This window comes from Accipiter gentilis, chromosome 21 (genome assembly GCF_929443795.1).
Source record: "Accipiter gentilis chromosome 21, bAccGen1.1, whole genome shotgun sequence".
In the NCBI taxonomy this organism is placed as follows: domain Eukaryota; kingdom Metazoa; phylum Chordata; class Aves; order Accipitriformes; family Accipitridae; genus Astur; species Astur gentilis.
Genome location: NC_064900.1, coordinates 4,686,649 through 4,758,737, shown reverse-complemented (window position 1 = coordinate 4,758,737; position 72,089 = coordinate 4,686,649). Strand labels below are relative to the sequence as shown.

The following is a 72,089-nucleotide window of genomic DNA, read 5'->3' as shown; positions in this document are numbered from 1 at the left end:
ATTCCCCCACTCAGTTTGCAACTACAAAAAGATTTTTAGCTGATATGAAAAAAACCACCTCTATTATCTGTGGAACTCGCCGCTGGGACAGACAAAGCCAAGGACCAAGAAAATTACAAGGGTATTGGATGTTACCAGTAAAAGCAACCCCATTCAGGTTAGAGAGGATATGACATTTTTACTTGTTCACATAACTCTTTCACCAGTCAAGCAGCAGCTATCTCTTTGGTAGATTATTCCATGTTCTTGCACCTTGCAATTTCTGCTGAAATAGTCGGTGTTGCCCTCTGTTCAAGGCAGGATACAGAGCTATCAAAGTCCTTGTCTCACTTCCTTTGGTAATTCTCTAGCTGACTAAGGGACTTAAGCTACACATCCATTCAGCTAAGGAAGGCACTGCAGATTCCTTCCAACCTAACTGCATTCAGAAAACTCATCTACTACTGTAAATACAAGGACCCCTGTCAAAAGCAAAGAAGAAAAAATACATTCAAATTTATGTTCAAGCTGCTGTTTGCCTGACTGCCTCATAGATTACCTGACCACTGGAAGGGGGGAAAAACGATCACCATTCTCTGCAGCTTCTTGTTTTCCCATGGAGACTTCCCTTCCACAAGTTTACCAGCCTCTAGTATGACTCCTCTGTAAGTGTGGCTAAAATCACAGCCCTAGTAGGGATGTATGCAAGCCAAGGCTTCTAAATAATGTCATTTCTGTAGAATTACTTAAGCTGATGAATGGGCAAAATCCTGCAGTTGCTACTCAGGCAAAACTTCATTCCAAGATGTTGAAAATTTTGAATGAATAAAGGCTTTAGGATTTAGTCCAATGGTAGTAATTTTGGAGCAGAGACCTTAAGAAACACGAGTCTCTCCTGACAAGGGGTTGTGACACAGAATGCTCTTACGGTCTAGTCCCACATCACACGAGCAACAATCTGTCACTGGCTGCATTCCCAAGAGAAGGACTGCAGCAGGCAGTGGCTGAGAAGTGAAAGGACTGAACATTTACCTCTTTGATCAGGCTCTATAGAAACTGTCTTTTCATCCTTCAGTATTTCAGCTGCCCCAGTCTGCTTCCACATTGGAAAGACTGGGTATGAAACACTTGTTCCTTTCCAAGGTGGGAGATTTGCAGTGCAGGAGAGCCTACGGAAGAGTATCTGAGCAGTATTTGCATTTGCAGCGTCTGTCCTATATCTGTGCTCAAATGAGATCCAGGTAGGGAAGGTGACAGCAGTACAAGGGCAGGGAGAGACCGAGGTCCTCCTTTTCCTCCGCACCAACAGGGAAAGGAGCCCTATAAGCCAAGAAGAGTTATGTGGATGTGGTACCGATAAGTAACTAAGGAAGCAGGGAATGAAACTCCATACCTTATTGAGACTATTTAGTCCCAGCTAAGGGAACATTTTCTATTTTTCATTTACGTTAACATCACCTGTACTTGCAGTAAGGTTTTACCCCATCTTACCACATGCTTCCTCTCCTCCCCCCACTCACCTCCCCATAAGTAAACCCAGCTGCATCCAGTCCAGCTTTCCTGCTCTCAGCTCTGTACTCCATCAGGTCCTACCCAGCCTCTTCCCAGTCCTATTTTCCCTACACAAGCACCTATACTTCCCATACACACCAGTCTCTGCTTCTTACAGCTCTGCCAGTTCTGGTTGGGAATGGCAGGGGCTCATTATTAACTCTGCCAGCTGTTTCATCACCCTGGCTCACAGCACACAAACCAGAAAGGCCTTTGTTCTCCAGGACACCCCTCCCAGCTGACTCTGGGTGGCTTATCACCTAGAAGCAGCAGCTTTTGCCCTGGCAGCTTATTTCTACATGCCAATCCTTCTGTGCTAGCAAAAAAAGAGCTTTCCCCTTCCTCTTCTGGACCCCTACCATTTGCCTTTTATTTCTTTCTTAAGGGAGAGACTCGTACAATTCCTCTTGGCTCAACTGCTTCTGCTAGGCATATTCTGTCCCTCTGCAGCAGATAGAGCTTGTAAGGAAAGTAGAAATGGCCTTGGGATAAGAGATCACATCCTTACGAGTTAACTTACAGGCCAGGGGCTAAAACAACTGCCAAAAAGGATAAACGTGGCAGACAGTACTAGTTTCTATTAGGAAATTAGGGGTTCTGCTTTAAAAACAAAAATGCAGCATGATAGAAGTCCCTCAAATCACTGTGCATATGCATAGTAGGTCCAAAGCATTATCGGTAGCTAATTTAAATGGGTCCAGGACTTATCCATCAGAGTAAAGAGCCAGACTGAGCAGACTCAGCCCAAGAGCAATAGCAACTGCTGGTCTTTGGAGTTATGGGACAAGCATCAGCAGACAGAACGGCAGGCAGGAAAAAAATGACGCCCCAAACTACAGGTCCCACAAACCCCTGTAGAGCCTCAAGCTGCTGTTGAGAAAACTATTTTAACATTTTATTCCAACACAGAATAGAGACATATCTGAAACAGGGAAAGGTAATTTCCATTGTCTCTTAGCCTAAGGATTTAGCCCTTGAGGAAGGCTGCAAGGACCATGTGTCCCATTCATCTCATTTTTTAAAAAAGCACAGCCCTTATTTTGGAAGCACTTGCCTTCCATTCATGAGTGATCTTCCACTTCTCCTGTTGACAGGCATGTGTCCAGACTTCTCACTTTCTCTCTGCTGCTGGATGTCTTTTTCCAAACTCACTCTTTTCAAGTGCAGATCAACTTCATCATCTGATATGAGCAGCAGAAGGAAGCTAAGCACCCTAGGGAAAAAAGAAAAAAAAAAAAAAAAAAAAAGAGGAACCTTTAGGTAAAAGACCCAGAGGAAAGCCAGATCCTTAATACTGTGATAAATGAATTTAGTCTTCAAAAGATCCAAAAACAGGCCAAAAGACATGTGGCCTTAAAGGCTCCTTTGGCCATTCAACCATGCAATATTGAACTAATTTTAATTTACTTTTTCCTTTTCTGGGACCCCTTTCATTACAATTTTGAGTCATCCCTAATGGACTTTCTGGTGGTATTTCTAGTAATTTGCTCCCTTCCTTCTGGTCCTGGGTCTTCGACTTTGTTTGACCCATCTAGGAATTTTACTGTGGCAATTCCTACAGCCCTTGGTCACCGGTAAGAGTGTCTTGCAGGAGGTTTAGGACCTATCACCCACCCAAGAATCCTACAGGAATCGCTTTGGTCCTTCACCAGTCAAGTCCCTCACGAGATATCGGAACCAAGGTTAGAAGACCTCCACAATCGCTTCAGAACCAAGTTCCGTCTCAGTCACACTCTTACACACACAGGCAACCGAATCCCACCCAACCGAACGGTATACTCCTTTAAATACTTATGACTCCATCGTCTTCGTTCGTATCTTCGCACGCAGACTTACAGGCAAAATAAACTGCTGCACCCAGCAAGGGAGCTCAAAAAAAAAATTAAATTCTTTGCTTGCCCTTATTCCAGTTCAGGATGGTGTTAGTCCCGATTCGACTGGATCAGGAGCCACCAAATGGTGGGGGCACCCCCTCCTTGATCAAGTCAGAGTGCAGGAACTAGGACCATCCCGGACAAGCCCCCAATTGTGATAAATGAATTTAGTCTCAAACAGGATTCCAATCAAAGTTAACAATTTATTAAATTAATAAAGGCAAGCAAACAGCGCTGGGCACGCCGGGAGCCTCTGCTCTAAGACGCGTGCCCTGTGAAAAACAACTAGGCATATGCTTCCAAAAGACTGTCCACCTCCTGGAGTGCAGCAGTTCTCCTCTCCCCACTGCTCAGGCCAGAAAGCAGACATCCCGTGTAACACCCGCTGCCATCACCAGAACCCAAACACGTTCACAACAGACACCTCCCCCTCAGCAAACGCATACAACAAATTGCCCATCAAGACCCTAAGTACTGCAATCTCTGAGGCTAACTATACCTTTAAATGCCTCACTTCTCCCCTAGGATCTCTTGTTTAACACTGTGCAGTTAACAACAAAACCGGTTTTGGGCTGGCAAAAAAGCATCTGTCTCCTCCCGGCCTGCAGTTATACGAGGACCAACAAAATGGTTAAAGATTACATATACAGTGAGGGTCACATTTTATTATGCAGCCCTAGCATTGTTTATATTGACACGAATCAGATAAACACATTTCACAATACCAGAGGATCATTTTCCAAATACTGCTCTCCTTTGAAGGCCCAGTGCATGAGCTGCATTTGGAAAGGTACCTGCTTAGGTAGTGGAGACCCCTGAAGCATACAGGACCCGGAGGAGAGAAAGAAGAGACTAGTTTGTTTTTAATTCAGTGACAAGTTCTGTGTAGAAAAACATGACTCAGTTTAATAACACTCTTCTACAGCCTCCTGCTTTTCCCCACCCGTTCACCTAGCCTTTTATTTCTTCATGCAAAATGTATTTCAGCATCTTTCTCAACCACTCAAATTCTACATCCTTCCTGTGTGGCACCCTAACTCACCTCCAACTCCCCGTGTCCGACTTTGCTCACCCACCTTGGCAAGAACACTGGTGGTTTGGGTTTGTGTGGCAGGCTTTTGGTGGCGGGGAGGGGGCTGCAGGGGTGGCTCCTATGAGAAGCTGCTAGAAGCTTCCCCCAGCAATGGTGGTAGGGCCTCCGGGATAACAGATTTAAGAGGGGAAGCCTGCAGCGAGGTGGGGGGGAGGAAGACTAGAATGCGAGAGGAACCCCTGCACAGACACCGAGGTCAGTGCAGAAGGAGGGGATGCCCCCCCAGCCGGTGGTGAGACCAGACGGCAGGCTGTCCCCCCGCCCAGCCCACGGAGGGGAGCGGGGGAGCAGATGCCCACCTGCAGCCCGGGGAGAGAGGAGCCCACGCCGGACCAGGGGGATGGAGGCCCCCCAAGATGGCCGCCACCCCCTGGGGCAGCCCCCCAAGATGGCCGCCGCTCCCTGGGGCAGCCCCCCAAGATGGCCGCCGCTCCCTGAGGAAGCTCGTGCTGGGGCAGGTTGTGCCTGAAGATCGGCCCGCGGGAGGGACCCGCGCTGGAGCGGCTTGTGAGGAACCGCAGCCCGCGGGAAGGACTCGGGCTGGAGCAGTTCGTGGAACTGTCTCCCGCGGGAGGGACCCCCACGGTGGAGCAGGGGACGAGCGAGTCCTCCTCCTCCCCTGAGGAGGAAGGAGCGGCGGAGCCATGGCGAGCTGACCCCAGCCCCTGTGCCCCTGCCCCACTGGGGGGGAGGAGGAGGGAGAGAAAACCAGGAGCGGAGTTGAGCCGGGAAGCTGCTTTAGGATTGGGGGGTTACTTCTCATTATCCTTGTTTTGATTTGATCGGTAGTAAATCAAGTTGATTTTGTTTCTTCCCCAAGTTGAGCCTGTCTTTTGCCCGCGACCATAAGTGGTGAGTGATCCCTCCCCGCCCTTGTCTCGACCCACAAGTGTTTCTTCATATTTTCTCCTCCTCATCCCACCATGGCTGGGGGGTGAGGAGTGAGTGAGCAGCTTCATGGTGCTTTGTTACCAGCTGGGCTGAAACCACAACAACTGGTGCACTCATGCTTACTTTCACACAACAAACCCCATTTTCTTACCATCCTTCCTTCCATCTTGCCCTCTGTGGCAGCCATTCTGTAGAGATGCAACATCTTATTTCATAAAAACTGTATCCCCTGTGCATGAGGCACAGCACCTCCCAAACTTCACAACACCTTTGTGTTGTATGGCTGCCCTGTCCCCAGTGGAAGAGTCTTTAAAGCCCAGGCCCTATCCGTATCACCATTTCTGTTTTAAGACATGTTCTTGGGAGTCCTGCAAGTATGGGCTTCCAGTTCCAGTAAGGACAATGTCCATCCTTGCACACAGACCAAACAGACATCTCTAGTGAGATAAATATTGATGTCAGATTCTGGAGGTGGTGGTCTGCTGGAAACAGCACTCTAGGGAAGAGCACATTTGTGTGTGCAGTCTCCCTGTAACCCCGGAGAACGAAACAGTTGCCAAGTTTTGTGAGAAAATAGAAAACGTCCCAATTTTATAGCTCACCACATTATTTCTGAGATACCAAATATGCAGTATGAAACACAAATTCATGTATGAAGAGAAGGAAAGATTATTATTTTTTCCTGATTTCCTAGCACTAACCATTGAACTTTGACTAAAAATTTCTGTATCAAAATGCCTCTGAGCTAGAATCTCTCTTTTAGACAGCAGGACAGAATTGATTTAAAAATCTGATATGTGGGAAAGTTACCATTTCTCCAGATATTTAATCCCAAATGGAAAGTTATCCTCACCATTAAAAAAAAGCCTTACTCCTTCCCCCCCCCCCCCCCCCTTCTTTTGTGTAATTCAGCTTGCAATACTGGGTCCTGTCAGCCTTTTCTCTGCCAGAATTGCTGAAATCTTCTTCCTAAGTAGGTAAGCAGGGCCTATGGTGATGATCCTTCTCAGTCTTCTCTAAACAGATTGAGTTTCCTAGATCTTTTGTTCTGAGGCAGATCTCCAAACTTTGCAGCATTCTGGTGGGCTCTTAGCTGAACCCTCTCCAATTTGTCAACAGGCCTTTGATACATTTTGTAACACAGTTAAGTTAATGTTGCAAGAGAAATCAACACTTTTTTACTTTCTAGGCTTTTCTGTGCTTGATTTCTCACCCATAACATTACGCATAACTACATACCATACACAGTAAAAAAAAACATTACACACAGGAGACTCTTAAAGGTCAGAAACCAAACTAGAAAATATATACCAGATAAACCAATCAAAGCCTATTAATTATTACTTTTTTCCCATTTCCATCACTGCATGCCAGGTGCTACGGGAACTTGAAGTACCTTACCCAGTGACTTACCTAGTTCAGCAAGAATTGGCCTGACGCTACTATCATTTCTTCCTTTGGAAAACCATCCTGCAAGACTTGAGGGAAATTTTTCCTAACACCTAAATTTTTAACGAGGTTAATTTCATCCTGTTTCTTTTACAGCCTTAAACCATGCTATGTAAATCTTTCTTCTACACTCTCAAGCAATATAAATTACATCCTATTAATCCTACACCCCTAAGCCAACGTAACTAACATCCCTTTGTTACTCATACACCCTAAAGCAAGCCTGCATGTCTCTCTAATGTGTCCAATCCTTTAAAAGCTTGTAAAGGATCCTAACACCCAAGGTGGGTTGGTCAGCTTATACTTACTTTCAGTTTCCACACATCACCATCAATGAAACCTTGCAGTTGATTCTTTGCATTTCTTTCATCTCTGGGACTCATTTCACATTGAGATATCCCAGATCTGTCTGAACTGAGGCATCATTGCTGCCAATCATAGTAGTCCCCATCCTGCCAGTCCAGGACTTGCTACCTCTTCTTACGAAGCTCACAATCTCAAGTGATATCTATTTCCATTTTATATATATATACACATATATACACACACAAATCGATTTTGCCCTGCAAATGCAATCACTGTTAAATTTCACCCAATCCAGACATGAACTCCTCTTCAGAGTAAATGTAGCAAAAAAGAGGACGGAAAATGCAAATAACCAAAGTTCTTAATGAGGAGGGGCGAGTGTTAGCTGCAGAAGAAACAAGCACACAGTAGGACAAATGGCTTCTTCAGCAACAGAACAAAAGTAGCTCATCAACCAAGTTTTTGGTTTGAGATTTTTGTTTTTAATCTAGGGCACAATCAACAAATTCTTAGACTCCCACCTGTACTTCAAGCAGCAGCATATGCAAGGATACAAGACCAATCTAGCTGGTACTGTATTTTAGACATGCTAAACCTTTGGACATATCCAAGACGCTTGCTGAGTCTAGAGATAGCTGAGATCACCAAATTCTTTCTCTGCTAGAAGAATAAACGTGGCTGTAAGTGGCTCTCATATTTTGGTGCTGTCCATATTGCAGACAGAATCTTACCTACTTTCAGGCAACTAGACAACCACAAAGCATAGCCCAGGTTTGCACCTAGTTGTTTGGACTCTTGTAACTCACCAAAGGCAGGTTTTAACCCACTCTCCCTCTGGGGGTGAAAAGGGTCTGTCTGCAAGATGCCAAACTGGTCACTCAGTTTTAGCTGCCACCAATGGTCGCTTAATTACGAATCACAGGATCCTTGAGATTGGAAGAGATCTCCTGAGATCATCTAGTACAATAAGATGCTTTCAAGACCATAAGTCATCTTGGGGGCATCAGTCATGACTGATCTCCTGCCAAGCAAAGGAATAGCAGTGCTTGTATCTGGCTTAAAACCACCCCACCAAACACAGATCCTCTTTGGGAAAGCTCAGCAGATATTTAGGTCCCACTTCCCTTAAGTAAGTATCTTTGTGTTCTGGCGCTGTAAAAATGCCTGATGGCCTACATAAAAACAATTTAATATCAGTTATCCTGAAAATGCAGCTGACATTTTGAGGGGGATTAAATAAGGCATTTTGGATTTGACCAAGATGATACCAAAGGGGAAGGCATAGATGTCTTGCTTTGGCAACACTATTACAAAAAATTCTGTTCTGGCTAAAATCCAACTGTTTCCGCTAACTTTTTGGCCCAGTCACAACACTAAATAATCCACTACTCTGCCAGGTCTGTTTAGAGCCCAAAGTAAATTACTTGTTTCTTGGCTCAAACTTGCATCAGAAGATCCTCAGCTCAAGATAACTGACACTTTACCATGTAGCAAGGACTCCCCTTTGAGACATATAAACATTTTGTTTCATTGACTGATCTTTTTCTAGATTTATAGAACATGCCTTTCCCTGGAGCTCAGGTCACATTTGCATAGTTGAATAAAAATGCCATAAATCTCCTCCTTTTCAACAATGGAAAGCAATGGAGAATTAATTCCTCCTGGGGCCTCCTTAAGCAACTACTTATCTCATTGCTGGACCTTATGCTATTCCTTTTGGGGTCAGTATGGTCCTCTGACTTGCCAGAGCTGTTCACCAATCCACACTGAAGACTGTTTCCCTTTGGGAACTAGGAGCTCCGGCAGTCAAACCAAGCCAATAATGACTCATGATGTCAGGTAATGGGATGCCTCCCTGATACTTAGGCATAGCATTAAACATTGCAAAGGATCTGTGCATCACATCAGCTGCACAGACCTATTCTTTGTAGTTCAGTCAGTTCATAAAAGAATCAAGACTGAGGAAAGATTTTTTTTGTTGTTGTTATAGAGATATGATCCAGGGAAGAGGTTTTAACCTCTGAATTAGGAGAAAACAGTGGGTTAAGGATGCAGACTACAAATCAGAGATCGCTTTATACTGTAATACACAGTATTACCATCCCACTATGGTAGACTGGAAACTGCTGTGAATATTCCTAACAGTGCTTAGTTGCTGTGTAAGACCAATTTCCTTTCTATGGTCTTAAAAGAGCAACAAAGTTTGGATTAGTTCGAGTCAAACACTTCAGCAACCACATTTTGACCTCTTAGCCTACCTGACCACCAGAGAAATATGAGCAAAGTTTTTAGCCCTTGAACAGCCCAAATGCTAATCCTTGTCATATCGTACTGTCCCTGTGGACTTCATCATCATTGGCTCCATTATACAAAGAGGGACATTTGGACTACTGTATCAAGAATCTTTCTAGTGCATGTGTGAAACAATACTGTATCCCCTCATGCTCTGTTAATAATCTGAATATTTGCTTGCTTTTATTTGGATGCAATGTCTGAGTCTTGTCTGGCTGCTGAGCAGACTTCTCCCAGACGAGTTTGAAACACATTTGGCAGTTCTTTGCCCATATGTGCTCCCTCAGACATGCCTCCTAAAAAAAAAAATAAATCACACAACTAGACAGTTGCTCAGAAATCACACGTGTTCCCCTTAGATATGACAGGTACCGTTAGCCTGTGACTTCAGCTATTTTAACATAGTCAAATGTTAGAAACATGAGTCTAGTATAAAATAGCATTTAGCTAGCTAGCAACCCTCTATCAGTAATGAGATGGCAGTTTACTATGCTAGATACTAAACTAAGCAGACTATTTCCTAATAGAAAAATGTTGCCTCTGCACCAAGTAAAAGAACAGCAGGGAACATAGTAGGGACATAGTAGCCCAAGGAACTGTATTTACTCAGTTTCAGGGCATATGAGAAAGCGATAAATTAGATGTAAAGGGTTGAGCTTAATGTTGCAGGAGAGGCATTTTGATCATTTTCTCTCCTTCTTCTGCCCCTCCCTTTCACTCCCATCTCCCTCCTCCTATTTTCCTACTGGTGGAGATACATTTCCACAACATGTAGCCTTTCCTCTCCAATAAACTCTTTCTTCTATCAAGATGAAAGCATTGAAAGGGATAGTATTTATGGAGAACACTCTAACCTTCACTGCATACTCCTCAGAAACTGGCACAGCGCAGGACCGACAAAGCTTCTGAGTGAAGCCATGTGGCAGCTTTCTAAAGTGCACACAGTGAAAGTCTGGGAGGGCTGGAGCAACAACAGCTTCTAGTCAACCAAACATGACTATCTCTGGCTTCCCTCTCAGCATCTATAATTGTCCTAAGCCAGAGTCCTAGAGAGCAAAAAAACCCCCAGATGTGAAAACAGTGGTGTATGAAGTAAGAAAGGGAGAGGGAGCAGTGCAAAGATGGGAGTAAAGGATTGAGAGAGAGAAGGCAAGAGATTTATTCAGCATTTCCTTGTCTGTCTCCTCCACAAACTGAATCACAGAAGCATGAAAGTAGATGTATTGAATCTCAAAGGAAATAAAAGAAGTGGAAAATTAACTACTGATGAAAAAAAATAGCTGTGTCCAGGGATTCCTGCATATCAACTCCGAGCTTCCTCTTATCAGCTTAGAATAGAAAAGGCCAGGGGACTAGGGAGGAAAGGTCAAACACTGAGGGAACACACAGGCAAGGGAAAAATGAGAGTTAACATGGAAATCAAAGCAAAAGAGCAGGACGGAAAAGAGCTGATCCTGTTTCAGATGATTTTCATGCACTGCCCTGAGTACCATTTCCCAATTTCAGCGTCATGAATAGGTGAAGTTGGCTTAAGGCTCAGGCTTAGAAAAGCCACACCACTTTCTGCTTTTCTTTACCCCCCTCTGTTTGCCAACAGGTAATAACAGTGGGCTGGGGAAACCTCATACAACAGCAGCTGCTGCCATCTGCACCGGCACACAGCTGAGCCAATTGTGAGCTGCTGCATGCCAGGTCTGAACCAACCTCAGGAGCTCTTCCCTGCTGGTTACTAATGGCTTAGACACTGTGCACAAGGTTGGCCTGTTTAATTCTGGCTGGATACTGGGCATTGCTTTTTCCTGTACCTTACACTGTTGTTTCCTTTCAGTTTTGAATAAGCTTTGACCATATTCTCTCCTGGGCCTCCCTATCCACATTGATTTGAATGGCCATCTCGGATGATGAAGGATAAAGGGCTGCCTCCACATATCTTTCTGATCATAGACACGTCCACTGCCATAGCCTCATTGGAAATCACTGACAAAAGACTGGAATAACTGTACAATGTTACTATTGCCCACAGGTAGTCAATATATGGGACCTTAAAGACTGGCTTCCAGGGGAAGTAGAACTGGTTGCCCAATCATATTCCAAACAAATGTCTCCCCACACAAATGCACCCCCCACACACACACCAGTTACCAACAATGTGCAAAGCCACCTCCTTTTTAGAAATCTCCACTGAACTCCAAAGCCTGGCTCCCAAGGAGCAACTGTGACCCCCAGATTGCCTTCACTGGGACAAAAATCCAGCTATTCAGATTGTTTCCTCAAATCAATATAACCAAAATAACAACAACATCTCTTCCAAAGACTGAATATTTGCTCACAGTCAGTCAGGGCCAAGGAGGACACGAAGATAGGACATACCTGGGGACACACTGGTGATACAATTCAGCAATATTAGTTGTACAAACGCAGACTAAATGACAAACTCTTACAGAAAGAGCTAACAGCTCTAAAGAGGAAAACAAGAGAAAAGTATGTCGTGGGCTAAGCAGGACAGATGGGTTAACAAACATAATAGGATGTGCATAATTGTCAGCTACTCAGGAACAGTAATCTCAAATCACCACCTGCCCAGTTACTATCAGATGGCAGGTTTGCCTCTTCCCATTCAACAAATCTGTTTCCTACGTATGCATCACAATCAGACTTTGTGCATTCACTTACCAAAGTAACTTTTCTTGTCCTACACAGCCAGCTCAGCTCTGGGAAAAAGAACAAGAGTTTACACCTTACTATACAACAAATTATTTACTATATTTGAATCAGCCATGTCTGGGTAAAGCAGTTGAAGCAAGGAAGCTTTCAGCATATCAGTGCATCTCATTTTGGCTTGCAGAAACTTTTACTTTATGTGAAGCTTCACTTTGAAACTATAGTTTAGCACTGCAGAACATGTTTTGAACTGCATTTCAGTCAAGTAGAGTCTATTTTCTCTTGTGGTGCCAGGAGGAAATAAATGTGGAACCCTACAACTCACTGGAACTGCCATATCACAAAACTGAGCTTATCAGGTGAGGTTAGGCATAACATTTTTGAGCAGAACAAAATTCCACTTGAGTATCCAAGTGAATTTGGGTCAATTTTGACAGTCAAATCTGGATAAAATAAAAAAGTGAGATGTGGGGAAAGATGAGGGAAAGAAATCTCAGAAGAATCAGATTTTTTTCTGTTTTTTTAAATTGTTGAAATGGTGTTACCAATTTTTAAAACAATCCAGGCTTAGAAAAAAAGAAAACTTTTACAAGAAACAAATTAACATCCTCCCCACAATTAAATGAAAATTTTCTTTTTCAGTTTTGGATTGAATGAGGTACTTCTGGCCAATGGAACCCACCATTCTTTTTCCTTCAGCTTACTTTATTTTTTTTGTCCAGCCATCGAATTGAAAAAATCCATTATTCACACAACTCAATCTGAAATAAATAAAAGAGCAAACCAGCTGTAGAATCCCTAGACTCTGAATTAAAATGTCAGGCTATGGGAGACATGGTAGAATATTCCATTGTCAGAGAATCACACACTTTATAATCCCCTAATTATAAGCAAACCTTTAGCAATAGTTTCATGTACTCATAACATCACTGGCTTTCAGGTATCCTCATTCTAAGCTGAACTCCCCACAGAGCATTAAGGGCGCATGTGGTGAGCAGTAGGTCTGTGAGATGATGGTTATGTGATTCCTGTGATGAAAAATAAGGAAAACATCTGTCAGTGAGGGGGAAACTTGCAACCATGGGAGCTTTCGTCATGGGATAGTGACATTGCTGGCTTGTGTCCAAGGAAAACCTTGGGATGGAATTCTCCTTAGGAAAAATCGCAATAATAGGAGGAGACAGCTTATTTGTCAAGTAGGCATAAAAGTACAGAGAAAATGGGACCTGGGCTTCAGAAACTTAACTGGACAGCCTGGAAGGAGCCCAGTCAAGTGCACAGCAGAGAAGAATGTGCATAGCTCAGAGAGGCTGACCTAGTTTGCCTCTCCTTTCCCAGAAGTCCTGCATCCACAGCAGCTGAGTGATGTACAGAATAGCAGGCACCAACGCAGCGCCTGCATCCTACAAGAGGCAGGCAAAGGACAGCCCATTCAACAGGGAGGTGTAGGGTCCTCCCAGCTTTTCAACAGCTCATCTTCCCTCGCTCTCAGCAGGGCTTCTTCTGGCATGGATTTAGCTCTGTCCAAGCAGCCAGCTGATCAGCACTACCTTTTAAGCCTATGCTGGCCAAAAGGATAAGGGAGACACTCTTCAGGCTTGCTTGCTCACTCACCACTCGGCCATAGCAATTTCTTGTTATCATTGTCCATGAGCCCCAGCCCACAGAAAAGAAGAAAGTGGAAGTTATTTTCTGCTGTTGTTTTGAATGTGAAGTAGAGTGGAGCCCGGATTTCATTCTCGGGGCACTACAGGGTCACGGGCAGTGCATAGACAGCACAATCGCTTATCTCTCCCAAAGGCATTGCATACAAGAAAGAAAAAGAGACACACAGCGCTGGCCAGGGTTCATTGCTCTTGGCAAACTGCAGCAGCATCCCAGAGGTGAGTGGCTTCCCGAGCCAGCCCAGTCAGAAATACTGGCTCAGAGGTGAAGCACTGTGCTGCTTTGGCACATGCGCGATGTGCGAGACAGCCACAGATCTGCAGCTAGGCAGATTTGGACTAGCAGTGTTTTAACAGCAAGGGTAATTACCTTCTGGGACAGCGTGTCACGGACGGAGGGGAGGCTTTCTTGCAGGGATGTCTTTAAATCAAGCCTAGATTATTCTAAGCTGTGGTCCAAATGCAGCAGAGAGGACTTGAGGGAGGAATTATCACAGAGCTACCCCACAGCACTGTGTCATGCAGAATACTGGGGTTGACGAACACAGTCTGCCTTAGCCCTTCCTACCAAGCATCCTGTGTCAAACAGTCCCCTAATCTGGGGATCTTCATCACAGTGACCACAGTGCAAGAAAGTCTAGGAGTGTGGGTGCCGAATATACAGGACTATCCCAGCTATGCATTTTGTGAGGGTTTTCTGTATTCCTCCTCCATGTTTGAGCCAGCATAGTATCTTAGGCATTCTTATCCTCTCTATTGGCTTCCAGTGTTATAGAAACCAAAGCAAATCAACCTATCTCAGCTGGCTACCATACTGAGAATTCTCAGACATTCAGTAGGTGAACCCAGTGGCTTGAACCTCACTACTCAGGAGAAGCAAGTTAGTACCCCATTCTGGATCTCACTGCCTAGGCACCTGAGGGAGCTTAGTCCTCTTCTCACTGACACAGGAGGAAAGAAAAGCAGAGCATCATCACAGCTCCCCTTCCACCCCAGAACCTGGTACCCCCACTGGGTTGGTGGAGGATTTAGCAATAGCTTTCCTTTCTTTGCAATGCACAACAGAGAAATCTGGGGAGTGCTTAGTCTCCTTCTGGCACACTAGAGTTTCTGGCTTTTGATCATTTGTTACAGAACTGAACATCACCATGCAGTGGGAAGTGTGCTGCTACAGAGTGAGTTTGGGGGATACTCCTGGATCCTTCAGTTACTTTCTACCGATCTTGTTCTACAACCTCATTGCTGCTAGAGAGAGCAAGAGCAGAACAAGACCTGCTGACCTCTGCAGTGCCTTCTAGCCTGGTGCTCCACTGTTGCCAAATCAACTTCCACTAGGGTAAAAAAAAGAAGGAGACTTGCAAATATTCTCATCAAATTCCACCTGCTGCCTGACAAGTAAGGCATTTTTGGGGTAGGAGGGGAAAACCCACACTACAAACAAGGCAAAGATAGGATTTGAATCCTAACAGATACATCCCAGCTACTCTGTAGCACACTGCATGATCCCCTGCTGCTGGGGCAAGCATGGCAAGCCATTTGGCACAATCCGGCCCCTTGCTTGGAGGGCTTCCTTGCACTCTGAGCATGAACTTCAGGCAGTATAGACAGGTGAAGATGCACCTTACAAATTCCCTGAGGACTGTAATTCTAACTTGTGATGACCAAACCAATGTGACCCAGAAATATGTCATTGGAGTAGCTGGTAAGAATAAAAACAGACAGGAAGTTTATGTCTGTGCTCCCCATGAACTGCCCACAAAAATCAGTGACTTAATAAAACATCGACCCACTGAAAGATACTCATAGATCACTGAAGGTGACTTCACTTACTGCTTCCCCTTGGGAGGCTGAAGCTATGGATTTCGCTTAAGCCCTGCACTCTTCTGAGGAAGCCCTACAGAGCTGCTGCTATCACCATTGTACTCCTCAGGCAATGGCTCATCTGAGTCCTGTATGCTCTCAGAAAGCAAGCCTCCTTCACCTTTTCCTCCAGCTGAGCACTACATCTCCCCCCACCCCCTGTCACTACTAGTGGGCTTGATGGGAGGGCTACGTCTTCCTGCCCTCAGCTGGCTGCTCTTGGGAGGGAAGGAAGCTCACCCAGATGGATTTCAGCAGTTCTCATGAGTATTTTATGGTCTTTTACTGATTTACAGCCAGTTCAGCATTCTTGTAAATGGCCATAAATTGGATTGAAGTCATAAATCATAACCAGAGAAAGAGAGACACAGTCTCTGAGTCCCAGCTCAGGCTAAAACGGCCTCTATGAATATATGGAAGAAACCTGCTCCCTCAATCAATACACACAGCTCAGACTACAGCAATGGTCCGCAGGGTCCACTCCCCATTTCTCTTCCACAGGGCTGTAACAGCAGTTACACGCTGCACGTGTGTGATGCACTAAACATCCCTTCCTTCAACCAGCTGGCAAAGCCAGCTGTAACACAGGGGTTGTCCCCACCACCTCAGGGTCCGAGCACTTCACGACCTTTGCTGTACTTGCACATGCACACGTACGTATCCCCTGTGAACAGGGAGGCAGACCAGCACTTTTCACTCCAGGCTCACGATTTCTTCACACAGATCAGCAAGGGGAGATTCCCACCCCGCACGCTACCTTTGGGAGGCGAGTGCCTTCTTTCTTCAGGGAGACTGGCAGAAAGGTGCTGGTTGTTATTCTTCTGAAATACTTGATTTATTCCACACAGGGCACTGAGAGCTGAAATGCCTTGCTTCTACTCCACAAGCCTGGCACCTAAAATCTAGGGGTTTTTGTATCTTTCCCTTTTGTTTCCCTAGCTCATTTTTAGAATCTAGCTTGTAAGCATTTCTGAAAGCATCTGACACAGCTGCTGCAAACCAGACCCTTCATATCTCTGTAGCTGACTACAGCCTAGGAAAGATAGGCTGGTTCCTTCCACCTCTCAACATAACAATCAAACACTGTGCTAGCCCTAAACATCCAAGGGCACAAGGCACCAGTACACTAACCAACTCACAGGTTACCCACCCTCGCAGCTTACCATAAACCTTCCTACTGACACCCAAACCCAGTTGCCTACCCCTGCCAGGCTTTTTAAGGTCCTAAGGGCTGCCAGGTGAGTTGTTTTAGCCTCACCCTCTAGACAGAGCACCTGATAGAGTTGAGCCCCAAGGTCTTCCCTGCAAGCTTAAAGGGCTCCTGCTGCTTCTAGCACAGTGGGAAGAAGTCCTACCACACCTACAATTAACAAAGTGTTTCCTTTGCTTAAAGGCATGGGAAAAGCTACTACAAAGGCCTATCCACTATTATCTGCACAGGAATCACAGCCTCAGCCACTGTATTATGATCCTGCAAAGAATTGTGGCATTGACTAGCTAGTGGCCAAGGATGCAAACCCTGCTCATCCATGCAGTGAACCCTTCTTGGGTCTATTTGGTTCAGACTTGGTTATGTTTATTTATTATTTAGCCAGAGGGATTGACATAGACTTATACATGCATCCATTAAAATGGAATTATGTGCCTTGCTCTATATATATTCTGTATTTAAATACAAGTCACTGGTCAATTGTCAGCATGAAGGGAGGATGACCTCACAGTAGAGTACCCTAAAAAAATGAACCACCACTGATGATATAATTTTCTAATAGCCTGGAATAGGAGATGAACTGCTTGCTTATTCAGCTTTTCATTAATTAATCATCCTGCTGTTACTTTGTGCTCCCCCTATTCACTTGTATCTGCTTCTTTCCCCCCCCCTTGTCTAATTTTTACTTGTTTGTGCATTACTGTCCTTGTGGTAACACCTCAAAGCCCTACCTAGACTGGGACTAGCTTCCTACTGCACTGAACACAATACAAAACACAAAGATATTCATATTTACACGTGGGCCAGGGGGGCTGTTTCTGGAGTTCTTTTGAATTTTATTCCAGTAGCTTTCAGCAGACAGTCCAGGTGCTACTTTTAAGGGTCCTGTCAGACATGTCTAAAAGTAAGCCCCAAACTGGTAGGTTAGAGTCTCTTTAGAGGACTTGCATGTCTTTGGGAGGAAAATTAAAAATAATTTTTTAAAAAAAGAGAGAGAGGAACAAAAATCATAAAACCTTGGGGAGAAAAACCACAATTGTTTTGCTACAGTAAATAATACCATGACTAATAGTAACGGTAATAATAATGTCATAATTGACCTGTAGTTGCCTGCCAAGACTCTAAAGAAGAGTCACAGTAACTTGACCATTTATACCAGCATTCAGATTCTTGGAAAAACATGTTCTTTCATGGCTGCATTTAGCCAGTAATGCTAATACCAAGGTAAAGCATTGCCAGCATGTTGATGTTTGAGAATGTTTCAGGAAATTAGGAGAGGAACTAAATATTATTCCTACCCTTACTGATTATTATTATTTTCCATTAGACACTTATCATCATGTCATGGTTTTCTTGGTTTGGTTTCCGTTTTATGTTTTTTCACCCATTATCACTCTACACTGCAGGTCTGATCGCCGAATCATGTACCTGTATGCTGTACGGTGAGTGGGACAGATAGAAAACAAATAAGCTAACCCAGAACCAATGGCATCCTCACAGTACAGAGTCAGAGCTCATCTACCTTGTCACACAGCAGAGATCTGTGACTTGACCATGAGTTCCATGGACACACAAATGCAGCTTTGAATCAGTTCAGAGGTCCTGGATCAAGGAGCAATGGAAGCAGCATGTATCCTGTGGTTCAGGACCTGGGTACAATCACAACAGCTTGCTTGACTGCCTGGATCAGCAGTATTCAACATATCCTAGTTCCTCCCATCACAACCCAGATTTAGCTTTCCAGATGTCTCCAAATGGCCCTCAGCCTTTTCCTAATAGGACAATAACGAATAAGTGAGTTTGGCTAAAGGCCGAAGACTCTTCTGGCACCAACGCAGCCTGGCATATAGTCATCAGCATGTGCCACCATCACCACTGAATCTACTTGAAGAGATTGGGAGGGTAGGAGGCACGTCACCAGCGTACACCCCCCCAGGCGCTCACAGCCAGACACTGCCTACACGGTGATGCATTTTGCAGGCATAAGGCAGTGGATCTCAGAGGTGCAATCCAGCTTCAGTGGCTGTGAAAGCTAAGCCACTTTGCCGTGGGTCATTTGTCCAAATGATGCCAGCATATAAACCCTAACCTTTACAGGTCAAGAAACTTGCGGTTTTTTGTTCTGTGTTTGTTCGGTGGAGTTCTAGTCCAGGAGCTTCTAAGGGGTTTCTATTTTAATACTACTACTAGTAAAACTAATAATAATAATGACAACAACAACAACAGTTAATAGTCAGAGGAATATCAAAAGCAGAGGCAGAGGTGTTTGCATGTTCTTTCGAACTTCATTTTCTGAGTGAGAGAAGATAGGACTAGCAAAGTCCACAAGGTGACACCAAATCATTAGGGTCAGCCAAAGTAAAGGGACTCAAAAAATTCAGGTGTGATGGTAGCTTCTCCATAAATCTCCCAGCTAGGATGTCACCATCAGGCTGAATAGAAGCTTGCAATGAATTCATCCCCTTAGAAATAGTTGCCCTTCACTGGGTACTGCTGAATCTTTCCTGTCAGAGAAGATTTATCTATGGGAAATAATTAAAAAACAATTCAGAACTTTCTTCCTCTTGGAATGGATTATAGTACATTAATTAGTGGAGGGTGGGGGCTTGATCTGGTTTTGGTTTTTTTTTCCCCCAAGGACAAGAGACATTTATGGTTGCCACAAGGTCTTCTTTCACCTCGCACCTCTTCTTGCTACTTGAAATGATATACATTGTCCACAATACTGTAACAGTGCTAAGCATAGCATCATTTTCAGAAACAAAATGTCTCCCTCCCTCTTATTCTCTTGCACATATGGCATCTCAAAAGACAACGACAGACTATAAATTCACACCAAGGTTATGGAGACTTTAAACAGAGAGGAAGGAAAAGTTGGCTATTTTTTGATGGCCCTCTCTGTGAACTGTGAAGAAAATAATGAGTGCCATCATCAGACCCAGTCAGAAAAACAGTGGTATTAGAAAAGCGTTTTCTAGTATGAAAGGCTGTTCACAGCAAAGCACAGTCTAGCGCTTTCGAGTTTGTGGTGTATTGCAGCCTTCCTTTGGCCAAAGTTTGTTTAAACCAACAGATACTCCAGCTCTGTTTTGCTTGAGATCTCCAAGAAATAACACTTTGAGTCTTTTGGAACCAGCCATAGTCTTATGTGTCAGGTCCAATATTGGACTTGGTTCTCGGTTTCTAGCTGCTCACCGACACCTGCAGAGCTGGCTCCGGTCTGTAGCGGGGATCTCTCCGTTATATGCAATGCCACCACACAGCTGTCTGGAAGGAGCCATCAGATCCCTCTGACCGCAGGGCATCCTCTGGGTGCCTCAAAGCCCACGTTCCCAGTGTCTGGCCATCCACCCCTCTGTTCCCCTCTGTTGCAGTGCCTGCAAATGAAAGAGAGCAGCTGTAGTTATTGCAAGGCATTAAAAATATCAATATAAATGATGCATAGCAGAAAGTTAGCTCCAGACACTACAAATGTGTAAAGGTGCTAATGTTCTGGTACTCATGTATTCTTTATAGCAATCTGGTAAGACAGAAAAGTTTCAAAGCAGCACCAGTGCCCTCTTTAAACATCCTCTCCACTGCAAAACTCAGACAGCGTCTGCAGAGCACACTGCGACGCTGGGCAGGGATTCCCCAAGCTGGCCGGGAGCGGAAAGGACAGCACCAGTTTGGCGGTGTGGGACTGCTGGAGCTGAGGCAGGGACCTGAGCGGGGATCTCCGCCGGCATGCAGCTCCCTGTACAGGGGAATTGCTAGGCAGTGAGAATCGCCACCCTGCCCAACACTTCCCAAAGAGCCAGGCTTTTTTTTTCTGACAGAGGTCTTCTTTGCATGGCAAGCGTAGGCAGGGAATGGAGCCGAGGAGCTTCATTTCTGCTAGGCCTGTGTTTTGCAGTCCTTTTTTTAATTGGGGTAAATAGACTCAGAATGACAAGTGCAGAGTGATGGCTTCGATGTGCTATTTGTCTGGTGAGGAATTTGTGAAATATGTGTTTTTCTGTACAGAGTGCATGGATGTAAAGAAGGGCCAGAGTCAGCACAACCTCAGAGCGATGGAGAATAAAGCATTCGAGTTTTGTGGCCATTGATCTGATGACACTGTGGGTAATGGATGGACAAGGTTAGTCTCAGAATGTCTGATTTTTCTCAAATCATTGCTGGAGTCAGACTTAAGGTTGCTTCACCATGCAATTCTGTATTTACTGTTATTAGAGATTCTCATATCTTCACACTCACTTTGAATTTCCTACGCTTTTAGTGACTGATGGGTTTGGAAGTATTGTTTTTAGAGAAGCATATCATTCTGGGAAGATATTTTTATGTGATCTTTTTTGTTTACCTGAATTCTATTAATATTCCCTTGCAGCCTTAGATCCATGTTTTTATCTGGAATTTCATTTTGCACTTCATGTGTTTCAGGTCTTCTGTTAGTTGTTTGGGAAGTAAATGCTACTGTTGGGATAAATCCTTCCTTTCTTTTTTTTTTTTTTTTCCTTTTTTTTTTTTCCTTAATCAAAGTGCACTCATTTTGAGAGAAGGTTAAATTCAGGGAAGAAGGCATCCCTGAATAGTTAAAACAAACCTAAGTAGCACAAGCTTTTCCAGACCTGTTTGGGGCTATACTGCAAGAAGAGCTATTCTTGGGGAAATGCCTCTGTAGGCAGGGAATGGTATATTTTTGTTATGAGGTGTTGCACACTGTGCCTCCATTAAAGGAGCCTCTGAAGAAAGAGCTGTGGCAGGAGAAAGCAGGGAAGTGGCAACCAAATTGATGCTCGCAAAATAGAAACAAAACACTTCAAGGCACTTATGTATTTCCATTGCACCACCTGCCACTGAGGGCACGAGCCCTGAACTTTTAAGTCCACCTGTAGCTTTGAAGTCCCTTTGGATGCCTTACTGCTGTGTAACTCCCAGATAACCATAATATTAAAACACTCCCACTTCCAGTTGCAACCTGCCAGAAGATGGTGTCCTATCCTATCAGACACAGGTCTCAGCACAGTGATCCAGGCATTCGTGACTGATTATTGCAGCTAATATCTAGTGACGAAGCCAGGCATCCTGGAAAAGCTCCAGTTGACAAAACACAGTCTCTGGTCTCCCTAGCAACACCGATTACTGTGAGAACATCACCCTGCTGCTCCCTCGTTTGTACCGGCCACCAGCGAAGACAGAGTCACCTTCAAGGTCTCTGCCCCAATACTCCGTGCCTGCCATGGGCTTTGTCTGAGTTACCGAAGAAATTCACCTTTCCGCATAACCCCACGTTTACTACGCTGTGCAGAAACAAGCAGACTGTTGACTCCGAGGATGAGGTCTGTGTACGCTGGAGACAGGATTTCACCGGGCTTCCAATGCATTGAATCACTCCCAGGAATAGTGAGAACCACCGTAGTAGTCCCTGCCCTCTCCAGGGAGAGCTCAGGGCCCCAGCATAGCCCTCCAGCAATGAGTTTTTGCTCCCACCCATGGGGTGCAAAACACAACGCATCCACACACCCACTCATTAGCATGCACAGAAGTCTAAACAAACAAATCACCCTATAAACTAATCAGGCTCTTTCCCCTACAGGGCAGAGGAGGGAAAAAGACAGAAAGCTTGTTATTTTTTGTTTCTATTTTCCAATACTTGGATTGCTCTCAGGCAGTGTGCCTCTGGAAGTGCCTAAACAAACAAGAAAGCTGGTGTGGTCAGAAGCATTATGTGGTCTCTGGGCTGTAAGCCACCCAGGGGATTCCTCCGAGCACTGGGAGAGGTTCCCGTGCGACCCTGGGCCATGCAAGTGAAGTTACCTTTGCACGGCACTGCCTGGGGTTGTGAAACCATACCCCCAAATCAGCTCTTTGCTAAGCTGCCTTAAATCTGTTAGCAGGTCCTGAGGAATGACCCACAAATCTTCTTTCGAATTTTTAATTAATTCCTTTCTGCTGAGTTCACTCCCCTTTTTTGCTGTGTTTCCATGAACAATCTCACAAATCAGTTTACTGGCAGGGGTGTTTGTAGACATGGCAAATTTTAAGTCAGTGTTGCATACTATTTGCAGAAAGTGCATTTTGAATGTGTTATTACAGGTCTCTTCACTGTCTCCATTAAAAAACATTCCCACTAGAAGAATGAAACTCAAAACGCAGGCTCCTGTTTGTACCCCAAAACACCTAGTAGCCGAAAGGAGAAAACCAATAGCAAGCAGAACTCTTCCACGTCCTTTTTTAAGCATAGTTTTGGTTGCAAGAACAGCTGTGCTGGGTCAGACCACAGGTCCATCTACTGCACTATACTGTCTCCTGCAACAATCACAAGAAGAAATTCAAGGAAATGTGTGAACAGAGCAACTACTTTCCCAAAGACAAGCATGCCGCAGTATAAACCCATAGGGACTTTGCTGTTGCTACTGATATCCCAGGGAGGTGTTCAAATACTCAGGTAAGTGGGATACTATGACTGATCCAACAGGTTGATTCATTAGTTGATCTCATCTAGGTGAAGGAATATACACATGCTTTTAACATACAATGATTTTCATGGAGAATATCAAATACTCTGTGTGATTCGCACAATAAGGTATTTTCAACCCACACGGCAAAATATTTTTGCCTGGAAACTCTGAGTGAACATAAAAACGATTACAAATTATTGGATGTTGTGGCTTGAGCATGAACAAACTGTGACCTCAGTAGCAGTTTACATCTGATGGAGCAGGGCAGGTTCAAATGGAAATTGTGTGCTTTTTATAAAAGAGCAAACGTGATGAGCCACAGCAAGAAACTCCTACCTGAAGGAGAGGATTAGCCATGTTTGAATGTCTTGACATCAACAACAGACCTCATTCAAAGAGTTACTTGTTAGCTAAACGCATATTATGTTTTAGTCAAAGGCAAATTACTGGGCTCAGTTCAGGGTAACTGTGTGAAAATTAATGGTCTGTGGTACTTGGAAGGTCAAAAAAGATGATCCAGTAGTCCCTTTAGCCTTCAGCTCTGTGAGTCCATGAATGTACGATGGACACACGGTTCATTATAAAGAGTGGTGCACAGCCTCAGCTGGTATAAATAGATATTTGCACCGATTTACACTTGATAAGCATCTGGTCAGGCTTGCTCAGCTGCACACTCTGGCATGCAATGTAGTCAAGTTTAAAACTAACAAATGACTGTAGCGCATCAGAGCTCGTGGACCAGATGGTGATGGGGGATTGCAGGAACCTCACCCGTGCACATGGCTCTTACAGGAGAAGTCTTGGTCTCATCCACAAGCTGTTTCACTTGCAAACTGAGGAGAACAGACTCCTGGGGAGGTATGTTGCAAACTCTGGTGTCTAAAGTGGGATCCCCTGGGTTGTGTGGGAAAGAGTGCTGCTTTGTCGACGGTTTCTCCCAAAGCTGCCTCCTCACCAGCATGCCCACACCATTCCCCGACCCGGTGTCATCTCTGGACATCTCACCTTATGTTGCATTTACTAGTATTTTTTGTCCTAGGGTTTATAAAATTGAGAGCAATTGGGTTTCTTACATGCTGCCATCACATTAGGGTAGTGACAGTGAACATTTCCTTTCCTATTGTCTGAAAGCTAATCTCAAAGGGAAAATTCAGGTTACTCTCAATTTCTGCCTGTTTCCACTTGTCTCCCCATGTATCATGCTACTAGTGTTTTCCTGTTTCTGAAATAGTTTTTAAGTATGTGTAGGATATCATGCTCACAGTAGTTGCTGTTTAACCAATCTCTCCAGACTTTATCCTTTTAATCTTTCTTTCTAAATCAATTCCTCCACTCCCTTGATCATTTCAGTTGCTCTCCTTTGAACAGCTCCTGTTTGTCAATAACTCTTCCTAATGACTCATGTGGAACAGCGAATATGTGAAACTTCAAGGCGTGAAAAACACAGGAGCAGCGCAAGTTCTGAGTCCTGGAGCCTGGGGATTCGTGATCATAATGGAAGAGCAACCTCCAGGGAATCGGTGAGCGCTGCCCACAGTGTCTGTTCCCCCTGGCTGCTTCACACAGAGCCTGTGGGACAGCCGGTGCAAGAAAGCCTGGCAGGGTAGTGATGAGCGTGCTCAAACACCCAAGGTCCGGCCTCATTAGAAGACGTGCAAGAGATCTCTGTAGGTACAACAAGGTGGTCTGGTTTGAGAGTGGCCTCAGGGCTTGCGGGAAGGAACGCTGTAGTGGTACCAATTTACACGTGCGTAGGAGGGTGGTGAACAGCCAGATGATATGAGGTCATTTACTACAGCCATAACGTGCTTCCGTATGATGCATATACATTCTCCCCACAGGTGGGAAGTAATACTGAGAAGTAACACCATGGATAAAGGGAAAGATATAGTCATTTAGTGAGGCATTTTCTAAAATATGGAAATCCAGCCCAAATTATAGTAATATAAGAGATTGTAAAGTGCAGCAGGGGAGATATAAAATGGAGATTAAGGAGCTTTGCTGAACAAATCATACCGTGGCAAATCCATGCCCAAACTCTGTGGGCCCCTGACTTCCCCCTGGGAGCAAAACGGTGCAGTTCTGCTGAGTAAGAAGACAAGAGCTGGTTACAAAGGAGAGCTTAGGGTAGGGAGCCGTCCCTCACACAGCACAGGAGCCATCCCGCGGAGGCAGCCTTCATAACAATGCGCAGGACATAAGCATGGTGAGCCATCAGCTGGCTCACCCCAGGGAGGCATTCGGGGTACATAAAAAGTTTCCTCAGCTATTCAAGTAAAACAGCCTCCTCAGACTGACAGTGCTGCAGCTCCATAAGCATGGGGACGTGAGGAGATTCCTCTCACAAAGCTCCTCGGTCTCCTCTGCGACTCCAGCTTCTGCTTAGGGTGATGGTTTCTGCCGGTGAAGGACATGAAAATGACACAGTAGGGCTAGTAGCTCTGTGGTTAGAAAGCCATGTGTAGCCCAAAAGGAGGCCAAATGTTGACTAGTTTCCAAAAATATCAACTTTTTTTTTCAGACTGCATCACATTTTAGCATTGTGGAAGAAGCTTATTAGAGAAAACTTGCATAGAAACAAAATGAGCAAGGAAGTTCTCCTCCTTCCTGGGCCTGATCCAGGGCCTGCTGTAACTTGTAGTGTCTTCCAGGCTTTAATTCAGTCCCCGCACAGAGCCGAGAGCTGTACATGTCATTCATTGCATAAGCCAACCTTTGGGCCTAACGCTACAGAACAGTATGCTAAGCTGCTGCTGGGCATGTGTGCAGCAGCTGTGAGGGTCAGCAGAGAGACCTTTGTGTCTGTAACACCAAATGGACATTTTGCGGGCCTGATTTTCCTCTCTCGTGACAGCCACAGCTTGGCCACGTGTTTTTCTGCCCTGGGGGCCGGGTGAATCGCTTGCACTTTAGAACTGAAAACTCCTTGTTACACACATGCAGGAGAGCTGCGTATGTGCAGGGAGAAGGAAAACATCCCCCCCTGCCATGCAAAAAGGTGGAGTCTGTTTTCCGCACATCACTTTGGGGATGTCGACTTCTTCTCTTGCACTGGTGGAAATCAGTTCTCCCGCTGCATGTGTGGTATTCTGTGTGCCCAGCGCTAACAGACCTCTGCCCGTCAGTTCTTTCAAACAAGGTGGTTGAAAGTTGCCGCCTGGCAAAGACAGGCAAGTGCATAATGGCCATCAATTTTGCCTTTAAGGCCTCCTGGCTAACCAAAAGGCTGAAGCGGAAGGGCTGAAAGTGCTAACAGCACAGGCTGTTTGGGTAGCTGAAAAGGTAGAAGAGCCAACACCAGCTCACCAAACCCAAGCACTCGCTGCCTTAGGCAACTTGCCACTTCATCCGTGGTTAGAGTGGGACCAGGCACATGGAAAACAATTAAATTCTCCTCTGGGGTTTTTCACCCAGTGAGGTAAGAAGAGTGAGAGGAGAGAGCAACTCTTGGATGTTTGTGAAAGTCCCGGGCTGAGAAGGGTCAGAGGCACGAGAAGATGGCACAGCAGATAAAGATGCCGACTTCCAAGTGGATGATAAGCATCTGTGAATGGCCAAGGAATGGGAGTTCCGAGTAGTTGGGCTATTAACAAAAGCAGGCAGTGGCTCATTCAAACAGCTTTTTGTACAAACACCTGTGGGACTGCAGGGCTGGGAGGGGGGCAATTATTGTAATTGTATTTTACAAAGAAGCTAAAGATGATCCAATTGTAAAACGGAGCACCTTACTTTGGAACAAGGAGAAAACATGGAAAAAAAAGTCTTTAAAGACAGAGTTAGAAAGCTTCTAGACCAGTCTAACGTGATAGAGATAAACCCGCCTGCCAGTTTCTGTAAGTGTGACTTGTGCTTCTCTAGCCTATTAGGATTCTGGGGAAGAGTTAATGAAATACTGGACTGAGGAGAAGGGGGGTGGGGGAGGATATAATTTATTTAAACTTTTCAAAAGCCTTTTGATAAAGTCTTTCACAAGAGGCTATTAAAGAAATTTGTTACCCTTAGGGTGGGAGGCAAAGTCCTGACATGGATTAAAACCTAGATAAGAGGTAAGAAACAAAGGAAAGAAATAAGCGTCCAATTCTCTGCATGAAAGGAGGTTAATAGCAAGATGCTCCAGGGATCAGCATCAGGACCAGGGATGTTCAATATGTTTATTAACGATCTAAGAGAAAGAGGAGAACAACAGAGATACAAAATTTTGCTGATGGCACAGTTTACTTCTTGCAGGGAATTTATTGGCTGCATTTGACTCTCTTCTTGTGTTCATGGCTTGTCTATGAATAGATCACCAGTTTCACTAATAGGCCTATAAATATAATTGGAAGTACGGCTCAGTCTGGTGAACAGTACTGAGACGGATTGCAGGAGGAGACCTACAGGCGCTGGAACGTCAGCCTGGGATGGATGCAGAGCCACAAAGCAAGAGAGTTTCTGCATTCAGCCCTCCATCAGCTCTGTAAGTGCTGCTTCCTTCAACTCTGCTGCTTCTCACGCCACTGTCTGCTAGTGCACAAGAATGACTGCGGTATAAGCAGTGTTAGGATACCCACCCATACCATCATCACAGTATTTTATATTTACACTCCTGTATGGCTTAAATCTGCTACGGATTCACGTGAGGCCGCGGGCCCTTTGCCAGCACCCCGCCGCCGTTACCTATGTGTACATTTCGTGGGGGAAGCGAGCACTCATGCACGCACCTTTATCTGTATTACTTCTGTGTTCCAGGTCCTGATTTGGCAGATCCTTCCCCGTGCAGCCAAGCTTTTTGCTGCAAGCTTTAGGAATTAAGCATGTGCTTCACCACATCACTCTACTGCTGCCAGAGATGCTCCCGTACGGCCGTGGCCTGCACCCTGCCCCATCCAGAGCCGCTCGCTGCGCTGCCTCCGTGCGCTGGCCTTCCTATGGCTCCTATTCACTATTCATCACGCTGACTGAAACACGCAGCTCCTAGCAAGGTAGTTATTGTAGGCAAGTTAAAAGTCCTCCTTCACAGTCACTGCTGCCACATAAGTTTGTTCAACTCACTGTATTAAAGTCATTAGTGCCAGGCAGCCCTAGAGAAATGCTTTATGTCATCATTTTCCTCTACAGTACAGCAACCATTTTTTTACACAGTTGAGGTTGTACCTCTGCACATGCTGGAGGCTGCCTGTATTTACATGCTTTGCCAGACAAGAAACATCGTACAGACGTGATTAGAGGAAGCTACACATTCAAGTACTTAAATTGAGGCTTTATCGAATTGGTCTCCATGTGATAATTGCCCACCACCAGACCAGGGCTACCAACAGAAATTTTTTTTTCCCCCGCTCCCGTGGTCATCACATTTCAGTTTATGTCGGTCTCCTGTAAAGAGGATATGATCTTTCTCGGCTGACCAGACCAGGTGGCAGAAGTTCCCATGCTGTTAGTTTGTCCCAGCACTGCGTCAACACGACAGATGACAAACAGCCAGATCGGCACAGCGGCTGCGAGTGGGATGGAGGAGGAGGAGGAGTGCTAGTCGGTCTGTACGATTCCTTGGCACGCAAGGTGTTACTGCTGAGGAAGAAATTTCCAGATGATACCTGATTCGGCAGATCCTCTGTTGCGACACTGATTTCTCAGAGGTTTTTGCGCGCCCTTTCTCCCACCTCCTGCCAGCTACTGAGGAATGAACCAAGGAACAGGGGTACTCCGGGTGTAAGCGCCTTCAAGGACCAGCAGCAGCAGGGTTGATGCAGTTGTCCTCATGCTAATGAAGTCTGGTGTTTGAAGGCAGCGATTTCTCCCGCGATCTGCTCGCATTGTCGCTTGACACCTCTCACCAGCTGGTGAGTAGGAAAAAAAAAGAGTGTTCTGGTGTCAGTGGAAAATAAGTGGCTGCAGCATGTAGTCAAGTTGCTGGAGGTTTCATAATGCTGCCTTTAGTCTTTTTTATATATATGCAACCACGTACGAGCAGAATGGCCTCCATCTCAAAGCTACTCCGTTCTGTCAGAAACAAGCTGGAGCAGCCAGGCGGTCGCTTGACTAATGACACAAAGGGAAGGTGCTAAGAAGGCAAATGCAATACGAACTCAAGCTCAGCGTGCTGCAAACAAATTGAGCTGCTGTGCTAAAGTTGTGAAGAAAAGAGATTTTCCTATTACTTATACAGCAGTCCTAGACATCAGGGGAACAAGCAAGCTGGAAATGGAAATTCCCATTGATGAGAAGAAATTTGATATTATTGTCATTGCCGGAACCTGCAGGCATTAGTCACATTACTTGGAATTTTTAACAGTGTAGTTACAAATATTTAAGGAAAACAGTGTGAGTAAAGGCGTAAGGGTGATGCTCTGCACTAAAGATGCCACTTTTTCGCAGTGTTTTTTCAGTTACTCAATTCTTCAGGGCAGAGACTGATCCTTATGCTTACTAGGAAAACCTTTCAGAGGGTGACTATTGGGGTCTTTCAGACATCACTAAATTAATGATTTAATAATGATTCTGCTCATCTCTGTAGCATATGGAAATACGAAATGCAGTTATTATGGAAGGATTCCAATTTGAAAAGATGCTAGAGATTTTATGCAGTCAACAGGAAACAACACCGATGCTTCTGAAGTGTAGAGATGATAATTTTCTACTGTGAAAACATTATATTCAGGTTGAGGTTAAAGTCTACTGTTCTCGTTAGGAAGGACAAAGAATGAAATGATGGTCTGGAAGCTGTTGGCTGCCTCTGGAGGGTAGGTCTCAAGTCAATGAGGGGTGCAGGCTGAGATAGACAGACATGGAAATCAGTATAAAGTAAAAAAAAAATTCAGACTTACGGAATGTATTCAAGAGCACATTGAACTGATATGCGCAGGCTTGATAGGAAGCAGCCTGGGAGCCATAAATAAAGAGAGAGAAACATTGAGGACAATTATAAATAACTTAGAAGAATGATAAGCTCCTGGACTGCAAATTGGCATGAGAAACTATTCAATGATCCATGCTTAACAGCATGATTAGTGTATGACTGGTTAATAACAGTGCAGAGAAATGTCACTGGGAAAAAGCAGACATATGCACCTGCATAAGCTTTTGGACAATATTAACACTATAAACAGGTACAAAAATGGGAGAAGAAAAGATTGCTTTTGCATTTGTGAGTGTCCCTGCACCTGCACATGCATACGCACACCCACAAAAGAGCTCACACATGCCTGTCCAACTGATCACCTGCCTGATACGAGTTAATAAAAGGTTATACTCACTGGATGCTCATTTAAACCTGTTGTAGCAGGAACTGTCAATCCTTAGAAGCAGCTACAGGAACCAGTGATCATGATTTGATTACACTGAATATGAGCACAGGGAGTATGGTGCCAAGCAATAATATATATAGATATATATACTTAGCTCTCTGAAAAGGCTAACTTCCCAAATGTCAAAAGTAAAATTTATGAGGAGACAGCATACAACATGTATGTATATATTTGTATAAATACTCATTTATGTTTGAATGAGAATTGGGACCTCCTTCAGCAAAGTTTATCAGACACCACCATGGCACAGTCACATGAGAAGATGACTAGGGAGAAAAACTCAGTAAGACTGGGCAGTAAGAGAGGTAAGTGTGAAAGCTCCCAGCTCCCAGAAGCGCAGACCAAGCAGGAAGGACCTGCACAGAACCTGACCTAACGCAAAGGGCTTTCTAGAGCAGTTGCTTACACTGCGGGATTGAATGCTGCGTGTACCTTTTTACTGGTTTTCGATGGATCTGTGCTTTTCCCTCTCCACTTGCCCCAAGAGAAAACGTGTACATAAAAGTCATTTTGTCGGATCTGGGTCATTCCTCGTTTGTGTTGTTAGGTAGCCCTGAAAAGGAAAAGCAAATAAGCAACCAGGTCCACAACGAGGGAATCTGAGGGCATATGCAACTGCCCAGCCAGCTTCCCACTGACAAGCATAGGGATCGGGGGAAATCAGACAGCGGATCTGAACTTTGTGTCAAAAGCTCCAGCCTGTGCCTACCACAGCAATCCCGTGGAAGCCCCTCAGGAGGAACAGAGGGATTATAATGCCAGGACTGTCCAAAGCCTTGCCACAGAGGAGCACAGCAAGCTGCAGGAGCAGGAGCGGGGCTCCAGTTAACAGCAGCCTTCTCCCCACCGGTCCCCATGGTGCGTCCTTGGCCAGGGAATACCGGCAGGACGGAGGGAGTCCGGAGCACTTGCACGTGGAAGGGCTCCTGCTCTCTTGGCAGGGGTGTGAGGTGAGGAGGGGAACGGGGTGGTCAGGGGAGTCCTTTCTGGTTTGGTGAGGCAGTGGGGGAAGTTTCTGCCCCCTCCCTTTGGTGAGCCGGTGCGGCTGGGCGGCAGCTGATGCTGGGTGTCACACTACCAGGTCCTTCTGGCCGTGACATTTCTGAAGTGTCTTTTCAGACCCCGGCATCGCGGCTGACTCGTGCCCAGGCAGCGAGTGGGGCCAGAGCCGCTGTCAGGATCACTCCCACATTCAATTACTCACAGCAGCCTGTGCACACGCGTTGTCACTTGACCTCGTCCCCCGTCCCTTCCCAGAGGCAGAGGTGCTTCCAGCAGCGGAGAGCTGCCGTCCGTCAGAGCCGCAGGTCCCTCTGTCCTGTCCTCTCCCCTCCCTGCAAAACACCAGCCGAGGTAGCCAGGCTTCACAGGGAGGGGAAAGAGGGGATTAAACCGCTGGTTCCACATCCATCGGCTCCCACAGCCTTTGTAGGAAGCTCACGGGGAGCTCTGGTTGATGCCAGGCCACGAGACTACAAGAAGCAGGAGGGAAGGAGAGAGAATAAATATGGGTGCTGAACTGGGACCCGGAGTACTAGCCTAGAGCTTTGCGCTCGGCAGATCCTCATCACAGAAGACAACTTCGTGGTGCCGTTTACCAGTCAGCACTTCTCCCTCACTCCCTTTCCCTTTCATCTAGGTTGCTGCAGTTGCATTTAATGACACAACAGATGTATTCATTTGCATCTTTATACAGATCTCTAAGCTCTACAAATGGGTGGGTGGGCGTGACCCCATTTCCCCAAATTATTCAGCACCTTTCAGTTATGCATTTCTCTCTTTTCTAATGTCTTTTTGAAGCACACGGAAGCAGCAGTGGAGAATTACTCTGCCGTTTTCTCTTGAGCATCTGGGACCCGATTGCTCCCCTGCCTATGTGAATCTCCCTTAGAAGTCAACAGGAGCCACGGAGATGTCTGTGCATGGGCGGACTGCCTCCCCCACCTCGTACACACACTTCCCGGAGAGGGGCAAAAGGCACAGCTTTACCTGACATATCCGCATGCTACACGAAAGATGGCTATGGGGAAGAAATAAGGGAAAAACAAGTGACACCCTGTCTATTTATCGAGGGTGATGACAGTTCTGTTGCTGCCATCAAGAGATCTGTAGTCGCATTTATGGGATGTGGGTGAGTTAAAATATTTCCCTTCGCTGTCTGAAGGCGGTGTTTATGCGGAGCTGCTTGAAGCACACTCCATGCCGATGACTCAGGGAGACGCTACTACCGGCGCTGTCAGCACGGCCGGGTGCCGGTGTGTGTTCGTCAGAGCTTCCTCTGCACCGGTGCTGGGGTCCCTGGTCCTCAGTCAGAGGGTACCCGGCTAGAGCAAGAGTGTTTAAATGGGTGGAGAAAAGATACGCATCCAGTGCCAGTTCCCATGGGAAAACACGCCGTGCTGCAATTCCTCCGAGTCTGGAGCACAGCATTGCCATCTCTGCCTGGCCACCGGCACAGTCTGAGGACAGGAGACGAGGAGAGCAGAAAAAAGGAGGGGAGAGGAAGGGCTGTTTCCCACTGAACTGTCATATATACCTAGGCAACACATCAGGGCGGCAGTCCCAGATGTTGCATGGTAAAGTCAGACGCATAGGAAAGAAAAGCTCCTGTCCTGACTCTCCTTCTACCAGCTCCTCACTCAAGGCAGGTGGCTCTGGGGCCATGTGTTGGTGAGAAGCTGTTGGTGTGACACCCTGGGAGGGCAACGAATGAGGACACCAGTGCCATTGGCAGAGATCATCTCTGGTTTATGGGCTGCGCTTTGTGTATGAAGCTATGGCCACAGCTAGAATGTAATCCTGCCACCGTGGGTGTGCTGAGCACTGCTGTCAGTCAATGGTGCTTTGCATCAGTACATTTTCATATAAATATGTATGTTCTCTTGCTAACGGTGTTATTATTTATTATTTGTGTTACGGTCATGCCTCAAGGCTTCACTAGGAACCAGGTCCCTGTTGTGTCGGGTGTCACACGCAGTAAGAGGCAGACCCTGTTCTGTACGGCTTCCGAACTAAACACACCGTAACAGGCACAGTCTGGGGTGCCTAAGGAAAAAAAAGCATTTTGAAGTGCTGGATCCAGCAAGCCAGCAGAAGATCTGGGAACAGACCTGGGCTCGTGGTGACTTCCTACCCAACACTATTCCCATTAGACTTCTCCAGTACTGAAAACTTATCAACTTTGACTCCTTTTGGAGAAGAAAATGGGTGAGACATTTAACAAGGTGGAAATTCCCTCTCATCCCTCTCTCTGATTACCCCCACATGCAGGAAGGCCAAGATACACACAGACAGAGGAAAAAAGGTGCCTGGGGGGTGTGTGCATTTCCATCAGAAGTCTGCCTTCCATCAGAAGATGCCTCTCAGTGGCATCCTTGTGCAGAAACCAGCAGTGAACCCTCTGACGCCCGAGGCACGGCACATCTCAGGAGTGTACCCGAAGCCTCGCACCATATAATGGGAGATTTCTTCTCCTCCCAAAGAATCAGGAATGCAGGGACACCCCCAAAGGGACAGCAGCCTGTGAATGACCCAGGCTGGAGCAGGGGATTAGCGAGAAGGAAAGAACAGGGCAAGAAAAGAGCAAAATAGCAGGAGCCACAGCAAAAAAGTGACCTGTACTGCCCACCTCCTCACCCAAGGGACTGGCAGGGACTGAGTGTAAAACACAGTGAAAATGGAGGGAAGGGGGCTGGTGGGAGAGAGGTGGTGGACTGAAGCTGAGCCTGGGGAATGGGGAAGAAAGGGGCTTCCCTTGGTGTTTAATTATCTAAGTCGTCTTTGTTTTCCAACAACCAAATCAGTAAATAAATGTTTATGTTAATTGGAAAGAAATCAAAATCAGTGACATTCCCTGAACTAAGACTGTTTTGCCTGCAACAGACACATACGAAAAAACTGGAGGTTTTTATCTGATAAGGTTATAAAGAAAAGCTTCAGAAGGCAATTCAGGATTGTTGACAAAGCCCGCAAACCAGAAGTAGAGTGCAAAAAGCCCCCAGTACTTCTCTTGTTATAAAAATGTACATGGCCACTGAATGTGCAAGAACAAACACCAGCAGATGACAACGGAGGTCGTGCACAGCTGCTGGCATTGGAGTCCAAGACACTACGTCTAAGTCATGGCTGCTGAATGGACCTGGTGTGACCAAAGGAGCACTGAGTATCTTAAGACAGCCAGGTTTCCCGTCTTCACGAACGAGCCAAAAAGAAGCAAAATACTACTACACGCTCTTACGTTCTCAGCCCCTTTGCAGAACCGCATTGCTAACAAATCAGGATAGCCAGCGACCAAGCATGCTGGTCGATGAAATACTGGCAGATGCAAAAGCAGTAGGTCCCATCCATTGCACACTGGTTCCCCTGTGCATGCATAGACAGATCTGCACACATCAGCTGCATCCATAGCAATTCTGTATCATTACAGCCACAGCAGCCCTTTGTACAGAAATCCAGTAGATTACTGCTCAAAGCATAGGGCAGCCATCTGTCCAGATCAATACAGCTGGGACGTCTGATGCAATTCAGCAAAGACAGAGCACCTCCTCTGTCTCTCAGACAGCAAAATTCCCTTTTATTTTGACTGAGATTAGTTCCCTTCTTCCGCATCTGCTGAGAGCAGCTATGTTTGTCTATCCTAATTGCCTTGCAGTCAGTCTAACTTCAGCCTACAAAAGGCCTGCTGAGGTGTACCTCAAATAAAATCACAGAAATATCCCTGTATATTCCAGTACCAGCACCTGGGAAGAGAGAGATCTCAAGGTCCCACAGTGAAATAGCTAGTGAAATTTAATAACACCAATGGCAGTCAGATTTATTGTAACTTTTATGAAATCAATAGTACTGGACTCTCCAAAATGACTTGAAGAGCAAGACCCCATACAAATGTAATTAAGCACAGATGGCAGCGTGCTTTCTATGCTCGTGAACACCGCTGCAAAGCTGTGTTCACTTTAACGTGAACAGCAGTTGCCTTGAACTTGCTGCTGCTGATGCGAAAATACCATTGTCACTAATCAAGGCTGCTTGTAAAGTAACAGGCACTCATCCGTATTTTAATGGGGCTGGTGTTTGAATTTCAATGCTCTGCAGGAAACAGGTAGGAGATGAGATGGAGTTTGTGAGATAAAGTTTCACCTATAACGTACAGACGTCATTCAACTGACTTCTACCTCATGTTCTCCCCAAAGCGATGGCAAAAGATTTCTTCGCAGTGCAGGACCACGACCTCTTCCCCACCCCAAAGCAATGGGCCCATCTAAGGGCTTGGGTGGGTTTGTGGCACAGGTGAGTGCTGGGCTGAGCACTTAAATGTAGGTTGAGAAGCGGATGGAGGGAAAAGGGTGATCACACGCTTCAATTTTTGCAGTCTTCCTTAACTGAATATTTTCTTTTCCTGTTGGATAAAAGGCACATGGAGGTAGAAGGGTGGATGTCACAAAGCTGTCATCAGGCTGTTTTCCACACTTATTTTCTGAAATTTGAAATGACACTGAATGTTGAATATTTGAAAAAAAAAAGAAATTCTTCACAGAGCTATCTGTACACCTCTGTCATAATCTTAAAAGGAGAAATATATTTTTAACAGCCTCAGGGGAAAAAACATGTTAGGAAAGTTCAGAAAAGCTTGAGTGCTGTTACAACCCAAAACTACTTCTAATCATTAAAGGCATTGCCTTTTTAACCTTCTCAGCTGACTCTAACACTCTCCCCGACTTTGACTAACATCTCGCTCCACCAACACAGCAGTCTGTCTCTACAAACAGACTCTGGGATGTAACCTCATGGGCAACGTGTGTGCTGCTAAAGCTGGAATTTGTCGCTGCTGTGCAGAACCAGCCTCGAAAAGCTCTATTCAAGCACAGTTATCTAATGCAGTGGTTTTCAACTTATTCAGCCCTGCTAATGGCTTACAGGCTATGTCGAAGGGGGACACAAAAGGTAAAGAAAAGTCACTCCAGTATCACCAAAACTAAGTCGATGATAAAGGGATCTGTACCGCTACTAGGGAATTTTTAGAGGTCCACAAACGGGATTAAAAACCAGGGTGAGGTGCTTCAGCCTGCACCGAAGCATCTGTATTAGCCTGCCCTTCTGAGATGCCAAATGCTAGCTGCTGGCTACTTCAGTGGAACCAAAGGGGACCTTCCTAAAGGCCTAAATGTCAGCTGGTAAGAACAGCTTACCAAATTAGTCAGGAGTTGTGGAAAATTTAAAGTTAAAGATTATAACTTCTTTTTGCTTTTCAGTTTTGATAGTTATTCCATTTTATTTGTTGTGTTTGTGTCCTCTCTTTTCTTTGGATCTCTCTCATGTATTGTTGAATCGGTTTTCACTGTCAAACTTATAATTTCCTACTAGTAGAAAACCTAGGGAAATTGTTTCTTGGTGAGAAAGTACGGTTTTGCTTTAATTGTTTTCACGAAAATGGGTAAATCTAAATTGTGGAAAATTATGAACGTAAACACCAGCAAATCAAACTAATTTTGCATAGTTGAGCTCCTATCAACCTCCCCACAATATAAGCCCACACAAACCCCAAATGTTCTTACTTTTAAGGTGTCTGGGTTTTGTTTTTCCTGTTTGTTGTCAATCTTTCTTTTCCACTCATTGGACTGTTCCTAGGTTTTCTGCTGTTTAAAAGCCTGGTCTTTTTACAGTGATGGTTGCAGGGACATAATAAACAAACATGTAATTATATTCCAATTTCATCCGTCATCCTATAAGACTGTACTCTTCCATTAGCAGGTTAGTTGGATGCTCAGCTTCCTGCAAGTGGGCCTGGATCTCCCACTTCAGTGTAGTGTGTGTGACTGATCCATTTCACACTCTGAATGTCTTGTCTGTTCGGATGATGAGCTTATAGGGGAAGGGAACATCTGTTCTTCACATTTGTGTGGTGCTGCATACACTGAAGATCTCTTCTTAGCTGGCCACTACAAGTGGCTATAATCTTCATCATTAATAACAGAAAATAATAACTTGGCTTAAGCATCAGGGATTCCTTCACCTATTGGGATTTTTTCTCCCTCTCAAACTATTAAAGGAAATTTTGCTTTATGAAGATTATTTTACTTTAAAAATGTATACATATTATACAGCCGCCAAAGTTTAAAGAAGTGCCTAAATTGAGGGGGATGAGAATTAAAAATTATTCTTAAAAAAAAAGACATTCAGCCTAAATGACTCTTTTTTCCAGTTCCTCCTCCTAGTATTCATAGGCTTCTCTGATAGTTTAACGATGTGGGTTTATGTATCTGCCATTAGGTGGGCAAATTTGAGAATACTGCCCTGAAGTAGTGGGGATTAGGAGTCTGCACAATGGGGAAGTTAGGGCCTAAAATGCCTTTTATGTGGAACTGCAATCAAAACATAAATGCACTAATCTTCCTCCTTTTCCTCCCCCTCTGAGAGCTCAGCAGAGCCAGGAGTACTTGGCTTTAAAGCTCCTTTCCAGCAAGGCTGTAACAGAACTCAGGTCCCTGAAGATGAAGGATTTTTTTCTTAGATCTTCCAAGCAATGTTCTACGTTAATGGTGCCGTCTTCACTCTTTCTTCATCATATACCTGTTTAAAAGGTACAAACATCTTCCAATATGCCAGCCTGACAGGGCTCAGATGGGGGAAGATCAATATTTTATGGCCTTGGTAAGTGATTGCCTTTACGGCTTCAGCTGCTTTTAGGATTTGCTCCCTCTCATGTATATCAGACAGAGAAGCAATAACAGTGTTGCCTTAACTGGCTGCTTTTGTGTTTAAAGCAATGATTTCTTGGGCTCATACATTTCCATGCTTTCTTACTGAGATCCCTTGCTAGATTTTATCACACAATCCCAGTTATCCCAGTTCACAGGGCTGTGAAATAGCCCAAGAAGTACCATGACACACATTTTGCTTATGAATATGCGCTCATTCGCACTGACACTGTGACAATCCCATTACAGTCTCTGCAGTACCGCTGTCAAAGCTAAAGCTAGTCCAATAGCTTGTTTGCTGTCCCCATCCAGAGGGGCCGGTTGCCATCAGGATGCACGTCCCAGCTTTGGGGGGGGGGGTGTCTCTGCTGACCTCCTGCAGCACTTCAGCTTGGGACACCCGAGGGGTCAACTTTGCTCTGCGAGTGGGGAGAAGGCAGGGGAAAACAGGCAGTAACAGCCGGATCGGAACCACCCGAGCATCCTCAGAGGACCACGTCGCACCCCGTGGCGTTGGCGGTGAGGGTTTCTGCTGCTGCTTCCCTTCTGGTCTGTCGCTGCTTATTAATACATTCTCTGGCCCCGGTGCTCCCTTGACTCCAAAGGCAAGCTCGCTTCAGTCACTGCTCTGCATTGTGTTTAAGTATGTGCTTAGTATGCTTTCAGTTCCTTGAAGCCAAAGGGCACTGAGCACTGGCTTAAATACCTTTCGGAACGTGAACAGGGACCCGGGGTCCTGGCAACCCCAAGCAAAAAGCAAACGCAAAGGAAGACTTTCTCTGTCAGTAAACAAAACAAAGCAAGCTGATTTTTAAACCTTTTGGCACGTCTGGGTGTCTTTACTGCCACTGATGAAGAATAAACAATAGAATTATTAATTATTGATGATCGCTAATAAGAATGATGATTATCATCACCATCATCCAGCCTTGCCATTCCTGCCACCTCTCTAATCAGTGTGATCTCGCTGCTATTATACATAATTGTGATCTTCCAAGTCAGAGTAGGCGAGGAAGCAACCTTGCAGTGTAAATACTAAATACTTAGCATAACAAGAGTGAGAGCTCCCCAGCTTGGAGCAGAGCTAAGCGAAGTCACGGGCTTCCATTCTTTTTAATTTACCATCTGTTCTGTATGACACAGCCTGTGTCTCTTTAGGGTTTAGTACCCATTTATTATCCAAAAGCCACCTCTGCCTGCTATTAAAATCACGTTGGAGTGATTTAGAGAGGGAATCCGTCCATTTGCCCAAGTGGAAAGATGTGTCATCAGCATAAACGTAAATGCTGCAGCCTTCCTGGACTCCAGGACTGGGAACTGCCTCACCAGCACACGTGCCTTCTGTCGGCTCCAGCCCCTTCCCTCCTCCTGGCAGTGTCAGTTACCACAGACTTTCGTCATTACGCACACCCCCTTCTCTCTTCCTCCCTTGTGTTACGCTTGCATACACGCACACTTTTTCATCATGCGTTTTTCCCCTTTGTCTTTCTCATGCGATGGACCTGACAGAGTCCCATCCCACTGCTGCCCCATCTCCTCTTTCCTTTTACCCCCAGCCTCCCTGGCCGCTGCCCTCTCTCCATTGCAGGCTAAGCCAGCACACTTGTTATTCTTCCCCCTCCATTCCCTTTAATCGTTCACTCTTCTATATACCTGGCCGCGTGAACATGCTCCTTACCTCTTCATTTTCCAACATACGTCTTGCTCCCACGTCCTCTCACTTGGCCTTACGCCCTCTCCTCTTTTCCAACTCTCATGGTCTTCATCATTATTTAATAAAACACAGCACAGATGAAGATAAGGGCTGTCACTTCCACAGTCCCATGGGACATCTCGGAAATCTCCCACAGGTATCCAGACAAGCATCTCACCCTAATAGCGAATGACTGTTAGACTAAGCAAGAGATTTTCAACATTCTCTGTAAATTGAAGCCAACAACACCCCCTCCACCTCCATAGCCGCCTTCCACGCCTTTAGCCACTTCCAATTAACTGAGCAGCCCAGGGCTCTCCTCCGGGATCCAGGACAAACGAGATCCAGGCCGAAAACAAGCCTGGGAAGGCAAAACAATTAAATGCAAGGTGATTTGGCTCCAGGACCCCGGGGCAGGGCTTCTGGGGGATGGTGTCCCCGAGGGAACCCATAGCCAGGAGCGTGGTCCCTACAAAGCCATCAGGTGGGATACTGATGGCAAAGCATCCTGCTCAGCGGAGAGAGGGCACGGTGGTACTAGTAGTACCGCACGCGTCTGTCCGTCCTTGCAAATACCAACGGGAGATCCTTCTGCGCACTAAATATTTAGGATCTCGGTTGGTTTGCTGAGACAACAGCCATTTTGTTCTCAGGCTCACTACAGCAGAGGCATGTCTGCTCTGCTTTGCCATGGAGGGTGGAAGATGGATAGAGTCATTGTCCCAACTTAAAAACATTTTAATGAAAACCCTGGCATCACTGATGTGTGTCCTTGCTTGCTGTTATTTTTTCCTTACCTAATTTACCTGATAGACTACAGTAGGGGGAGAGAGGAAAGGAGAAAGAAGACAAGGGAAAAATGGGTATGTTCTCACCAGAAATTCTGAATTGATTCAAAATTAATTCCTCCCCTCTATTTTGAATCAATACTTCAAAATCAAAAACTCAATTTTTGTTTTAGCCTCAAATGCCTTTTTTTCCCCCACCAAACAGGCTACAATATATGTTGGGAATTTATTTTTTTTTTTAAAAGGAACAATACCCTGAAAATGAAATGACATGTTAAGACTCCTTAGTATTTCATTTAGAAATGGTGATTTGAAATGACGGTTACAATTCAGTACTTTCCTAGGGGGTTGAGCACCTGATTTCTAGAGGGTTGAGGGAAAGAGGGGGTGCTGAAGTACCAGGACTTCTAAAGAAGTGGGTCCTTCGGCTCTGCCACTCTTTTTGCTTGTAGCTAGATGGCCGTTTGTCCCCATGGTGGGGCAAAAGGCCAGGAGACGTCCTAGACACAGCTTCACACTGCCTACCCTCAGAGAAGAACAGAACTGCGGAAGCTGAGAGCGGGAAACAGTGCCACGAGACGAGTAAGGGCTCAGTCTGATTTCGGTATAAGCCCGGAGCTATTGGAAGAAGAGTGCGGTGGGAAAAGCATATCCCCCTTACCTGTCCTACCTTGTCCCATGTTGTCCCCTGCCAATTCCGTCAGGTTTATCCGGACACATCTATCTCTGAGAGCAGCTACTTCAGCCCAATACCTCCATCTCACCAAGAGCCAGCAGATCCACACTGCACAGGACGGTAGTGAGGGGCTGGTGTGGGGACCCCCGTGCTGGAGGAGCCGGGGTGCGGGGGCTGCAAGGCAAGAGGGGGCACTGGCAGAGCTGGCGAGGCCAGAAGTTCCTGCAAGTTGGTGATGTGGTGCATTAGTAGAGATGTGTGCATAGGAGAAGCCATCTAAAGCTAAGTTTAGCTCTAGTCAACACCATCAGTCTTTCACTTTCATGAGCACTAAAATTGACTGAAACTCACTCAAAATATGTATTTTTAAAAATGGGAAAGGAAAAGAAAATGTCCGGTTCCTGTAAGATGATCAATAACAGCCAGTGCTAGAGATGACTTTTTCAGCCACAGAGAAACAACTGTTATTGTTGAATTGCTCGGGAACTTTGCCAGTGGACAAAGATAAACTAATAATGTCAAGGAGAGGAGGGGTGAGATTGCTGAAACCTTAGCTACGGTAAGAGGGTTGATGGAAATGCTTTCAAGGGGCATGTGGCAGGCCTCACAGAAAGCAATCAACGCCAACCAGGCACGGGGGAAAGCGAGGGGTGGGAGAGCACACACCTACGGCGGCCCCACGCCACTGCTGCTGCAGCTGGTCAAACAGGGGAGCCACGGGATGCTGGATCGAACCTGCTTCAGGGGCTAACCCGCTGCATGCCAGAAAAAAAGAAGGCCTGGCCTTTTGCAGGACCCTCCACACGATCCGTCGTTGCCCTGCACTGCAACTCGGCTTCTCCCGCTCCCACGTAGGTGCGAAGCCCCGAAGGGTGGGCACTGTTGGGCAGGAGCAAAAGGACACCCACGGAGCAGCCCTGTGGCCCCAAGAACGAGTCACCCTCTGTTACCAGAGCTGCATCAGGCACGGCATCGCTTAAAGCTGCAAAGCAGCCTCTGCCACGGCTTCGTTTCTGCAGCTGCATCTCCTGTCGCCCGGGGCTCTGCAGTAATCGATTGCAAACCCATGCATCACCCAGAGCATGCAACCCTGGCGAACCCACCCACTGCATAGCATCGCACTGAGGGGACTTTTCTCCAACTGCCAGAAAGCCAGTCCTTAAAGAGGGTCCGCAGGCTCTTCCAGGGCAGTTTACAGCGGTTGCTAGGTTGCTGAGTGTAATAGTTTTGACTGTGAAGGGCTCCAGGGAAAACGGGAGCAGTCACAGGGTCATAGTTCCCTGAGTTTTTGCCATTTCATCCTGGGCGAATAGTAAATCTCATTCCCTAAAATAAAGCCCTTTGTATTTTGTGAAGCAGTGCACCGAGGGCTGTTTCTCACAAGACCCTGTTATTCCTAGAACACCAGCCACATGACACCCAGGCACAAATTTGGGCCACGGTGTCCACTGACAATAAATGGAAAGGCCCTGGACAGACCTCAATTTGTGCTTGCGAGAGACAGGCTGTTCTGTCTAATCCTGACCTTTTCAAAGTTTCCAAATACTCACTTCCATTGCTAAAGAAAAATCACGGCACGTTTTGGGTTTTGTGCATTTTGCTCAAAATTTCCCAGAATTCAAGGGATGACAGACCAAATCCCAAAACAGCCAGTTCTCTGGGTGATGCTACAGGGTGGGGGGGAAGCTGAGCCACGGGGTGCCGGAGGGGCTTGCCGACGGGCACAGAACCAGCCAAAGCAAGAGTCAAAACCAAAACCCAGGAGTACTGATTTCCAGGGCTGTCTTCTAACTGCAAAATGATGCTTCCCAGCAGCTCACGCTCCTGTCATCAGCAGTGGGGTAATTAGTCCTGCCTCATCCTCATGTACTTTTGATATATCACTGGGTCATCGCTGGCTGTCTGACAAAAGAAGCTGGTGTTTTGTCCCCTGTGTTGCGGAAGGGGAAACTGAGGCACAGAGGAAAGCGAAGTCACTTACCTGAGGTTATTCAGCAGACGAGTGGGACACCTGGGAATAAACCCACAAACTTTCAAGATCCCAAGGTCTTTCAAGTCTCAGGGTCAGCAAATATTCAGCTCTGAGTACAGGTATCTGTTGCTAGTTTTATGCATGGGGAGGGAGGGATTCTCCTTTGCAACATTTAGGACCTGCAGCCCATGCTGATTTGGGCCTTTTGGAGGCTGCAGCCTCATCACTTTCCCATCAAAGCCTTGGACCCCTGACCTGCCAAAATGCGCTTTTTAGCTAAGAAGTTGTTTACATGGCCCTCTCCGTCCTCAGCCTCTCTGCTAACAGAGATGCTCATTTGACGCCGACGCTTGCTTCTGCAAGGGCACCTCAGCCCCAGTGCCCCCAGCTCAGCACGCCCAGACCCCAAAAAAGTCACCATAAGCACCCGTCGACCGCTCAGCCCCACCGGCTGCCATGCAGGCGGGAGTCCACGTCTCCAGGAGAGCCCAAGCCCCTTGCTCCCCTCCCTCTCCATGTTTGTGTTGCTCTTTAAATGGCTTTGTTTTGCTTAAGCATCCCTTTTAAAGCAATGTTTAGCTTCCAGTTGGAATGAGCTCCAGGAAGCATGGCCGGGGCCCTGCCTGGAACAACGGCCTGTAATTTACGGTGAGTTATGTTTCAATTACCTCGGTGTTATAGCGTCTTGGTGAGGGCAGGCATTATGTCATGTCAGGGATACGGGCGAGGGAGAAAATACAGACGCTCCCATTACAGCCAGTGATGGAGCAGTTTTAATAATACTGCAGGAAAAAAATAAAGAGAAGGGGAGCGCAAATGACTTTCCAGCCATACCATTACTGCACATTAGTAACACAGCGCAGCCAGGGAGCGAGAGGGGGAGAGGGGAGTGGGGAAAGGAGAGGCACAGCTGAGTGACAGGGAAGAGGAAAAGGGAGACGAGATAGAGGGGGCAGAGAAAGGGAAAAGTGGGGTGAGGCAAGAGCAGAGAGGGAAGGATGGAGAGAGGGAGAGAGAAGGAGAGAAGGGCACCAGTGGAGCAGGGAAAGAGAAAGGCAAAGGGGCTGAACGAGAGATGCAAGAGGAGAGGTGGCAGGAGAGGAAGGACGAGGTCCTCGGTGAGTTCAGAGGGATGTCGGCTGCCTCAGCCCCACAGCTCTCCCACCCCGCAGCCCGCTCCCGTGCCCCCCGTACCTCCGCTGGCCCTGGCTCACCGGCTGGCTGCGGGGAACGGCGAGGCAGGCGAGAAGCTGCAGGAAAGGGGAAGAGAAGCAGTAGTTATTAGGCTTTTGTGAACGATATTGCTTTGTTGCTGGAACAAAGCACTCGACTTTCCAATAATAACAATCTACTTTTTTTTTTTTTAATCAAATTTCCTTTGTCGTTGTGGCTTTCTTTAATTTTGTTTCGGCAGGGTAAGCCTCTCACTTCCAGCTTACTGCCTCAATCGCCGCTCTGCCTTACTCTCAGTCACTCCTGCCCATGTGCGCCAGCCTGCTCTCTCCTTCTTTATTTTCTTGACACAAATGGCAGTCATTGCTCAGAGAATGTGCTGGGTAAGCCTGCTTTGTAATTCAAACCTTTTATTCAGGTTACTGTTATGTACTAAAGAGGAAAATATGTATTGGCTAAACAGCCTCCTTACCGATGGTCCCTTGGCTGGGAGGGGAGAGCTTGGGCACCGGACCTCACGTGGACCTGCTGCCTCCCTGCCCCGCTCATCACTTGCCTGGAAATCCAGCTCATCCTCACTGCCATCTGCCTTCCCACCGCAGGGAGAAAACCCTCAGGTCAGAGATGAATTCTGTGAGTGCTCATACTCGACAATGGCTTGCAAAAGCCGCAAACTTTGGGCATATCAAATAGTAATTTGAATGAAACATGGACAAGTGAAATCTTGCCTCTGCCTGGGTAATTTATACCAGTATAACTACTACAGATTAGTACTCCACTAGTACAGGCTTATTCTACCAATGCAATGCCATAAAGCCCCAGCGTACCTAAGGCAGGGATTTCCCACCATCACAAATGGCTTCATGTTGCGATACCAGTAAAAATAAAAGCTGTCTCCCTGTCCCTCAAATTTAGGATTTCCAGAATGCTGTGTTAGTAGAGAGCAGGGATAATATTGCAGTGTTTCAAGTTGTGCACCTGCAAGCCTTTCAGTACCGTATCCGTACAGCACCAGTGAATGCAGTTGCGTAAACGTGATCTGAACCAGGCGCTGGCACACGGTGCCACGTCTCTTGTGCACGCAAGAAGGAATGCAAGCCAGCCGTGTGCCAGTTATGAGAAAACAGGCCACCAAATGATCTGGTTTAACGTTGAAAGAACACGCAGAGACAAACCCCGTTCCAGTACGAAGCCTGCAGAAACATTCCCCCCATCGACACGCTCTGACGATCAGCATGAGTTTGCACTGTATCAACAGCTTGTCACCGTGTGACTGGCATTTTTGCCATTCGGGTACAAAGATCCCAAATGCTGGTTCTGCCTACTGTTGAACCTTGCTGCAGGCTTCCCAGCCCTGCTGTACAGCGTGCTGTGTGTTAGCCTGTTTGCAGCTGAGGGCTGCAGTTTCCAGAGTGGTGCTTCTTTGTGATGCTCAAACTTCACTTGCAGCATCAAAGCAGGGAGGCGGTTGTGCCGCCCTTCTGAAGGAATCCGGGAATCGCTGTGGTGGGGCACATACAGTGCAGGTAGGAAGATTTCAGAGGTCAGGGGACTGCTACCAGCAATTTAAAGTAGAGGCTCCCTTGAAACATTCTCCATCCACTGGATTATCCCAGTCTTATAGGAGGACACACACAACAGAGGAAATTATTAAGGTGGCCTGAGCTCTGTATTAAGAAGTTTACCTTTTCTGCTTGTCCCCTGATAGCGTGGATGATTTTCTGGTCAAACTGGACTTTTTTGCCTGGACTTTTCAGGGAAGATTTCTATTTTGTCCCTGGACCTCCCTGAAAAGGAGACCATGGTCTGCCTTATATTGTCTGAGGTGTAGTCTGGAGATTGTTGTTCACTTAAGAGTCTCTTTGCCTCAGGGAACATTTCAGAGGAACTTACATAGCAAATGCATCTAGTCTGCATTATAAACAGGACATATTTCTCTTTTCAAGTAGAGATTATCTTGTTTACTCACTTTTTTATTTATGTGGTGCCATGGGGATACCTCTGCACAGGCAGGTAGGATTCAGTTGTATGCAGAAAAGGGCAACTTCATCCAAGCAGTCCTACCGCAGCCCCTCATTTGTCTTGCGGCAGATTTTTAGCTGTGAGAATCTGAGAATCTCTTTCTTCCCTCCATTTCTGAGCTCACAGATGTTAAACACAGGCGATGCAGATCTGATGGTCTTGTGGTTCCAGCTTCTCCTCTTTGTTTCCAGCTGCTAAATCACGTTTAAAGATGTTAACAATACACAAAATACCCCCAGCATACGAGTTCTCTGTGCAAGTGATCACTGGAGCTGTCACAGGGGTATTATTAAATTGCCAGGGAGAAGAAACACATCCCCCCTGGTTCTGAATGGAAGGGGAGGCATCTGTAAGGCAGCCTCTCAAACAGGAGGTGGCCCACGCTTTAGAATATGTTGAGGGCCCCCACACAGGAAAACTTTATTTTAGGAAGCACAGACTAAGCAATTTACCTGTACTGTGTCTATTGGTTTCTGGAACTTCATTGTGGTTAGTCATTAAAGTCATATTGCAGCCCAGTTCTCATCAATGGATTTTTTTTTTTAAACACAGCACAGCGACTAGTGTCTTTACCTGCATAAATTTCCATATGTTTGTTTTTTTTTAACCTAAACCATGAAGCGCCTGCAGGATATGCTTTTGGGACGATTGTGAGTAAACACGTGGGTAGCAGCATGTTTGCAAACAGCTAACGCTCTTAGACACCAGCTGACGGAAAAGCGGGTCCTGGGGCACTAGGGGAACCACAACAGAGATTTGTTGGGCAGTGGGGGATATCGCTTCAATCCTTTTCACGCGGCAGAGAACTGGCTACGGATGTTATGGGAGGGCTGTCTGTCACAGACTTAGCAGAAGAATTCGGAGTTCCCCTTTCCTCCTCCTGTCAATAACAATATTCCCTCACAACTACAGCTTGCCGTCCACTTGGCTGCCTGTGGTTTCTCTCGAGACTGCAGGATCAAAAGCTTGCACAGTAACTGGGTCAGAGAGTCTCCTTAGAGGAGACTGTGCTGTGTTTCTCCTCGTTCCAGCCACCATGTTAACCGAAACGCAGCGAACAAGTGGAAAACGTGGTGTCAGGTAAAATAATCAGGCTTACAGCTGACTTTGGAAAATTTGCGAAATGAGGAGTGGCACAAAATTGACTGGTTCGAGAAATTTAGAACGGTGGATCCTAAAAGTCCTTCTGTAGCACAGCCCTGCCCCATCGCTTTGGTTTGTGTAATAGGATGTATTAGTATCCAGTTACAAGCCAAAGTCCACTAGGGAGTGGAAGTGTGAAGCTTAATACAGTATCACAGAAATGGAAAGCTTCTTTAATGGTACAGAAGGGACTTGCACTTGAAAGCATTTAACAGAGCCTTGGTAAGTAAACTGTAGTAATTGAGCTAGCAAAGGCATTTAGCTTGAATACTTTGTATATGTATAACAAAATCAAATAAGCACCAGGAAGAACTATTCTTCAAAGCAATAATTTGAAATGCTTCTATTCCCTCCCCAGACAAAGAGCACTTAGTTGTTCCAGTGTGCACACTTCATTGTGCCATGTAGCTACGGTGACTCCTGGTTTGCGAACACAAAAGGATTAAAAACACAATGCATTAATGTCAAGCTTCATACCTGCATTTATTTCTAGTCCACCAGGGAATACAGCCCTCCAGTTCCAGAACTTCAAACTGAGAACTCAGCTGATCATGGCATCCTCTGGGACTAATCCTCCCTCTACTTCCCTCAACTCCAACTCTCTGCTTTCCCTGAGGATCGCTGTTTATCTGGAAAAGAAACTGGGGTGCTGAAAGGCATGGGAGGGGAGATAGACAGACAAATAACAAGCATGAGCAAACTGCCAAAGAAAGCTTCAGTGTGGTCAGTTGTATGTCAGAGACAAAGACAGGAAGAGAAGAATGAAAGCTAAGGACAATACAAGCTTTAAGGATCTGACCTCTGTACCCAGCAGAATTTTAGTGTTGAATATAAGAGGTTGTCAACAGTCTTAATAACAGCTGGGTCAAAAAACACCCATTGGGATTGCTTGTTTTCCTTGAACTGAACCCTGGGATTTTCACTAACTAAAACTTAAGAAGGAAATGGAAGCAAAATGCAGTGTTATGCCTTGGAAGCCGCTGCAGGGCCTTATGGGGGTTGAGCTTTCCTCCATTCTCCACTGGGAGAGGGTCTTCCTTAGAGGTGAGTCCTAAGCTGAAGATCTCAAGAACTGCCCTTGCCCCTGTGGCACCATATTAAGTTCTAACTTTGCAAGGTTGAAGTAAAATATTTTAAGTGCAGTGTTTTAAGTGGAAAGTGGAGATCCAGTTTGAAATGTTAAGTTGAGAAGTTTTTCATTTTTACCATTTTTTGATAGAAAAACTTCTTGTCTGGGGTCAGCTTTACGTGAAAAACTGTGGTGAACAGAACTCACTAGACATGAGTTTTGTTTAACCTATTTAGGCTCCTTTGACATTCAGGAGAATTCCAGTTCAAGAATTTTCATCTGAACAGGAGGAAATGAGAAGAAATTATCCAGTGAAAAAAAAGAAGAATAAAACCTTTAACCAAGTTTTGGGCACAGATTTGTATGTCCATGTATGAAAGGTGCTGAGAGGTGAATAGAAGACAAGGCATGGAAAAGGATGAAAGCAAGGAGGAGAAGAGACGTAGACAACAGAGAAGGCAAAGGATCTAACATGATGCAAAGATGGAGGCTCACTCCAGAGAGCAGACTTCAGGAAAAGAATCAGTTGCAACCCATGTTGAAAGCAGGGAAGACAGGAGACAAAGGAGTGGCTTTATCAGACCTTCAGATGCTGTAGGAACGTGTGTCTTATCAGCTGGGAAAGGCACATCTTCAGACCTGTACAGCAAGCCTAGCTTTTGCAGTAAAGAGTATTCCAGAAAATGTGGACCACCAAGGAGTGATGTTGATGACTGGAGAGCAGAGTGTCATAGCTGAAACGGTGAGAGCAGAGCCGAAAATGAGACACTAGCTTTGAGCCCCTTTATTTAAATAACCAAATAAGGAAGAATCCAGCTTAAGCTACAACATACTGGATTATTCTTATACAGGTACATGCAACAAAACAGTGGGATGGGAGAAAAAGGAACACGAGAGCGTTACTGCATGCAGCTCTCCCACTCCCCCAGTTAGCAAGGCATGCAGCTATTTGAAAAAAATTGGGGCCCAACTGTTCTTTCTCTCTTCTTAGTGAATTTTCTTACCTCCACTGTCCCAACCCACCACCCACTTTCTGAGAAAACCAAAGCTCCAGTGATTTGTTTGTAACATTTAATTCTTACCTGAAGAGCTTATGTTACCGGGCTTAAGGAAAACAAAGAATGCTAAACAACTTAAACGGCCAACAACTGACAAATAGCAAATAATCAAAGCACTCAATTCAAACATAAATGAGGCCAGGGATTGCCTATTATTCTGTCTTTGCACACTACCCAGAAAACAGGCAGAGGGGGTGCATTCTTGGTCAATCCCTAGGCACTGTCATAATAAACATGATTAATAGGCTATAATTTACCTGCACAAATAATTCAATGAACAAATACAAACAACAAACAAATTTGGGCAGCTGCGATCAGATCTTGAGCAGAATGAAGTAAATTCACTAAATAAATTGGTATCAACTAGTCCTAGTAATTGCATTCCATCTCCCAGAATGGCTCCTGGATTACTTACGGAGCCCAAAAGCCTGCCAAGCATTTTACAGGCTGTGTCCATTCGGTGCCTGTGAGAGTGGATTCACTGCCTACACCCAAATCACTGAGCACTTGCATTTGCATTGACATTTTTATGGGGCTTTCTAGCTTCGCAAGTGTTTTCTGAGGGGTGAAGTTTAAAATAGCTCTGGTCCTCTTGCAATATTCCTGATTAAGTAACAGGATCAGACTAGGTTTTGCATTCTTTCAGCCACAGAAAGGACTTTCGGGGGGCATTAAAATAAGACCCCCAGGAGAAACACACACACAGGTTATAGATAAGCCCTCAGCACTGCATTAGCTTGCCTTGTTATTTGCTCTCCACGTGTCTCGGTTGTCCTGGGTTTTAAGCTTGAGCCACAGCCCAGCAGAGACCCTGGAAGTCTGTGCTGCCTTTAGCCAGCTCTGAGAGAAGCGAGGACCTCTCCTCCGCAGACCAGAGCTCTGGTCTATTTTGTGAGGCCCAAGCAGAGCTCTCGTTCTTTGGAAGAAATGCTGAACGCAGCTTTCCTGGGCCTTGCATCCTCCCTCCTCCCCGCCTCAGCCAGGCAGCAGTGCCGAGCGCGGTGGGTAAGCGCAGGTTCCACGACAAGGTAAGATAAATGGAGAAACATGCGCTGCAAGAGATGTTTATTGAGTGAGATGCTAAATGAATAACCCAATCAATGCTGTAATATTTAATTCGATACAAACTTCAGATTGAGAGTGTTCCCCATTCATTTTATGCTGTCACAGAAATTGTCGTTCGTTAGAGCAGTGCGCTATCATTAAGGGGAAGAGGTTTCCAGCAGCGAGGGGCTGGCTCTGGGCTGTGCAATGGGTACAGCCTTTGTAAGATAGTGAGTGACAGAGAGTTCGCTACCTTCCTTCTCTGCTAGGGACTTTGGGGAAGGTGGGAGATGTTGTGCTCTTCTGAAATGCTCCCACCCTCTCTAAAGCCTTGTGCCAGCGTAACGTTTTCTCCATGTGGCCGGGAGCCCTTTGCAGCTGTGTCTATGCCCTGGACTATTTGGACATGCCAACCATGAGTTTAAACTGCCCTATTCTCTCCCTCTTCTGGGCTCCCAGTTCCCTGCTGGGACACTGCCACCGCTCGCATTCTCAGCAGAGAGCTGCAGTCAGGGATGGCGGTGGCAGGGGGGAGCGAGGAGCTGTGATTGTGTCCTGGGAACTCGGGCAGTGCCAGCTATGCAGAAAAAGGAGCAAGAGGAAGGTGAAAAACTCTTTTCCTGTGTGAATCCCTGGACCGTCGACCTGCCCTTGCCACGTGCCTGCTCGGTGTTCAATGTACGCATCTCTTCAGCACTGTGAGGAAACTGCAAGGTCAGGTGCAGCGTGCCAGCACACCCTGCTTGCACTTGGACTAGCTTGCAGGCAGCCCTGCCTGCTGGCACGCCGTCGTGCCGCACCACCGGCACAAAGTGCTCACCCTCTAACACACGTGCAATGGGATGTCACGGCAGACGTTGCCAGCTGGCCGGGCACCCCTTGCTTGTGACAGGTGGCACGTTGCCTCTAAATCATCCTGGCCATCCTTATTCAGTGCACCTGGCACCCCGTCCCCCACATTTATAGCTGCCACTCTCATAGATCTCAAACCATCTGGTACGGCTCTAACTTGTCCTGCGCTTGATCGGATTTCCTGAGCGTAATACTTGACCGAGTGATGCTTGCAACTCCTTCCCTGTCCCATGCTGCCTCTGATGGTTGTTATTCTCTCTGGCCTCTGTCACTGGCCAGGTTGTGCTAAGATCAAGGATAACGTTTAAAGCATGGCATGGTATTGCTGAAGCCCCATTCTCTGAACTAGCCTAGTCTCTTTTTCCTAGGGATTTACATGAAAGCAGCCCCAGGTAGTTCAATATTGATTTCCATGCGGGTATTTGAGAAATGCATTCATTCCAGCAGGTTGAATACCTTCAGTGGGTGTCCTTCAAAGCCAACTTCACTCTTGAAGGCATCCTAGTTAGCTTATTCATTCCCTTCTCAAAGTCCTTCATTCTTTCTTCTGTCCCTCTCTCTGCTCTCTCAGGCAAGTCCTTAATTATCCCCCCAAGTGTTACTCAGGTGAAGCAGCTGAAAGCTGTGCTTTACATGTCCTCTGATTACCCGCAGAGGACTAATGAAATAAGGACAGATTTAGCAAGTCTGGATGCACATGTGTTTGCATGCTCATTTAGTTCTTTTAGTTCTCCCCTCACAAAGGAAACCAAATCCTGCTGGCACCTGGTGAACTTCTCCACTGCTTTTGGGGAGCTGACACAGGCACAGCGTACGTTTCTGTCAAGCCTCAAGTGCTCTAAAGGTTTCTAAATCAAGATAATTTACGAGGAACTGTTTTGAAAGGAAAGCACAAAACCTCCGTATTAATTGGGGGTGATCTAGAATGTAAAGCTTATGTCAATGTGGAGATAACTGTGAATACAAACAGAAGCAACACCCTACTCCCCTTTCCTATCTAATCTATCCATCCTAACTCTACCTCCTCTCCTCACTCCTCTTATTTTTATGGCTGCAAGAATTCATGTTTCATCCACATTTCAAAGGCTGGTGAGTAACCAGAACTTTGTCGGCATCTTCATTTTAAACTGAAAAAACAAACAGCCCCCCCTAAGCCCCCCTTCTCCCAGTCTGTTCCTGCCAGAAACATAGCAACCAGCACGCACAGCTTTCTGCAGGCAGCCTAGTTTGCATTTAATTAGTTCTGTGATATCCTAAACTTCTTTCAACCTCCGCCCCCAGAACATCGCTGTAGAAATCCTCACTCCGGGAATGGCATGATGGAGCTGTCAAAAACCCAGCATCTGTGCCAGGAAGTGTTTAGAGCTCTTGGATTCCTGAATCGGGACATGACTTGCCTGGAATATACTATGCTACCAGGAAAATGAAGCAAAGTAACGCTCTGCAGAGGAACAAAGATAGATAGGAAATCTAACCCCCATTTTATAAGCTGGGACATATAAGGCAGAGATATGAAGCTACCTGCTCTCAGAGCATCTGTCTGGCGTATCAGCAGCCACTCCAGGACAGGCACCGGCTCTCCCCTGCTGGAGAAGACAAGGGTTTTCCAAGGTGAGGAGGAATCTTGTGGGACAAGCAGTCCTAATTTCTAGCATCTTCTTTTCACAGCCATGCATCCCTGTGCCAGCTGTGAGTAGGACTTCGTGAGTCTCATTGCAACAGGGCTTATATTCTCATGGATCACCTTTAGGTACTTAGTCCAAGGGCACTGAACAGAAAAGGCAGAGTAACTTAACACTGGAGGGAAGGGGTTTGTATGGACCAGTATGGTAATGCCTTCTGGGCACCCTACACTTTATCAAGTGAGAGTGCTCAGGACCCTTATCAATAAACCCCCCCTGCTTCACCTTGCAGAAAACACTGCCTCCAGCTCCATACAATTCCCGTTAGCTCCACCAACTCCAGCCCAGACCCGGGCCCTGCCACCAAGGCTTCTGCTTGGACACTGTGCCAGAAATTACCAAAAATGGCAACGCTGTCAGCGGGTGGCTGAATCGAGCGGGCTGCTGGGGATCCCTGTCCTTTCTATTTTCCCTCTGCGATCCTGAATTTCCACCCACGGATCAATCATTCCCGTTCTCCCCTCCTGCAAGACAACACGGGTTTCGCAAGACGGCGTCAACCCCAGTGACTGTCCGAGGTGGCCACTGACATAGCCGCTGTTTCTCCCCTGAGCAAAGCCTCCCTTTTCTGTCTGCTTACCTCTAACCCGTAGCTGATAAATGCCAGCCACAGGAAAGCTTCTTACAGTTGCCTGCATTTCTGCTAGCCACAGCAAACCCGAAAGCTGGAAAGCAAGCAGCGCTAAAGCAGGCAGAGCTAAAGCAGGCATCGATATTTTTAATCACTCCATCAGCCCACTAACCCTCTTTGATGCTTCAACCAGGCTTACGGCTGGCAAGAGCGTTGCTGACAACGGTACCCGCACGTAGAGATGGGTCCTTTTTCTGTCTGTGACCAGTGCAACGGAGCTTCTTGCTCTGGCCATTCGCAACCTCTCGGCATGGGAGGCAGCTGCATTCACCACCAGGACTCTGCAAATTGAAGCAGAGGGAGCGTTCGCCTCCTTCAACAGTTCCTCCCTCCCACCCCCTGCCACTCTGCTGCTGTTAAGCTCACTGCAGCTTCAGCTGTTTTATCATCTCATTTGCTTTCTGATCTGACACCAGCCTGCCATGCAGCTGATCAAAGGCAGAAACCAGAGTGCAGCCGGGCTGAGCAGCCCCAGAATTCAAACAAACATGTCACTTCCCATCTCTATATGTTAGACAACTTCACTTCTTTCTGTTATTGCCTCTTTTAATCTCTCCCTCCGCACATACACGTACCCCTTTGCTTTCTCTTCATCCTCTACATTCATTTCCCATGCCCACATGCTGTCACCTTTTCCCCCTCCTTTCTTGATCTTTCCCATCACTTTTCCCCTTGCCTCCAAAGTCTCTCTGTCTTTACAACCGCTCTATTACCTTCCTCCTCTCTCTTCCTACTCTTCTCAGCATATTGACAGTTTTACTTGATTGCTTCAGCTTCTGCCTCTTCCTCACTTTTTTTGGAGACTCTACACTGTTTCATAGAAGTGAAGTCACTTTTTGGGGTGTGGAAGTAAGGTCCCAAAAGGGGTGTTGTTTCCTTCAACGCCATGGGTAGACCATTACTAGTATCAATATTATCTTTACGCATGTCCCCTGAATCAGTAAATGACCTCCTACCATTAAGTCTTTCATGGATCAGAAACCTCTCAGCACTTGAAATCCAGTGCAGGGAAGAAAGAAATTTGGAGGTTCATTCCTGCAAGCAAGCAAGGAAGGAAGGGAGAAAGGGAAGAAAGGAGAGAGAGCATGAAAGAGGAGACAAAAGAGAAAAGAGAAGAAAAGAAGAAAGAGAAAAGCAAAATGCCAAAAGGTATCTTGGACTTTCTTGAGGGTGGGGATGACAGGCAGTAAATACAAGCAGTTCAAATAGAAAACTTTTCATATAACGTTGCTGAATTCCATTTTAAGGTAATCCTCAAATAACTCTTGCATCTCAGGCTGAACTAGCAATCCTTGGAATGTCTCTGATAATTCTCTCCATCACTTGCACAGGACTACACATTACTCTTAATTCTGGATTTGGTCTCACATTTCAATATTCCAGTCTGCAACCACCTATCACCCCGAATTGGGAAGGAGACCAATTCAGACCTGTTTAGGTTAGGAAATGAGTGTTGAGTCTGATCCCTTATGGCAAGCCCAGGCTTTTGTCCCTGATGGTAGACAGACCACATACATTAGAGAAAGGCATAGGAATCACATGTGAGACAGGTGAGATAATTTTGCCTCGACTTACCTACGCATTAGGGCTCAGCTGAAGCTTCAAGAGTTGGAAATGATGTTCCAAGGCTCAAACTAATCTGCAAAATGTATATTGAGATCTGAACATCTCTAAGGTCTTCAAGCAGGCATTTTGGTCTACACCCAGCTTGATTAAAGTATTCCTGGATTCAATTAACTGAAATATAATGGGATTATTTCACAACACGCAATCTGATTTTTTTTTGGTTACAGTAAAGTAAGCGAGCGGTGATTACAGGGCTTAATACAGCAGGCCTTGCTGTTCCACTGGAATCAAAAAGTGACATGAAATTAGGTCAATTTAGCCAGAATTTCTTGGGGGAAGCTAGGAATGGGGAGAATATCTCTGGTTTTCCTTCATAAGATTATTTTTCATTAGATAATTCTAAAAATGTATTCCATTGCATATTGTATGACAGAAGAAGAAACAGTTTAAGTGAAAGACACTTCATTTTCATCAAAATACACATTGAATCAAGTGTTAAATACATAGATGAAATCGTTTTCCCAGAATATTCTCTAATAGAAAACATCTTACAAAAATTAGGACTTTAATTCCAGTTCCATGTCAAGCCCATATTTCAAAAATCTGAATCCTGGGTGCGGACAGTCACGTGTTTTGTTTTGATCAATACTGCCTCTTGGAACGACAGTCAGCACAAAGACCAGGCTCAGGGTTGGCAGCAGGCACCCACCTGTGTGACATAGCTGCATCCAGCCTGGGACTGAGTTCCAACACACCGATGGTCCATGGAGCACATTTGGAAATTCCACCAACCATCTCGCTCTCACACCTTGGTGAAACAAAATGGTTGCCCTCCACAGGGGCCAGCGAGAAAACTTCCACTTCACTCTGTAACTTTAGACCAGTTTTCTATTAAGTGCCCATCTGAGGGCTTTGCTAGCTATGGCAGTCCCAGAGCTGAACAACCGGCTGAGCTCCTAAACATCAAATTCTCTTGGTTCTAATCCATTAAGCGGATTTTATTTACAATATCTTTCTACGTCAGCAGTGCAGATAGTTCATTTTTGTAACCAAAACCCGCCCCTTACAGATCTGCAGATGCTCCCACATGAATGTTCTCTAAAATTTACCCTTGTCCATCATACTGGGGTACTTTAGCTTGTGGTGCTCCTTTTGAACCTCCTGACGTTGCCAACTGAAGGTGTCTCTTGTGCCACAGGACGCTTAAAAAAAACACCTAAAAGAAAAGAATTCACAATCTATGGTCCCTAAATCCCAAGTTCTCAGCTTAATAATACATTTTCAGCTGTACAGTTCCAACATTCATAACTAGTGCTGAGAAAATAATTTGCAGCCAGTAATTTGCTGAAAGAATTTAGTCCCTTTCTCTGCTCGCAGATGGTCCCTGAGCAAAATCAAAATTTCCTCGAATGTACTCATTATTTGAAAATACTCAACACATTTTTGGCAGGGCTTTTTTTTTTCCCCCTCTTTAAAAAAAAACCAACAACCAACCCTTGCAGATTGATCACAAAAGCATTGCTTGTGTATTCCAGTTAGTATTCTAGCCATGAGCTGCTGGTTTGTTGTGATTAATCATAGGTTCATAGTCTGGTTTCCATTCCCCCACTGGAGTGAAAACAAAACCCCTGTAATTCTTACAGTCAGGTGTAGGCCTTGAAAAAACCCTGGGGCTTTGATTTCCCTTGGGAAAAAGGAGCAGGGAAATTAGACTATGGAATTTTAACCCTTTTAGTCTCTGGTTCTCCCAGGCTTTCCCAAATCTTTCATAGTACCTACGGTTCCAGTTTCATGTGGCCTCCATACAAGGACTTGCAATGATGCAGCAGGGCCACGTATTTGGGAGCGTGCGTCCTAACGGCACACCACCACACGTAACACCCCCTTGTGCTCCCCGGCCCTGTGCAGTGAAATCAGCTCACCCCCGACTAGAACAAGAAAGCAGCCACGGAGAGGTTGCAGGACGCTGCGCTGGAAGCACGTGAGGTATGGGATGAACTGGAGGGTGCACAGGGATGGGGGTGGACATTGGAGTCGTCTTCAAATTTGTGAGACCTGACAGGCTTGGATTTTTAAAGAGTCACTCCAGAGGACAAATAAATAAGGTTTCAAAAATTGATTGATAGGCTGGGTCCATCATTTAAATTCCATTATCTTCTTGCACGCCAAGGAACTACATGCGAGGGAGGAACTTAGCATTGCATTTAACTGCGCTCATACCAAGACCTAGAAAAGAGGAGTGCTATTTACTTACAAGCTTGTTAAGGCTACAGTAGACCCACCAACTTCTTATTCTGTCCTCATATTCTGCTCAACCGCTCCCGCTAGCTTTGGGTTGTCCTGCTCTGCTCGTCCTGCTGGGACACTGGAATTCATCCAGGGCTGGGTGCAGGCCGATAGCCTAGAGCTGAAGGGATGGGGCCACAGCCTGGTGCAAATCCTCTGAGCCATTCCTTCCATCCACCAAGTGCTCTCTTTCTGTGCTAACGTGTGCTACTGATGCAAGCACAGACAGAACTGTGCCGCTCTTTGCAGCTGCTTCAGGGAAGAATCACATTTACATTACTAAATGCAGCTTTCCAGCAAAAAACACAGAGTGAAGTCAGAAGACAGCGTTTGATAAAAAAGAAAGAGACTTTAAAACAAATAACCCACATTCGCTAACATGTATTCAAATACAGACAAGAGGAACAGTGGTAAAAAAACCCAACCCCCCTGACATTTCTGCTTCAAGCAGCCTTTATCACAGAGCATGCGGGTTTTATTTTGGCTGTTACCTTTCCTTTTGATAGTGTCTTCTAAATCACTTCTCAAACAGACATTTCTTCACTTCCCCACATGTCCTCTGTGGTGTTGCGGGATCCTGTCTCTTGCAGATTTATTCCGTGTTAGCCTACCCCAAGCAATGACCAGCCGTAAAGGTGTAAAAGGCTTTTCTGCTTCTGGAAGGCATTCTGTGTCCACAGTGGAGCTCTGGCAAGAGGTCTCAAATTTGACTTATATCAGGAAGACAGGACAGAGATGCCTGTCTTGCTGCTGCATATATAGAACTATAACAACTTACAAATGTTTTGAGAAAAAAAAAAAGAGTTTTTTTTCAAAGGGATGACGTTTGCATTCAAGTTAATTTACTATATGGGAGATTCTGTTTATTAATCCTATGTAGGAAAACACCTCACAAAGCCTTTGGCATGTATAAGGTGCACTACGATAGCCTGGCTAGATAATTGGTACATGTAGCCCTTACATTTTCAATAAGACACTAGATTTATGTTATTTTTTGAATTGTGTGACAGGATGGTAGAAACTGAGGATTTTCAGCAGAGGGAAATGGGCAGCTGCAGCTAGCCTCAAACAGAAAAGAAAGGATTTTCATGACATTTACAGCAACAAAAAGCAGAAGCAAACTAGCTGTTGAAGATGACATCAGTAGGTTTCAGAATTAGCTCTTTTTTAGAGTGGGTGATGAGATTCACGCCATTCAGAACTACTGTTTTTGAGCTGTATTCTGGAAAACACTGGAGCAGAGAGTTTAATAATAATAATAATAATAATATTCTGATAGTTGTTGCTAGCTTTTTTGATGGCAGAAAAAGTCTTTTAAAAAAATGGAACTGAAACAAAGAACAATTCAGAGACAGGAGGTCAATTCTGTGGCAACTTCCATGGCAATGGAGACAAAAAAATGAACCACTAAGAGCTTTTATAAAAGGTAGCTTTTTCATGGCTAGAACATTTTTCTGTCTATTATAAAGTTAAAAAATAAGGAATTTCCTCAATCAGAAAGCAGAGGCTGAATCACTCCGAACTTAGGACGTTTGAAATATAAGGCAAAATCTCAGTCCAAACTCAGGAGTTCATTCCACCCCCAACACAATTCACCACAGACCTCTCTCCCCCACGCATCGTTGTGTCTTGAGTTCAGATCCAGATGCAAATTCCTTAACTTGTTAAAAAGTCGCACCAGTTAAGAAGTCAGAGAAGGACAAACGTTACAGTGTGTGGGCTTAGACACCTCTTGAATCAAGAGGGTAAAAAAAGAAACACAATCTTTCCTGTTATTTAAGCTCAAGGTTTATGCCAGACAGTACATGATATTCTAACCAAAGGGAGAAGGATATAGCGAACCCAGGCTTTATTAAGGTCCGGGAGTACATGATTTACTTTTCATTAGATTTAGTTAGCAGCTAAATAGTAATTCAGGCAAGAGTTCTAGCCGTGCTTAATACTTTAGTCTTACAACAGAATAATATCTCCAGCATCACTGAAAACAAACATTCAGATGGGAACAAATTAACTCATCTCAATTCAGCCAGCTGCAAAGACCTCCTTTCTATTACTGCCATTTCAGAAAAAAGATGTCAGCCATTTCCAAATCACCTCTTAAAAATACGTGACTTTTGCATCAAGGCCGTAAGGCCATAATACTCAGCCCCTTCAACCCAGTAAGGGAGTCACTCCCTGGGGTCCCCATGTTTTCTTGGAGAACGCCCTGCAAGTGGGGGGACCATCTCGTCCACCCCTCCCTGCCACAGAGGCGACACCAGATGAGCCGCTGTCATAGTTTTATAGGTCACCTAAAACTGCACAAAGCAACATGCCCTAAACTATTCAGAGGCCCAGGTCTCACCCATCAGCTTCCAGAGAAGGGCACTTACCGCTGCAAATACACCAGGGCATCAAAAAACCCAAGGAATGCAGCCTCTGCTTTGACACCCATTTTGTTCATGGCCGATCAAATCCTTTCTATTCCTTTATCCACTGTGCTGTGCCTCGATAACGAGCACCTCCAGCTCCAGGCAATACAAAGCAAACTGCAACAGCAACAGCAAAACCCTCACTTGCTGTCTGGGACTGACTTCTGTGCTAAAAGCTAGAGCAATCTCTCCTCTGCTTTTCCACTTAGAGTTTCTCTGACACTTTCTGACTAAACAAGAACAAGCCTCATTTATTCTTAGAAAAATTGCTGGGTCACCCGTAAGCCCAAATTCAAGTTCTGGTGGAAAAGGCTTTTCTGCAGACTGCATCTGAAAACTGCCTACTCTCAAATCCCACTTCCTATCCCAAAGCACTTTGAGGAAGTTTGGATACACATCTGAACTTTTCAGCTTGATGTAGTCTCTCCCTGTGAGTCATAGAAATGTTTCCATGAATATTTAATTTTTTTAAGTTCCAAAAGGAAAAAAAAGGCTTAAATAGGGAAAGAAAAAGACTCAAACAAATACCATAGCTGCCAACATCTTGTGACAGAAAGTCAATAGCTTTTAAATCTGCATAAAATTACATACATTTCCATGAAATTACCTGCATTTGCATATAGTGGTGCTTGATGCTACAAGGGACTTACAGCTCCTCCCCAAGACTCCCCAAATCCTGGCTTCTCCCACCAGCCCAGCAACGCATTAATTCTGCCATCCTTGAGCTCTGAAGGCACTGGGAAAATCCAGGAGGGAACCACTGGGGCGTTTCCACAGCCCAGTAGAAATTCCTGTCTGACCAGGGACATGGGCCAGCAGCTTCAGGACATCTCCCTGAGACCTTTCTCCCTTTTCCCTTCTCCCCATCTCTTCCTCTCCTCCTTGGCATTCCCAGGAGATTGGGGAGGACAACTTCCAGCAGGTCGAAGTCTATCCTACTCCTTCCCATCCCCATTCCTCACCCCATGCAACGAGGGGACGGTACCCATAGCATCACGTACTAGGTGTTGGCTCCAATATTTGGGGGTATCAGGGGTCCCCCTCAGCCCCTCACAAGCTGCGGCAAGGCAACTCACTGGCACCCTGTGCAACATCATGGGTTGGGGAAGGAGGGAAATAAGGTCTGGTGGTAAAAATGACCAGCCCTAGGGGTTTCTGGAGTGCACGGAAGGGGAAAATCTGGCCCAGAGATGGGGAGTGTCTGCAACTGGAGCCGAGGGCAAGTTCGAAAAGGCATGGGCAATACTGGCTTTTATCCCCAGGCAGAAGCGTCTCTAGGGTATCACAAAGAAAGGGGAACCCCAGCTACAAATCATCTGATTGAAGGACTGCCGTCCCAAAACATTTAAGCACAGCAGTTCCCAGCCCCGTGCTGATCCCCTCGGCTGTGTCGGTACTTGTGGGGCGAGCCTAGGAACCCCAGTTCACATTGTGGCCCTCACACTGGGGGAGCCAGCGAGGCTGTGGGCACGGTGGGTGTGTCGGTGGAAGTGGGAACTACCTGCCAGCAATCTTAGTGCAACTGGAAATCGCAGCCTTAGAGACAGTCTGAGTCTGGGGTTAGACAAGGTATGTTGTTTTTTACTACCTAACAAAAACCAAGGATAAGTTTGATGAATAATTTCTTCCTGCAACAGTTTCCAGTTGTGTTTCTAGCAGATATGTATATTCTGGAGGCTATCCCCAGGACCAGCAAGCATCCCAAAGAGACAGCTTCTTCCAAAGTCCTCCCTCAGGTTAGGGAGAGAGCAGGACACGAGGAGCTGTGGTTTGGGTTTTTTTTCCCTGCCTTGTCACTGCAGCCGCTCAACCCAACAGCCAAAGGTACTGTTTGATGTGCTCAGATTTCCTCTGGTAACATTTGTCCACCACAAACTGAACCTGAACCCACCAGCCTCCTTTCACAGAGGCCACTAGACAGGTTAGTAATGAGTTGGATCAAAATGGGGAATGTTTTGTATCCCACCCCCAGGCCCTGGCCTCCCTGTGTGTAACTGCTTTTGAAATATATTTGGTAACACACCGAATGTATTTAAAGGGATTGTGGAACTGGCCAATTTTCATGCTAATTAAAGTGCAGGAGATGGAAGTGAGCTGTTTGAAATACATTACAGCACCGAGGAAAACATATTGTGCGCTATCTCATATTTTTCAAGAGCCCATATTCAAATCCACTTTCAATCTGTGCGCAGTGTGCTTCTGCTGCTGCCTGCGTTACCAATCCACAGGCAGCGGCCGTCCTGCCCCTGCGCTGGCCCAGCCTTTGGCATGGGATGGACCTGGATACAGAGCCTGTCCCTGGGGACAGCGAGAACTAGGTCAGTGGCTTGGAAGGAGCCGGAGAACCAGGCTCCCACATGGGGGGAGGCGGGGAAGGGAGAAGATTACTAATCTCCACAGACAGCATAGCCAAAGGGGACAATATTTAAATTTCCCACAGCGGATGCTCGCAGAGGAGAGGGCCCAGGCTCACAACGGTGTTTCTCTTGCAAGGACTTGGGGAAGTGTGAGGTTCAGTTAAGTGTCTGGGGGAAGGGAAATCTCATGCAGAAAGGCATTTGCAGAGCGTGTGAGCATCCTTTCTTCACCTCCCTGGACAGCTAGTTGGTCAGGTCACACACACCGTCCCGGGTAGACAAGAGCTAGAGCAGCATCTCTGTGTAAGGGGCACAGGTGTAGCTTTGACCTGGATTTCAGCTGCTCAGGCTGCATGAGCTCCTTATCAAATACAGAGCAACTTACTTACCTGGCAGGTCCGTTGAGACCAATTGTTTTGTCCTGTTTGCCCAGATAAGTTCAGAAACCCATTTCTTCGGGGGACATTAAATGCTGCCCTTTTGTTTATACACAGTTCCTTCCTCGACAGGAAGAGACCCCTTCAAAATGCACGTTCACGTGCGTGAGCTAGTTTCAGCGTCTGGCTTGGGAAAAATCTGCATGTAAATTGACGGGAACATCCTCGTGTACTTCCCAAGGTAGCGGTGCATGTCCAACAGCCCTCCGGTTCAGCTCTGCACGTACCTTTGCCTCCCTGCAGCTGGTGGCTGGCAGAAGGGATGATCTCTCTAGGCACACATCCCCATTCCCCCAGGAAGACTGCAGAGAGAAGGGTCTCTTTCTATGTAGACACACCATCGCTAGAGCACTCCTGTCTATGCATGATTGCTTGTATGTGGGAATTACTTGGCGGTTTTCCTTCTGTTTTCATCTCCTTGCCCTCTCTCGCTGTCCTTTGGATACAGGGGCTGCGAGTCCCTGGGGCTGGGAGCTACCAGGCTGCACTGTCAAGTGCTGAGCAGTATTTCTTCACCCTCAGGAGGAAATCTGCTTCTTTAAATATTTGTCTGACTCCCTGACAGCTTTTTGACAGAACATCCACTCCCCTGTTTACAGTAGCATTCAGTGGCAAAAGACATCTCTATCAGGGCACCCTCTCCTTTTCAAACAAAGCCCTATTCCCAGCTGGCAACAGATCTTCCTTCCCTGTTTCAGTTCATATCTGAGTGTTGTCCCCTGCGTTATCTTCTGCGAGGGCCTCATTTCCCAAGCCAGAATTTGGAGAGACAGCTGCCCTGAGGCTGGTAAGCAGATTGCAAAGGTTAGGCAGCAGCAGGTGAGATGGTAAAAAAGAGAGGTTCTTCCCACTTTGGCTCCACCAAAGGATGGAGGTGGTGGAATAACAGCAAAAAGAGCAAACCCCTGTTCTTGTGGAATAAAGGCAAGTGTCTCTCATAAATGTTAATTGAGAAGTTTTCCTTCCTTCAGAGTCTGGCAAGTGATGCGTGTGGGGGTGGGAGGAAGACAGGAATTACCTAAGAATATCTGGGAACACCCTGCAATCCCAGGGATCGCGTGGTTTTGGAAGTGGCAGCAGCTCTTCGGAGGCAGCTGAAGTAAGCCAAGATGACATGTTGGAGTAGGGGAATTAGCCAGCTTTGATGCTGTTTCAGCTTTCTGGTGTCAGGTTCAGCTGAAGTCCTTGCCTTTGGAGAGGAGCCATCACCAGTCCATTAGATCGGTTTCTGACTTAGCTCTATCAAGGCGATGTGGCTGACTGGTCAATGCAGTAACGAATTTGAAGAGAGATGCCTGAATTAAGTCATCCCTAAAGAGTCTCTGAAAGAATAGCCTGGTTTCGTGAGTTTGTGGTAGCTTTTAATAAGAAAATGTGTTCTTTTAATAAGAACAATATCTAGATTGCCTTTGTGACATTGGAAATCATTGAGTGCTTAAACCCTGCTCTACCGGTGCCTGGCAGTTTACAGCATGAGTGGTAAATAGGAGTACTTGCAGGAATGAAGAGATTGATTAATAGATGATTCCCAGTGGAGCATGGACCAGAATATAACAGGGTTGGCAGGGACAGCCGGTGCATCAGGTGCGCTTTGAGGTGTGGTGCTGCCAAGATTTCTTCTATAGTGTCTTCTCCATGTAAAGGAGAGCAGGACCTTTGCTGATGCTGGTGGTATTCAGGTTGGTTTGTCCTGCTCAAACAGAGGGTTGAGAAGAACCATCTATCTATGGTAAGCTGAGCAGCTTACAAGGTCCTCCGTGCCGCAAAGACGCTGAGAAAGTTAGGAGTCGCACAGTCTCAGGAACCTCACGGCAGCTATTCCCAGGTGTTCCTGCTCTTTACGATGCTCAGATTAGGAGCGCAAATAGTTTTGCCTCGAAAAGCTGTCTCTTTGGCAGAACCACAGATACTTGTGTTCAGATGCAGCACTGCGCGCCGAGTGTCACCCAAAGGAGGGAGCGATGCTCTCCTACAGGATTTCTGGAAGGCACTGCCATTGTTCAGAGTGCAAGTGGGCTGAGGAGCTTAACAGATGGCTGCAGTGAGACATGGACTCTCTACAGATGGTGAATTCATTCCCTCCGAGATCAGTGGTGGGCTGGATGACAGCCCAATATGGTTGCAGACTGCAAAAGCCTGTATTACCCCCACACACCCTGTTATCATGACATTTTCCTCTTTGGAGAAGGCAAAGGGATTTAGAGAGACAGACACAGACACGTACATGGGTAGGGAGAAACCAGAGAAAATGACAGATGGCATAGAAACAGGTATATATCCCTCTGAGAGGCTGTCAGCATGGGGAGAGAGGGCGGAGCAGTTATTTCTTCCCCTGGGGACATCCCTTCCAGTCCATGGACAGCCACAGGATGAGACACCTTGGTTTTCAAAACATAACTTTCACAAGCACCAGATCCCAGTAAGCAAAAATCACTAAGGATGGCATCTCTGAGAAAATCTCCCAAGAAGCCTTTGTCCTGAAGGATTTTTTCTTTGAGACCACGGTCACATTTTTAAACACTGGCCAATACTAGTTAGAATGATCTTCTCTCTGGATTTTTTGCAACCAGCTGTTAAAAGGCTAGAAGCCTTTTCCAGACTTGATGGAATCAGTAGAATTAGACAGCAAATGGCGTCCTGCTGTGAGCAGCCTCCGATTTGAATGGATCCCCACCTTATCCCTCCCATCCCAAAACAGAACATCAAATTTCCCATGAAATAAGCAGTTTATCAAGTTTTATCCAGGGAAATCGGTTCATTTCTTAGCTTGTAAAAAGTCAAACCAGGAAAGTATTTCTAGCCAGAAATAGCATATCAGAGAGTTTAAATTCTTTCAAACATGTTTTTCTTTTTGCAGTCGGGTCATTTTTTTTGAAGCCAATCCTCCTCCAGGTGATATTTCAGCAATGCAGCACTGCAAGATATCACTGAGTCCAGGATTTAGGAAACCACATCCTCATTCATTTCAGGATGATCTTGGGCTATTTAGTGATTGTGGCGGATAATACCAGGAAGCTGTCTGGAAACGCTCGGCTCCGATGCAGTTCCAGGTTCCACAGCGAACATGTAGGTCGGAGAATTATCTCAGCAGTCAGCATCCATTGACTCATAGGAAAACTGACTCACAACCATTCATGTTAAATGGTATCTACAAAAGTTCCTTTTATTTCTGTATTTCCCTATAAGCTTATAAGATGATACCCACAGGGACTACTGCCACATTATCTCATGAACAAGCTTAACTTCAGCAGGCTGGCATTCAGCAAACCACCAAAGTTGGGTGAAGGTCTGGATTAAAACGCATCTCCTGTTAACTCCTCTGCCCACAGCCCCAGGGCTTGCGGGCTGAGCAGCACAGCCCTTGAAATTCACTTCCTTCCAGTTTAACAGAGCATCTGCAAGAAAGTTTCACAAGAGCAGCTATTCCAAAAGACACTGCTGCTAGTTCTGGTGGCAGAATAGATCCTGTGATTCAGCATTCAACACCTTCTCTGGAAGCTCTGAAGCAACTCTAGAAATAGTCCCTTTCCAAAAAGAAAAAAGAAAAAGAAAAGAGAAAAACCCAAGAAGTCATTGGAAGCATGCAAGTAGATTTGTAGATCTGAAAAAAATACAGAGGATATGTCTTGCTGAATATAAACTTGCTGGTGCAAAGAGCTTAGTCTAAAGTTGATGGAAAGGCCCCTTGTGTTACATTGCTTCCTTGCATTAAAGTGGTGTTAGAACACCTTGCAGGATCAAGCACAATATGAATGGTAAATCCTAGAGCTATATATATATGTAAGCATGGAAATACCACACTGGTAATATTGTTCCCAGGATGCTATATTTTGGGGAGAAATGCCAATGTAGCAGTGCAAGTTGATCCCCAGTGGCTTTGCCAAGAGGTTCTGGGATTATTCCAGAGGTATTACTTTTAGCTTGGTCTCTCAAGTCTGCTAAATGGTTCTCAATATGAAAACCATAGTACCATGTTGTTAAGATGCTAAAACCACATGAAGAGAGAGTGGGGCAGGGAACTTTGAAGCAGAAAGCGCAGAGATCTCCCCAGTCATGCTCTTTTACCCCTCTCCAGCCCTTTTGCTCCAGGGTATTTCCCACCACTTTCCAAGGTTCGTCCGTAAGCAGCCAAGCACTGGAGCCACTGCAGCAAAGCATGCTGCTGTGCAGCCACTAGCCCCTTGCTCTTCTCAGGGAAAATCCTCCTCCCAGAGGACTGCTTCATTTATTTCATTTGTCTCCTTTCCATCTCCCACCCTCTTCTCAGGGGAATACAACCCAGGCAGATAAGCTAATGAGACAATTAGCTTTCTGCTCCCTGATTGAAGGGCCCTTTATTTCCCTAACCAGCCAAGCCAATTCTCAACATCGTGAGTGCTTGACTTTATTTCTGCAATGTGATTCATCTTCCCTCTTGTTCATATATAAACCTACCATAAAAGAATATTATTAATGTTGCCAAGTCAAGCCCTTGCTTGTTAGCAAACACTTAGACCTAAGCCTGTTTGGGGAACCTTAATTCACCCTCTTCCTCTTCCCACCTCCCCACAATTCACCTTGCATCTGTATTTTACCAAGGCCTTTAATAATCCTATCCTACAGCAGTGTACAGAGAGCCTATTCCACACTCAGCACGCATATTGGGCAGTGATCTATGAGGACCCATGAACTAGTCACTATTTTATTTTTCAGTTATACACCAGGTTGCCTTGCAACTTTACTTGCTACCTACCTGCTATCGCATGGCTGCAAAAGAGATTATTGCAATGCAGCAAGCAAAGGCTGGGTACAGCCACAATACAAGAATCACGGTGAAATGTTAATCCAGCATGCCAAAATCACACCTTGAAAACCCATCACCTGCTGGAAGTGTTCACTGCAAACTCTGGCAGAAGGGGAAGATGGAGGGCTAAAACAAATTTAAGAGCTTCTCCTGTTTCCCTTCAGCCCAAGGACCCTACCTCTCAGGTGATCAGACAGCAGCCCCTACACTTCATCTCCACTTTCTTCTACCTTCAGGCCGGTATGGAAAGGAGATGGCTCAGGGAATTGCTCAGGAAAGACTGCTCTGTCTGTGCCCTGGCTGGCAGGGGAGGCAGCGGTGCCCTGCTCCTCCTCTGTGCCATGGAGAGAGGAGCAGACTTTCAGAGCCCTAGCTCCTCCGAGGTCCTAAACTGAGATGCAGAGCCAAGGTAGTTGGCTTGATTTGGTCTCCATACGTGGAGAAATGAAACAGTGGAGTTTAAGAGGCCTGCAGGATCTGCTCAGTAGCAGCACAAGGTCCCTGTTTTCCTTTTATGCCCCTGCCACCCGCTCCCACTGACCCGTATAACCAGTTGTGACCATGTCACACAGTACTGTGGAAGCTGTAGTTGTCGAGTATTAGGCACTCATTGGCCTTTCCTTGGGAGCACCCTGCCCGCCAGCCTGGGACCAGAGGGCTGGTTTAGTTGCTCCTGTTTCTATACCAAGTGGAAAAGAGGCAAACAGCAGATTACCTATGCCTGAAGCATCACTGTTAACTGTTGGGTCAATATTCGATGTTGGTGGCTGACCACATCCTTCAGGCCCATGAGATGCTTTCCAGTATTATATGACGTGTGCTCTATTCAACACTTGCTATTGCACGCTTGATAATTTAAGCTGTCATACAACTTATTGGTTTCTTGATAGAATGTCCCCTCAGATGCTAGTAAGAACGTGCAGCGTGGCCTCAGAGACACGTCTGCCTAAGAGCATCCATGTCCTCTCCCCTTTTGCATGCAGCTGCTTGTAAGGAAGGTTGCAAAGGGAAGAGGGAGGATGGAAGCCAATGTCAAAGTTCTTGCTAGAGTCATCTTTTGCTTGGTCAAATCTAAAAGGGGCCCCGAATCCAGGATCACCCAAATACTACAGATTACTACAGGCTAAAATAATTCCCGAGAACTCAAAAATGTCCTGCCGCAAGACAAAGAAGACATCTCCTGCATGCCCCTGCAGAACAAGATAACTGTCAGATTTATGATGTATCACTCTATCCAGACACATCAGCATTTTTGCCCCAAAATTTCTATCCAGGCAGAATTTGAAGGCTTTGTGCATTTATCCAGAATTTACAAGTGCATGAACAGTTATAGAGCAGGCGCAAGTCTACAGTTCATGTACCCTAGCCCTGGCAGCTCATGGAAGAAGGCTCAATGCAAAATACATTTGCATTCTTTCCACTTGGGATCTCCCTGACAAGTAGGTGGCAAGCCTAGCTACTGCACCACCGAACCACTTTACTTTAAATGCATGCTTGTGTATATTTACTCTCTTCAGTATTGCAGAAGGCCAATAGATGCAGATGGACTTTTGTTGCAAAGGTTCCAAGAACTGGTAACTCATAATTGTGCAGTATTTTAAACATTTGATTCTAAAGACCTAAAGGGGTGGAAAAGAGGTCTTGGATTCATTAAAGTACAGTACATTTGCAGATAGATAGATTCAGTGGCCTCTGCCCAGCCAGGATTATAGGGAATAAAGACCAAAAGTTTGCAGAAACAGATGGCTTTGGAGAAAAGCTCTGCTCTCTTCCACCGTTTGAAAGATGCAGCACAGCAAACAGAGAGTTAAGGCTTTTCCCCTGCTACACTGCAGCAAAAATGAGAGATTTAAATAGACTGAAAATGTAAATCCAACATTTACTCCATAGACAGAGTGAGGCAGAGAGGAGGGGAGGGGAGTGAGGGAGGATAGATGATCATTGGATGTGTGAGAAGAGAGATGCATCACATAGTATATATTTTATATGTATTAATATTCATACCAGTTCTTTCTTTTCTCCCTCCAGGCTCTGTCTGCTGCTTCAGTTCATCCATCCAGCTTCAAGAGGGAGATGGATCTTTCAGCCCTTTCCTGCAACTCTAAGCTAGAATCTAAGTCTCAAAGTAGCATGATGCTTCCTTCTCAGGAGCATTGCAGGGAGATGTTGTAGGGACATCTACAGTCACAGGTCATCCTAAGAGAAAGCAGAGCTTGCAAAAGGGGTCATGCCATGCTCCCTGGGAAGATCAGAGATGTGCTTAAGCTGTGAGATTTAGAAGGAAGAAGCATGGAGAGCGACACAAGTTCTTCCCGAGTCCAGAGGGAGCACTACTGCTTTTAAGGATACACAGAGCTTTAAGAACGGCTGTCCCATATCATGGAACAATGCATGGGGCAGGGTCAGCATGTGCGAAGTCTTCAGATATGGAATTGGGGAATGGAGATAATCATACTTTTGGAAAGAGGACGTGCTCTGTGATTGTGGAGAGGTGGTAGTGAAGTCCTGCAAAAAGACAGTATTGTCTTATTTTGGTCTGGAAACAAGGAAAGCCCTGCTGTTGAGGAAGGATGGAGTCAGGTGGCTGGGACACTTGGTTCTGTCTAAAAAGACATCCAGCCTAGAAGCAACAGCATCAAGATCAAGAAGTAATATACAGGTGATAGTGCATGAGAAGAAAGTTTCAATCTGTGGAAAAGAAGATGAGGCCGAAGTTTATGCTTAAAGGCTGCTGCAGTATTTTCATTCCAACAGTGCTGAAGATTGTCATGAAAAAAAATCCATTTTACGAACTGTGTTTGGAAGAGAGTCCTGGAAGACTGATGTTTTCCTCAAGACTCAGGTGCTTCGAACTAAGAAAACTTGATGGCAGTGCTTAAAAAGCACTATGTGCCCCAAACGAGCATCACAGCAGAGAAATAAATTGCTCTTAACCAAGTCAAGGAAAGGTGAGACTTAACAGCTTTTTTGCTGGTCTTGCAAAGCTCTTCTACCTGTCATGTTGGTATTCATGCCTAAGGACTCTCTTGGGAATTCTTGCTTTCTATTTGGGAATCAAAAAACCTGGACTTTGATAAGGGAAAAGCTGCAGAATATTTTTCACAGAGAGCAATTTAATCCAGAGGAAGAGACAGATACTGCATGAAGTCCAGTCCATATGTGTGTGGAGTCCAGCACTGAGGGGCAGCCCTCCTGGAAGCCATCTCTGTGTGTTGGGTGGAAGCAGATCCACACCATGGTCTGGAGTCACTCCTGAGAACACCAGGGAATCAGATTTAGAGGCATGACATGAGCTGTACCTGTGTTTCTCCAGCTGAGCACAGAAGGTTTGGACATGAAGTACGTATTTGCACTGTTCTAAAATGCAGTGAAAGGAAAAGCCATTTTATATTTGCAAGGAGGAGGATACCCTCCCTTTTTCTTAGCAAACATTGACTCATCTATGTACTACAAAGGACTGGTCTTCCACTGTGGAACAGCTCCTCTGCGTTTTGGGATGCAGAAGCTGGGTTTCGGTAATCTGGAATGAGTAAAAACCAGTGCAACTGTTTATCTTTGGACATAGCAACAGACAGATGTATTCTTATTTTTTTGGAAAAGTGTACAGAAGATTTACCGTCTTTCCTCCCACAGAAACTGACAGTGCTCACAGAATTAGCATCCAGGAGATAAAAGTTCAAACCACAACCGGCTGCCAATTCACATAGCACAATTTAAGTCGGTGCCACTTTACAGGAAGGCTTTTACAGGAAGTGCTCAGGAAGGTTTTTGATCTATGGATGTAAAGTAAGTACTTTTTACCCTTGCCATTATTTGGTACAGAAGGAAGAGATTTTTAGCCTACCATGGAAACACAGATTTGTCAGCGTTGTTTGTATTACAGTCACATCCAGGGCCTCCCACTGTGATAGATGCTGAATAAACATGCAAGTGAGAAGTCCACGCCACCTAACAAAGATATCCAAAAGGAAAGAAATGAAACAGCTTGTCCAAGATCATGAAGCAAAGCAGAGACAGAAAACAGCACAGACTCCTTAGTCACATATACTACTTTGTTTGCGGAAGACGTCTATTTACTGAGGTTATAACTTCTTTACAAATGCACGCCTTCAGACAAAGGTACTCCCCTTTTGCTGCTAGTGTCAACCAGAGATGTATTTTGCGGTTACTTCGTTACTCCCGATGGATCCCTTCAGTAG

At 45.8% G+C, this 72,089-nt stretch overlaps 1 long non-coding RNA gene across 1 annotated transcript; it reads right to left on the bottom strand.

Moving 5' to 3' along the window:
- Positions 1-41,533: 41,533 nt before the first annotated feature.
- Positions 41,534-45,106, bottom strand: LOC126049021 (uncharacterized). The gene is made up of 5 exons (XR_007509076.1): positions 45,022-45,106; positions 44,591-44,626; positions 44,045-44,158; positions 43,386-43,415; positions 41,534-41,626 (listed from the first exon to the last, which is right to left on the bottom strand). It is a non-coding gene; the product is annotated as an uncharacterized LOC126049021 (long non-coding RNA).
- Positions 45,107-72,089: the final 26,983 nt, after the last annotated feature.